Here is a 67,537-nt window from a genome sequence, read left to right as displayed (position 1 = left end):
GGAGCGTGGGCCCAAGCGTTTTGGTGCGGGGGCCTTTGAAGGTCACCAGGGGCTCGGAGCACCCTGCCCGTTCTCCCGCCCTGGATGACCGGCGGTGCCCCTAGAGGCCCGGGTGGCAGCGGGGCGGGAAGGTGAGTCTGGCGCTGGGGCTTGTGGGTCCCGAATCCCTGGCGTTGCGGCACCAGGCCCCTTGGGAGGGGCCCCTCGAGGGATGGAGCTAGGGTTAGATTTAGCCCCCAGGAGGCCGGAAGCCCGATCCGCCAGCTCTGCGGCAAGCGGAGAGGCGGGCGGAGGTGAGGCCGCTGGCGAGCGGGAGCGTGGGCTCAGGCGTTTTGGCGCGGGGGTCCTTCGAAAGTCGCTGGGGGCTTGGAGGGCCCTGTACGTTCTTCTGCCCTGAATGACCGGCGGCTCCCCTAGCGGCCCGGGTGGAGGAGGGGTGTTAGGGTGACTTGGGCGCTGGGGCTTGGGGGTCCCCAATCCTCGGCGTTGGGGCGCCAGACCCCTTTGGAAGGGCTCTAGGGGGCCGACCAAGGGTTATTGTTAGCCCCCAGGGGGCCAGCAGGCCCGATCCGCCGGCTGTGAGGCGAGCGGAGGGGTGGACCCAGGTGAGGGCGCTTGAGAGCAAGAATGTGGACCCAAGCGTTTTGGCACGGGGGGCCTTCGAAGGTCATCGGGGGTTCAGAGGGCCCAACCCGGTCTCCTGCCCTGAATGACCAGCGGCGCTACTAGCGGCCCGGAGGGGCGGGGCGGCAGGGTGAGCCCGGCACTGGGGCTTGGGGGTCCCCAATCCCCGGCGTTGCGGGGGCAGACCCTTGGTAGTGGCCCCTCGGGGGCCGACCTAAGGTTACAGTTAGCCCCCAGGAGGCCGGCAGGCCCGACGTGCTAGCTGTGCGGCGAGTGAGGGGAGGGCCGAGGGGAGGGCGCGGGCGAGCGGGAGCTAGGCCGAAGCGTTTTGGCGCGGGAAGCCTTCGAAGGTCGCCGGGGGATCGGAGGACCCTGCCCGTTTTCCCGCCCTGAATGACCTGCAGCGCCCCTGGGGCCCGGGTGGCGGCAGGGTGACAGGGTGAGTCCGTCGCTGGGGTTGGGGAGTTCCCAATTCCCGGTGTTGCGGCACCAGGCCCCTTCGCAGGGGCCCCTCGGAGGCTGACCTAGGGTTATGGTTAGCCCCCAGGAGGCCGCAGGCCCAATCCACCGGCTGTGCGGTGAGCAGAGGGGAGGGCCGAGGTGAGGGCGCTGGCGAGCGGTAGCGTAGGCCCATGAGTTTTGGCGCGGGGGGCCTTCGAAGGTCGCCGGGGCTCAAGAAGCCCTGCCCGTTCTCCCGCACTGAATGTCCGGCGGTGCCCCTAGTGGGTCAGTTGCCGGCGGGGGAGCATGGTGAGTCGGATGCTGGGGCTAGCGGTCCCCAAGCCCGGTGTTGCGGTGCCAGGCCCGTTGGGAGGGGCCTCTCGGGGGCCGACGTAGGGATAGGGTTAGCCCCCAGGAGGCTGGCGGGCCCTATCCGCCGGCTGTGCGGCGAGCGGAGGGGCGGGCCGAGGTGAGGGCACTGGCTACCGGGAGAGTAGGCGCAAGCTTTCTGGCGCGGGGGGCCTTCGAAAGAGGCCGGGGGCTCCAAGGGCCCTTCCCGTTCTCCCGCCCTGAATGACCGGTGGTGCCACTAGCGGCCTGTGTGGCGGCGGGGCAGCACGGTGAGTCCAGCACTGTGGCTCGTGGGTCTCCAATGCCCGGCATTGCCGCTCCAGGCACCTTGGGATGAGCCCCTCCGAGGGTGAGCTAGGGTTAGGGTTAGCCCCCAGGAGGCCGGCAGGCCCGATCTGCCAGCTGTGTGGCGAGCGGAGGGGCAGGCCGAGGTGAGGGCGCTGAAGAGCAGGAGCGTGGGCCCAAGCGTTTTGGTGCGGGGGCCTTTGAAGGTCACCAGGGGCTCGGAGCACCCTGCCCGTTCTCCCGCCCTGGATGACCGGCGGTGCCCCTAGAGGCCCGGGTGGCAGCGGGGCGGGAAGGTGAGTCTGGCGCTGGGGCTTGTGGGTCCCGAATCCCTGGCGTTGCGGCACCAGGCCCCTTGGGAGGGGCCCCTCGAGGGATGGAGCTAGGGTTAGATTTAGCCCCCAGGAGGCCGGAAGCCCGATCCGCCAGCTCTGCGGCAAGCGGAGAGGCGGGCGGAGGTGAGGCCGCTGGCGAGCGGGAGCGTGGGCTCAGGCGTTTTGGCGCGGGGGTCCTTCGAAAGTCGCTGGGGGCTTGGAGGGCCCTGTACGTTCTTCTGCCCTGAATGACCGGCGGCTCCCCTAGCGGCCCGGGTGGAGGAGGGGTGTTAGGGTGACTTGGGCGCTGGGGCTTGGGGGTCCCCAATCCTCGGCGTTGGGGCGCCAGACCCCTTTGGAAGGGCTCTAGGGGGCCGACCAAGGGTTATTGTTAGCCCCCAGGGGGCCAGCAGGCCCGATCCGCCGGCTGTGAGGCGAGCGGAGGGGTGGACCCAGGTGAGGGCGCTTGAGAGCAAGAATGTGGACCCAAGCGTTTTGGCACGGGGGGCCTTCGAAGGTCATCGGGGGTTCAGAGGGCCCAACCCGGTCTCCTGCCCTGAATGACCAGCGGCGCTACTAGCGGCCCGGAGGGGCGGGGCGGCAGGGTGAGCCCGGCACTGGGGCTTGGGGGTCCCCAATCCCCGGCGTTGCGGGGGCAGACCCTTGGTAGTGGCCCCTCGGGGGCCGACCTAAGGTTACAGTTAGCCCCCAGGAGGCCGGCAGGCCCGATGTGCCAGCTGTGCGGCGAGTGAGGGGAGGGCCGAGGGGAGGGCGCGGGCGAGCGGGAGCTTGGCCGAAGCGTTTTGGCGCGGGAAGCCTTCGAAGGTCGCCGGGGGATCGGAGGACCCTGCCCGTTTTCCCGCCCTGAATGACCTGCAGCGCCCCTGGGGCCCGGGTGGCGGCAGGGTGACAGGGTGAGTCCGTCGCTGGGGTTGGGGAGTTCCCAATTCCCGGTGTTGCGGCACCAGGCCCCTTCGCAGGGGCCCCTCGGAGGCTGACCTAGGGTTATGGTTAGCCCCCAGGAGGCCGCAGGCCCAATCCACCGGCTGTGCGGTGAGCAGAGGGGAGGGCCGAGGTGAGGGCGCTGGCGAGCGGTAGCGTAGGCCCATGAGTTTTGGCGCGGGGGGCCTTCGAAGGTCGCCGGGGCTCAAGAAGCCCTGCCCGTTCTCCCGCACTGAATGTCCGGCGGTGCCCCTAGTGGGTCAGTTGCCGGCGGGGGAGCATGGTGAGTCGGATGCTGGGGCTAGCGGTCCCCAAGCCCGGTGTTGCGGTGCCAGGCCCGTTGGGAGGGGCCTCTCGGGGGCCGACGTAGGGATAGGGTTAGCCCCCAGGAGGCTGGCGGGCCCTATCCGCCGGCTGTGCGGCGAGCGGAGGGGCGGGCCGAGGTGAGGGCACTGGCTACCGGGAGAGTGGGCGCAAGCTTTCTGGCGCGGGGGGCCTTCGAAAGAGGCCGGGGGCTCCAAGGGCCCTTCCCGTTCTCCCGCCCTGAATGACCGGTGGTGCCACTAGCGGCCTGTGTGGCGGCGGGGCAGCACGGTGAGTCCAGCACTGTGGCTCGTGGGTCTCCAATGCCCGGCATTGCCGCTCCAGGCACCTTGGGATGAGCCCCTCCGAGGGTGAGCTAGGGTTAGGGTTAGCCCCCAGGAGGCCGGCAGGCCCGATCTGCCAGCTGTGTGGCGAGCGGAGGGGCAGGCCGAGGTGAGGGCGCTGAAGAGCAGGAGCGTGGGCCCAAGCGTTTTGGTGCGGGGGCCTTTGAAGGTCACCAGGGGCTCGGAGCACCCTGCCCGTTCTCCCGCCCTGGATGACCGGCGGTGCCCCTAGAGGCCCGGGTGGCAGCGGGGCGGGAAGGTGAGTCTGGCGCTGGGGCTTGTGGGTCCCGAATCCCTGGCGTTGCGGCACCAGGCCCCTTGGGAGGGGCCCCTCGAGGGATGGAGCTAGGGTTAGATTTAGCCCCCAGGAGGCCGGAAGCCCGATCCGCCAGCTCTGCGGCAAGCGGAGAGGCGGGCGGAGGTGAGGCCGCTGGCGAGCGGGAGCGTGGGCTCAGGCGTTTTGGCGCGGGGGTCCTTCGAAAGTCGCTGGGGGCTTGGAGGGCCCTGTACGTTCTTCTGCCCTGAATGACCGGCGGCTCCCCTAGCGGCCCGGGTGGAGGAGGGGTGTTAGGGTGACTTGGGCGCTGGGGCTTGGGGGTCCCCAATCCTCGGCGTTGGGGCGCCAGACCCCTTTGGAAGGGCTCTAGGGGGCCGACCAAGGGTTATTGTTAGCCCCCAGGGGGCCAGCAGGCCCGATCCGCCGGCTGTGAGGCGAGCGGAGGGGTGGACCCAGGTGAGGGCGCTTGAGAGCAAGAATGTGGACCCAAGCGTTTTGGCACGGGGGGCCTTCGAAGGTCATCGGGGGTTCAGAGGGCCCAACCCGGTCTCCTGCCCTGAATGACCAGCGGCGCTACTAGCGGCCCGGAGGGGCGGGGCGGCAGGGTGAGCCCGGCACTGGGGCTTGGGGGTCCCCAATCCCCGGCGTTGCGGGGGCAGACCCTTGGTAGTGGCCCCTCGGGGGCCGACCTAAGGTTACAGTTAGCCCCCAGGAGGCCGGCAGGCCCGACGTGCTAGCTGTGCGGCGAGTGAGGGGAGGGCCGAGGGGAGGGCGCGGGCGAGCGGGAGCTAGGCCGAAGCGTTTTGGCGCGGGAAGCCTTCGAAGGTCGCCGGGGGATCGGAGGACCCTGCCCGTTTTCCCGCCCTGAATGACCTGCAGCGCCCCTGGGGCCCGGGTGGCGGCAGGGTGACAGGGTGAGTCCGTCGCTGGGGTTGGGGAGTTCCCAATTCCCGGTGTTGCGGCACCAGGCCCCTTCGCAGGGGCCCCTCGGAGGCTGACCTAGGGTTATGGTTAGCCCCCAGGAGGCCGCAGGCCCAATCCACCGGCTGTGCGGTGAGCAGAGGGGAGGGCCGAGGTGAGGGCGCTGGCGAGCGGTAGCGTAGGCCCATGAGTTTTGGCGCGGGGGGCCTTCGAAGGTCGCCGGGGCTCAAGAAGCCCTGCCCGTTCTCCCGCACTGAATGTCCGGCGGTGCCCCTAGTGGGTCAGTTGCCGGCGGGGGAGCATGGTGAGTCGGATGCTGGGGCTAGCGGTCCCCAAGCCCGGTGTTGCGGTGCCAGGCCCGTTGGGAGGGGCCTCTCGGGGGCCGACGTAGGGATAGGGTTAGCCCCCAGGAGGCTGGCGGGCCCTATCCGCCGGCTGTGCGGCGAGCGGAGGGGCGGGCCGAGGTGAGGGCACTGGCTACCGGGAGAGTAGGCGCAAGCTTTCTGGCGCGGGGGGCCTTCGAAAGAGGCCGGGGGCTCCAAGGGCCCTTCCCGTTCTCCCGCCCTGAATGACCGGTGGTGCCACTAGCGGCCTGTGTGGCGGCGGGGCAGCACGGTGAGTCCAGCACTGTGGCTCGTGGGTCTCCAATGCCCGGCATTGCCGCTCCAGGCACCTTGGGATGAGCCCCTCCGAGGGTGAGCTAGGGTTAGGGTTAGCCCCCAGGAGGCCGGCAGGCCCGATCTGCCAGCTGTGTGGCGAGCGGAGGGGCAGGCCGAGGTGAGGGCGCTGAAGAGCAGGAGCGTGGGCCCAAGCGTTTTGGTGCGGGGGCCTTTGAAGGTCACCAGGGGCTCGGAGCACCCTGCCCGTTCTCCCGCCCTGGATGACCGGCGGTGCCCCTAGAGGCCCGGGTGGCAGCGGGGCGGGAAGGTGAGTCTGGCGCTGGGGCTTGTGGGTCCCGAATCCCTGGCGTTGCGGCACCAGGCCCCTTGGGAGGGGCCCCTCGAGGGATGGAGCTAGGGTTAGATTTAGCCCCCAGGAGGCCGGAAGCCCGATCCGCCAGCTCTGCGGCAAGCGGAGAGGCGGGCGGAGGTGAGGCCGCTGGCGAGCGGGAGCGTGGGCTCAGGCGTTTTGGCGCGGGGGTCCTTCGAAAGTCGCTGGGGGCTTGGAGGGCCCTGTACGTTCTTCTGCCCTGAATGACCGGCGGCTCCCCTAGCGGCCCGGGTGGAGGAGGGGTGTTAGGGTGACTTGGGCGCTGGGGCTTGGGGGTCCCCAATCCTCGGCGTTGGGGCGCCAGACCCCTTTGGAAGGGCTCTAGGGGGCCGACCAAGGGTTATTGTTAGCCCCCAGGGGGCCAGCAGGCCCGATCCGCCGGCTGTGAGGCGAGCGGAGGGGTGGACCCAGGTGAGGGCGCTTGAGAGCAAGAATGTGGACCCAAGCGTTTTGGCACGGGGGGCCTTCGAAGGTCATCGGGGGTTCAGAGGGCCCAACCCGGTCTCCTGCCCTGAATGACCAGCGGCGCTACTAGCGGCCCGGAGGGGCGGGGCGGCAGGGTGAGCCCGGCACTGGGGCTTGGGGGTCCCCAATCCCCGGCGTTGCGGGGGCAGACCCTTGGTAGTGGCCCCTCGGGGGCCGACCTAAGGTTACAGTTAGCCCCCAGGAGGCCGGCAGGCCCGACGTGCTAGCTGTGCGGCGAGTGAGGGGAGGGCCGAGGGGAGGGCGCGGGCGAGCGGGAGCTTGGCCGAAGCGTTTTGGCGCGGGAAGCCTTCGAAGGTCGCCGGGGGATCGGAGGACCCTGCCCGTTTTCCCGCCCTGAATGACCTGCAGCGCCCCTGGGGCCCGGGTGGCGGCAGGGTGACAGGGTGAGTCCGTCGCTGGGGTTGGGGAGTTCCCAATTCCCGGTGTTGCGGCACCAGGCCCCTTCGCAGGGGCCCCTCGGAGGCTGACCTAGGGTTATGGTTAGCCCCCAGGAGGCCGCAGGCCCAATCCACCGGCTGTGCGGTGAGCAGAGGGGAGGGCCGAGGTGAGGGCGCTGGCGAGCGGTAGCGTAGGCCCATGAGTTTTGGCGCGGGGGGCCTTCGAAGGTCGCCGGGGCTCAAGAAGCCCTGCCCGTTCTCCCGCACTGAATGTCCGGCGGTGCCCCTAGTGGGTCAGTTGCCGGCGGGGGAGCATGGTGAGTCGGATGCTGGGGCTAGCGGTCCCCAAGCCCGGTGTTGCGGTGCCAGGCCCGTTGGGAGGGGCCTCTCGGGGGCCGACGTAGGGATAGGGTTAGCCCCCAGGAGGCTGGCGGGCCCTATCCGCCGGCTGTGCGGCGAGCGGAGGGGCGGGCCGAGGTGAGGGCACTGGCTACCGGGAGAGTAGGCGCAAGCTTTCTGGCGCGGGGGGCCTTCGAAAGAGGCCGGGGGCTCCAAGGGCCCTTCCCGTTCTCCCGCCCTGAATGACCGGTGGTGCCACTAGCGGCCTGTGTGGCGGCGGGGCAGCACGGTGAGTCCAGCACTGTGGCTCGTGGGTCTCCAATGCCCGGCATTGCCGCTCCAGGCACCTTGGGATGAGCCCCTCCGAGGGTGAGCTAGGGTTAGGGTTAGCCCCCAGGAGGCCGGCAGGCCCGATCTGCCAGCTGTGTGGCGAGCGGAGGGGCAGGCCGAGGTGAGGGCGCTGAAGAGCAGGAGCGTGGGCCCAAGCGTTTTGGTGCGGGGGCCTTTGAAGGTCACCAGGGGCTCGGAGCACCCTGCCCGTTCTCCCGCCCTGGATGACCGGCGGTGCCCCTAGAGGCCCGGGTGGCAGCGGGGCGGGAAGGTGAGTCTGGCGCTGGGGCTTGTGGGTCCCGAATCCCTGGCGTTGCGGCACCAGGCCCCTTGGGAGGGGCCCCTCGAGGGATGGAGCTAGGGTTAGATTTAGCCCCCAGGAGGCCGGAAGCCCGATCCGCCAGCTCTGCGGCAAGCGGAGAGGCGGGCGGAGGTGAGGCCGCTGGCGAGCGGGAGCGTGGGCTCAGGCGTTTTGGCGCGGGGGTCCTTCGAAAGTCGCTGGGGGCTTGGAGGGCCCTGTACGTTCTTCTGCCCTGAATGACCGGCGGCTCCCCTAGCGGCCCGGGTGGAGGAGGGGTGTTAGGGTGACTTGGGCGCTGGGGCTTGGGGGTCCCCAGTCCTCGGCGTTGGGGCGCCAGACCCCTTTGGAAGGGCTCTAGGGGGCCGACCAAGGGTTATTGTTAGCCCCCAGGGGGCCAGCAGGCCCGATCCGCCGGCTGTGAGGCGAGCGGAGGGGTGGACCCAGGTGAGGGCGCTTGAGAGCAAGAATGTGGACCCAAGCGTTTTGGCACGGGGGGCCTTCGAAGGTCATCGGGGGTTCAGAGGGCCCAACCCGGTCTCCTGCCCTGAATGACCAGCGGCGCTACTAGCGGCCCGGAGGGGCGGGGCGGCAGGGTGAGCCCGGCACTGGGGCTTGGGGGTCCCCAATCCCCGGCGTTGCGGGGGCAGACCCTTGGTAGTGGCCCCTCGGGGGCCGACCTAAGGTTACAGTTAGCCCCCAGGAGGCCGGCAGGCCCGACGTGCTAGCTGTGCGGCGAGTGAGGGGAGGGCCGAGGGGAGGGCGCGGGCGAGCGGGAGCTTGGCCGAAGCGTTTTGGCGCGGGAAGCCTTCGAAGGTCGCCGGGGGATCGGAGGACCCTGCCCGTTTTCCCGCCCTGAATGACCTGCAGCGCCCCTGGGGCCCGGGTGGCGGCAGGGTGACAGGGTGAGTCCGTCGCTGGGGTTGGGGAGTTCCCAATTCCCGGTGTTGCGGCACCAGGCCCCTTCGCAGGGGCCCCTCGGAGGCTGACCTAGGGTTATGGTTAGCCCCCAGGAGGCCGCAGGCCCAATCCACCGGCTGTGCGGTGAGCAGAGGGGAGGGCCGAGGTGAGGGCGCTGGCGAGCGGTAGCGTAGGCCCATGAGTTTTGGCGCGGGGGCCTTCGAAGGTCGCCGGGGCTCAAGAAGCCCTGCCCGTTCTCCCGCCCTGGATGACCGGCGGTGCCCCTAGAGGCCCGGGTGGCAGCGGGGCGGGAGGGTGAGTCTGGCGCTGGGGCTTGTGGGTCCCGAATCCCTGGCGTTGCGGCACCAGGCCCCTTGGGATGGGCCCCTCGAGGGATCGAGCTTGGGTTAGGGTTAGCCCCCAGGAGGCCGTCAGGCCCAATCCGCCGGCTGTGCAGGGAGCGGAGGGTGGGCTGAAGTGATGGTGCTGGCGAGCGGGAGCGTGGGCCCAAGGGTTTTGGCGCGGAGGACCTTCAAACGGCGCTGGGGGCTCCGAGGGCCCTGTCCGTTGTTCTGCCCTGAATGACCGACAGCTCTCCTACCGGCCCGGGTGGCGGCGGGGCGGCACGGTGAGTCCAGCGCTTGGACTCGGGGGTCACCAATCCCAGGCATTGTAGCGATAGGCCCCTTGGGAGGGGCCCCTTGGGGGCCGACCTAGGGTTCGGGTTAGCCCCCAGGAGGCTGGCAGGCCCGATCCGCCGGCTCTGCCACATGCGGAGGGGCTAGCCGAGGTGAGGGCGCTGGCGAGCGGGAGCATGGCCCCAAGCGTTTTGTCGCGGGGGACCTTCGAAGGTCGCCGGGGGCTCGGGGGGCCCTGCCCGTTCTAACGCCCTGAATGAGGACGGCGCCCCTAGCGGGCCGGGTGGTGAGGAGCGGCAGAGTGCGTCCGGCGGTGGGGTTCGGGTGTCCCCAATCCCCAGCGTGGCGGCGCCAGGCCCCTTGGGAGGGGCTCCTCTGGGGCCGACCTAGGTTTAGGGTTAGCCCAAAGGAGGCCGGCAGGCCCGAACCGCCGGCTGTGCGGCGAGCAGAGGGGCGGCCGAGGTGAGGGCGCTGGCGAGGGGGAGCGTGGGCCCAGGCGTTTTGGCACGGGGGGCCTTGGATTGTCGCTGGGGGCTTGGAGGGCCCTGCCCATTCTCACACCCTAAATGACCGGTGGCGCCCCTAGCGGCCAGGGTGGCGGCGTGTCGGCAGGATGAGTCTGGAGCTGGGGCTCAGTGGTCCCCGATCCCCGGCGCGGTGGCTCCAGGCACTTGGGAGGGGTCCCTCGGGGGCCGACATATGGTGAGTGTTAGCCCAAAGGAGGCCGGCGGGCCCAATCCGCCGGCTGTGCAGCGAGCGGAGGGGTGGGCCGACGTGAATGCGCTGGCAAGCGGGAGCGTGGGCCCAAGCGTTTTGGCATGGGGGGCCTTCGAAGCTCACCGGGGGCTCAGAGGGCCCAGCAAGTTCTCCCGCCCTGAATGCCCGGCGGCTCCCTAGCGGCCAGGGTGGCGGCGGGGAGGCAGGGTGAGTCCGGAGCTCGGGCTCGGGGGTCCCCAATACCCGGCGTGGCATTGCCAGGCCCCTTGGGAGGGGTCCCTCGGGGGCCGAGCTAGGGTTATCGTTAGCCCAAAGGAGGCCGGCAGGCCCGATTGGCCGGCTGTGCGGCGAGGGGAGGGGTGAGCCGAGGTGAGGGCGCTGGCGAGCGGGAGCTTAGGCCCAAGCGTTTTGGTGCGGGGGGCCTTCGAAGGTCATCGGGGGCTCGGAGGGCCCTGCCCGTACTCCCTCCCTGAATGACCGGTGGCGCCCCTAGCGTCCCGGGTGGCGGCGGGGCGGCAGGGTGAGTCTGGAGTAGGGCTCAGGGGTCCAAATGCCCCAGCGTGGCGGCGCCTGGCCCCTTGGGAGGGGTCCCTCGGGGGCCGACCTAGGGTTGAGGTTAGCCCAAAGGAGGCCGGGGCCCGATCCGCCGGCTGTGCAGAGAACGGAGGGGCGGGGCGAGGTGAGGGCGCTGGCGAGCGGGAGCGGGAGCCCAAGCGTTTTGGCGTGTCGGGCCTTCGAAGGTCACCGGGGGCTCAGAGGGCCCTGCCCGTTCCCCAGCCCCGAATGAGGACGGTGCCCCTAGCGATCCGGGTCGCAGCGGGGCGGCAGGGTGAGTTCAGCCCTGGTGCTCGGGGGTCCCCAATCACCCGCGTGGCGGCGCCAGGCCCCTTGGGATGGGCCCCTCGGGAGCCGACCTAGGGTTAGGGTTAGCCCCAGGAGGCCGGCAGTCCCGATCTGCCGGCTGTGCGGCGAGCGGAGGGGCGGGCTGAGGAGAGGGTGCTGGCGAGCAGGAGCCTAGGCCCAAGCGTTTTGTCACGGGGGGCCTTCAAAGGTCACTGGGGGCTCGGAGGGCCCTGCCCGTTCTCCCGCCCTAAATAACCGGTGGCGCCCCTAGCAGCCCGGGTGGCGGCAGGGCGGCAGGGTAAGTAATGCGCTGGGGCTTGAGGGTCCCCAATCCCCGGCGTGGCATCGCCAGGCCCCTTGGGAGGGGCCCCTCGTGAGCAGACCTAGAGTTAGGGTTAGTTCCCAGGAGGCTGGCAGGCCCAATCCGCTGTCTGTGCGGCGAGAGGGGGGGCGGACCGAGGTGAGGGCGCTTGCTAGCGGGAGCGTGGGCCCAAGCGTTTTGGCGTGGGGGGCCTCAAAGGTCGCCAGGGGCTCGGAGGGCCCTGCCCATTCTCCCGCTCTGAATGACTGGTGGCGTCCCTACTGGCCCGGTAGCTGTGGGGCGGAAGGGTGACTCCGGCGCTGAGGCTTGGGGGTCACCAATCCCCGGCGTTGTGGCACCAGGCCTTTGGAAGTGGCCCCTTGGGGTCTGACCTAGGGATAGTGTTAGCCCCCAGGAAACAGGCAGGCCTGATCCGCTAGCTGTTCATCGAGTGGAGGGGCGGGCCGAGTAGAGGGCGCTGGCGAGTGGGAGCGTGGGCCCAAGCATTTTGGCGCGAGGGGCCTACGAAGGTCGCGGGGGCTCAGAGGGCCCTGCCTGTTCTCCAGCACTGAATGACCGGCGGCGCCCCTAGCGGACTGGGTGGTGGTGGGGTGGCAGGGAGAGTCCAGCACTGGTGCTCGGGGGTCCCCAATCCCCGGCATTGCGATGCCAGGCCCCTTGGGAGGGGCCCCGTGGGGGCAGACCTAGGGTTAGGGTTACACCCAGGGGGCTGACAGGCCCGATCCTACGGCTGTGCGGCGAGCGGAGGGGCGGGCCGAGGTGAGGGCGCTGGCTAGCGGGAGCGTGGGTCAAGTGTTTTGGTGCGGGGGGCCCTTCGAAGGTCGTGGGGGGATCGGAGGACCCTGCCCGTTCTCCCGCACTGAATGACCGGTGGCGCTCCTAGTGGTGCAGGTGGCAGCGGGGCGGCCGGGTGAGTCCGGCACTGGGGTTCAGGGGTCCCCAATCCCCGGCGTTACGACTCCAGGCCCCTTGCTAGGGGCCCCTCGGGGGCCGACATATGGTTAGGCTTAGCCCCCAGGAGGCCCGCAGGCCCGATCCGCCAGCTCTGCGGTGAGTGGAGGGGTGGTCGGAGGTGAGGCCGCTGGCAGTCTGGAGAGTGGGCCCAGTCATTTTGGCGCGGGGGTCCTTCGAATGTCGCCAGGGGTTCGGACGGCCCTGCCCGTTCTCCCGCCCTGAATGACGGGCGGCTCCCCTAAAAGCCCTGGTGGAGGAGGGGCGGTAGGGTGAGTCGGGCGCTGGGACTCAGGGGTTCCCAATCCCCGGCGTTTTGGCGCCATGCCCCTTGGGAGGGGCCCCTCGGGGACTCACCTAGGGTTAGGGTTAGCTCCGAGGAGGCCGGCAGGCCCGATCCGCCGGCTGTGTGGTGAGCAGAGGGGCAGGCCGAGGTGAGGGCGCTTGTGAGCAGGAGCGTGGGCCCAAGCGTTTTGGCGCGGGGGGCCTTCGAATGTCGCCAGAGGCTCTGAGGGCCCTGCCCGTTGTCCCGCCCTGAATGACCGGCAGCGCCCCTAGTGGCCCATGTGGCAGCGGGGCAGCCGGTTGTGTCCAGCGCTGGAGCTCGGGGTTCTCCAATCCCCGGTGTTGCGGCTCTAGGCCCCTTGCTGGGGCCCCTAGGGGGCCGACCTATGGTTAGATTTAGCCCCCAGGAGGCCGGAAGCCCGATCCGCCAGCTCTGCGGCAAGCGGAGAGGCGGGCGGAGGTGAGGCCGCTGGCGAGCGGGAGCGTGGGCTCAGGCGTTTTGGCGCGGGGGTCCTTCGAAAGTCGCTGGGGGCTTGGAGGGCCCTGTACGTTCTTCTGCCCTGAATGACCGGCGGCTCCCCTAGCGGCCCGGGTGGAGGAGGGGTGTTAGGGTGACTTGGGCGCTGGGGCTTGGGGGTCCCCAATCCTCGGCGTTGGGGCGCCAGACCCCTTTGGAAGGGCTCTAGGGGGCCGACCAAGGGTTATTGTTAGCCCCCAGGGGGCCAGCAGGCCCGATCCGCCGGCTGTGAGGCGAGCGGAGGGGTGGACCCAGGTGAGGGCGCTTGAGAGCAAGAATGTGGACCCAAGCGTTTTGGCACGGGGGGCCTTCGAAGGTCATCGGGGGTTCAGAGGGCCCAACCCGGTCTCCTGCCCTGAATGACCAGCGGCGCTACTAGCGGCCCGGAGGGGCGGGGCGGCAGGGTGAGCCCGGCACTGGGGCTTGGGGGTCCCCAATCCCCGGCGTTGCGGGGGCAGACCCTTGGTAGTGGCCCCTCGGGGGCCGACCTAAGGTTACAGTTAGCCCCCAGGAGGCCGGCAGGCCCGACGTGCTAGCTGTGCGGCGAGTGAGGGGAGGGCCGAGGGGAGGGCGCGGGCGAGCGGGAGCTAGGCCGAAGCGTTTTGGCGCGGGAAGCCTTCGAAGGTCGCCGGGGGATCGGAGGACCCTGCCCGTTTTCCCGCCCTGAATGACCTGCAGCGCCCCTGGGGCCCGGGTGGCGGCAGGGTGACAGGGTGAGTCCGTCGCTGGGGTTGGGGAGTTCCCAATTCCCGGTGTTGCGGCACCAGGCCCCTTCGCAGGGGCCCCTCGGAGGCTGACCTAGGGTTATGGTTAGCCCCCAGGAGGCCGCAGGCCCAATCCACCGGCTGTGCGGTGAGCAGAGGGGAGGGCCGAGGTGAGGGCGCTGGCGAGCGGTAGCGTAGGCCCATGAGTTTTGGCGCGGGGGGCCTTCGAAGGTCGCCGGGGCTCAAGAAGCCCTGCCCGTTCTCCCGCACTGAATGTCCGGCGGTTGCCCCTAGTGGGTCAGTTGCCGGCGGGGGAGCATGGTGAGTCGGATGCTGGGGCTAGCGGTCCCCAAGCCCGGTGTTGCGGTGCCAGGCCCGTTGGGAGGGGCCTCTCGGGGGCCGACGTAGGGATAGGGTTAGCCCCCAGGAGGCTGGCGGGCCCTATCCGCCGGCTGTGCGGCGAGCGGAGGGGCGGGCCGAGGTGAGGGCACTGGCTACCGGGAGAGTAGGCGCAAGCTTTCTGGCGCGGGGGGCCTTCGAAAGAGGCCGGGGGCTCCAAGGGCCCTTCCCGTTCTCCCGCCCTGAATGACCGGTGGTGCCACTAGCGGCCTGTGTGGCGGCGGGGCAGCACGGTGAGTCCAGCACTGTGGCTCGTGGGTCTCCAATGCCCGGCATTGCCGCTCCAGGCACCTTGGGATGAGCCCCTCCGAGGGTGAGCTAGGGTTAGGGTTAGCCCCCAGGAGGCCGGCAGGCCCGATCTGCCAGCTGTGTGGCGAGCGGAGGGGCAGGCCGAGGTGAGGGCGCTGAAGAGCAGGAGCGTGGGCCCAAGCGTTTTGGTGCGGGGGCCTTTGAAGGTCACCAGGGGCTCGGAGCACCCTGCCCGTTCTCCCGCCCTGGATGACCGGCGGTGCCCCTAGAGGCCCGGGTGGCAGCGGGGCGGGAAGGTGAGTCTGGCGCTGGGGCTTGTGGGTCCCGAATCCCTGGCGTTGCGGCACCAGGCCCCTTGGGAGGGGCCCCTCGAGGGATGGAGCTAGGGTTAGATTTAGCCCCCAGGAGGCCGGAAGCCCGATCCGCCAGCTCTGCGGCAAGCGGAGAGGCGGGCGGAGGTGAGGCCGCTGGCGAGCGGGAGCGTGGGCTCAGGCGTTTTGGCGCGGGGGTCCTTCGAAAGTCGCTGGGGGCTTGGAGGGCCCTGTACGTTCTTCTGCCCTGAATGACCGGCGGCTCCCCTAGCGGCCCGGGTGGAGGAGGGGTGTTAGGGTGACTTGGGCGCTGGGGCTTGGGGGTCCCCAATCCTCGGCGTTGGGGCGCCAGACCCCTTTGGAAGGGCTCTAGGGGGCCGACCAAGGGTTATTGTTAGCCCCCAGGGGGCCAGCAGGCCCGATCCGCCGGCTGTGAGGCGAGCGGAGGGGTGGACCCAGGTGAGGGCGCTTGAGAGCAAGAATGTGGACCCAAGCGTTTTGGCACGGGGGGCCTTCGAAGGTCATCGGGGGTTCAGAGGGCCCAACCCGGTCTCCTGCCCTGAATGACCAGCGGCGCTACTAGCGGCCCGGAGGGGCGGGGCGGCAGGGTGAGCCCGGCACTGGGGCTTGGGGGTCCCCAATCCCCGGCGTTGCGGGGGCAGACCCTTGGTAGTGGCCCCTCGGGGGCCGACCTAAGGTTACAGTTAGCCCCCAGGAGGCCGGCAGGCCCGATGTGCCAGCTGTGCGGCGAGTGAGGGGAGGGCCGAGGGGAGGGCGCGGGCGAGCGGGAGCTTGGCCGAAGCGTTTTGGCGCGGGAAGCCTTCGAAGGTCGCCGGGGGATCGGAGGACCCTGCCCGTTTTCCCGCCCTGAATGACCTGCAGCGCCCCTGGGGCCCGGGTGGCGGCAGGGTGACAGGGTGAGTCCGTCGCTGGGGTTGGGGAGTTCCCAATTCCCGGTGTTGCGGCACCAGGCCCCTTCGCAGGGGCCCCTCGGAGGCTGACCTAGGGTTATGGTTAGCCCCCAGGAGGCCGCAGGCCCAATCCACCGGCTGTGCGGTGAGCAGAGGGGAGGGCCGAGGTGAGGGCGCTGGCGAGCGGTAGCGTAGGCCCATGAGTTTTGGCGCGGGGGGCCTTCGAAGGTCGCCGGGGCTCAAGAAGCCCTGCCCGTTCTCCCGCACTGAATGTCCGGCGGTGCCCCTAGTGGGTCAGTTGCCGGCGGGGGAGCATGGTGAGTCGGATGCTGGGGCTAGCGGTCCCCAAGCCCGGTGTTGCGGTGCCAGGCCCGTTGGGAGGGGCCTCTCGGGGGCCGACGTAGGGATAGGGTTAGCCCCCAGGAGGCTGGCGGGCCCTATCCGCCGGCTGTGCGGCGAGCGGAGGGGCGGGCCGAGGTGAGGGCACTGGCTACCGGGAGAGTAGGCGCAAGCTTTCTGGCGCGGGGGGCCTTCGAAAGAGGCCGGGGGCTCCAAGGGCCCTTCCCGTTCTCCCGCCCTGAATGACCGGTGGTGCCACTAGCGGCCTGTGTGGCGGCGGGGCAGCACGGTGAGTCCAGCACTGTGGCTCGTGGGTCTCCAATGCCCGGCATTGCCGCTCCAGGCACCTTGGGATGAGCCCCTCCGAGGGTGAGCTAGGGTTAGGGTTAGCCCCCAGGAGGCCGGCAGGCCCGATCTGCCAGCTGTGTGGCGAGCGGAGGGGCAGGCCGAGGTGAGGGCGCTGAAGAGCAGGAGCGTGGGCCCAAGCGTTTTGGTGCGGGGGCCTTTGAAGGTCACCAGGGGCTCGGAGCACCCTGCCCGTTCTCCCGCCCTGGATGACCGGCGGTGCCCCTAGAGGCCCGGGTGGCAGCGGGGCGGGAAGGTGAGTCTGGCGCTGGGGCTTGTGGGTCCCGAATCCCTGGCGTTGCGGCACCAGGCCCCTTGGGAGGGGCCCCTCGAGGGATGGAGCTAGGGTTAGATTTAGCCCCCAGGAGGCCGGAAGCCCGATCCGCCAGCTCTGCGGCAAGCGGAGAGGCGGGCGGAGGTGAGGCCGCTGGCGAGCGGGAGCGTGGGCTCAGGCGTTTTGGCGCGGGGGTCCTTCGAAAGTCGCTGGGGGCTTGGAGGGCCCTGTACGTTCTTCTGCCCTGAATGACCGGCGGCTCCCCTAGCGGCCCGGGTGGAGGAGGGGTGTTAGGGTGACTTGGGCGCTGGGGCTTGGGGGTCCCCAGTCCTCGGCGTTGGGGCGCCAGACCCCTTTGGAAGGGCTCTAGGGGGCCGACCAAGGGTTATTGTTAGCCCCCAGGGGGCCAGCAGGCCCGATCCGCCGGCTGTGAGGCGAGCGGAGGGGTGGACCCAGGTGAGGGCGCTTGAGAGCAAGAATGTGGACCCAAGCGTTTTGGCACGGGGGGCCTTCGAAGGTCATCGGGGGTTCAGAGGGCCCAACCCGGTCTCCTGCCCTGAATGACCAGCGGCGCTACTAGCGGCCCGGAGGGGCGGGGCGGCAGGGTGAGCCCGGCACTGGGGCTTGGGGGTCCCCAATCCCCGGCGTTGCGGGGGCAGACCCTTGGTAGTGGCCCCTCGGGGGCCGACCTAAGGTTACAGTTAGCCCCCAGGAGGCCGGCAGGCCCGACGTGCTAGCTGTGCGGCGAGTGAGGGGAGGGCCGAGGGGAGGGCGCGGGCGAGCGGGAGCTAGGCCGAAGCGTTTTGGCGCGGGAAGCCTTTGAAGGTCGCCGGGGGATCGGAGGACCCTGCCCGTTTTCCCGCCCTGAATGACCTGCAGCGCCCCTGGGGCCCGGGTGGCGGCAGGGTGACAGGGTGAGTCCGTCGCTGGGGTTGGGGAGTTCCCAATTCCCGGTGTTGCGGCACCAGGCCCCTTCGCAGGGGCCCCTCGGAGGCTGACCTAGGGTTATGGTTAGCCCCCAGGAGGCCGCAGGCCCAATCCACCGGCTGTGCGGTGAGCAGAGGGGAGGGCCGAGGTGAGGGCGCTGGCGAGCGGTAGCGTAGGCCCATGAGTTTTGGCGCGGGGGCCTTCGAAGGTCGCCGGGGCTCAAGAAGCCCTGCCCGTTCTCCCGCCCTGGATGACCGGCGGTGCCCCTAGAGGCCCGGGTGGCAGCGGGGCGGGAGGGTGAGTCTGGCGCTGGGGCTTGTGGGTCCCGAATCCCTGGCGTTGCGGCACCAGGCCCCTTGGGATGGGCCCCTCGAGGGATCGAGCTTGGGTTAGGGTTAGCCCCCAGGAGGCCGTCAGGCCCAATCCGCCGGCTGTGCAGGGAGCGGAGGGTGGGCTGAAGTGATGGTGCTGGCGAGCGGGAGCGTGGGCCCAAGGGTTTTGGCGCGGAGGACCTTCAAACGGCGCTGGGGGCTCCGAGGGCCCTGTCCGTTGTTCTGCCCTGAATGACCGACAGCTCTCCTACCGGCCCGGGTGGCGGCGGGGCGGCACGGTGAGTCCAGCGCTTGGACTCGGGGGTCACCAATCCCAGGCATTGTAGCGATAGGCCCCTTGGGAGGGGCCCCTTGGGGGCCGACCTAGGGTTCGGGTTAGCCCCCAGGAGGCTGGCAGGCCCGATCCGCCGGCTCTGCCACATGCGGAGGGGCTAGCCGAGGTGAGGGCGCTGGCGAGCGGGAGCATGGCCCCAAGCGTTTTGTCGCGGGGGACCTTCGAAGGTCGCCGGGGGCTCGGGGGGCCCTGCCCGTTCTAACGCCCTGAATGAGGACGGCGCCCCTAGCGGGCCGGGTGGTGAGGAGCGGCAGAGTGCGTCCGGCGGTGGGGTTCGGGTGTCCCCAATCCCCAGCGTGGCGGCGCCAGGCCCCTTGGGAGGGGCTCCTCTGGGGCCGACCTAGGTTTAGGGTTAGCCCAAAGGAGGCCGGCAGGCCCGAACCGCCGGCTGTGCGGCGAGCAGAGGGGCGGCCGAGGTGAGGGCGCTGGCGAGGGGGAGCGTGGGCCCAGGCGTTTTGGCACGGGGGGCCTTGGATTGTCGCTGGGGGCTTGGAGGGCCCTGCCCATTCTCACACCCTAAATGACCGGTGGCGCCCCTAGCGGCCAGGGTGGCGGCGTGTCGGCAGGATGAGTCTGGAGCTGGGGCTCAGTGGTCCCCGATCCCCGGCGCGGTGGCTCCAGGCACTTGGGAGGGGTCCCTCGGGGGCCGACATATGGTGAGTGTTAGCCCAAAGGAGGCCGGCGGGCCCAATCCGCCGGCTGTGCAGCGAGCGGAGGGGTGGGCCGACGTGAATGCGCTGGCAAGCGGGAGCGTGGGCCCAAGCGTTTTGGCATGGGGGGCCTTCGAAGCTCACCGGGGGCTCAGAGGGCCCAGCAAGTTCTCCCGCCCTGAATGCCCGGCGGCTCCCTAGCGGCCAGGGGTGGCGGCGGGGAGGCAGGGTGAGTCCGGAGCTCGGGCTCGGGGGTCCCCAATACCCGGCGTGGCATTGCCAGGCCCCTTGGGAGGGGTCCCTCGGGGGCCGAGCTAGGGTTATCGTTAGCCCAAAGGAGGCCGGCAGGCCCGATTGGCCGGCTGTGCGGCGAGGGGAGGGGTGAGCCGAGGTGAGGGCGCTGGCGAGCGGGAGCTTAGGCCCAAGCGTTTTGGTGCGGGGGGCCTTCGAAGGTCATCGGGGGGCTCGGAGGGCCCTGCCCGTACTCCCTCCCTGAATGACCGGTGGCGCCCCTAGCGTCCCGGGTGGCGGCGGGGCGGCAGGGTGAGTCTGGAGTAGGGCTCAGGGGTCCAAATGCCCCGGCGTGGCGGCGCCTGGCCCCTTGGGAGGGGTCCCTCGGGGGCCGACCTAGGGTTGAGGTTAGCCCAAAGGAGGCCGGGGCCCGATCCGCCGGCTGTGCAGAGAACGGAGGGGCGGGGGCGAGGTGAGGGCGCTGGCGAGCGGGAGCGGGAGCCCAAGCGTTTTGGCGTGTCGGGCCTTCGAAGGTCACCGGGGGCTCAGAGGGCCCTGCCCGTTCCCCAGCCCCGAATGAGGACGGTGCCCCTAGCGATCCGGGTCGCAGCGGGGCGGCAGGGTGAGTTCAGCCCTGGTGCTCGGGGGTCCCCAATCACCCGCGTGGCGGCGCCAGGCCCCTTGGGATGGGCCCCTCGGGAGCCGACCTAGGGTTAGGGTTAGCCCCAGGAGGCCGGCAGTCCCGATCTGCCGGCTGTGCGGCGAGCGGAGGGGCGGGCTGAGGAGAGGGTGCTGGCGAGCAGGAGCCTAGGCCCAAGCGTTTTGTCACGGGGGGCCTTCAAAGGTCACTGGGGGCTCGGAGGGCCCTGCCCGTTCTCCCGCCCTAAATAACCGGTGGCGCCCCTAGCAGCCCGGGTGGCGGCAGGGCGGCAGGGTAAGTAATGCGCTGGGGCTTGAGGGTCCCCAATCCCCGGCGTGGCATCGCCAGGCCCCTTGGGAGGGGCCCCTCGTGAGCAGACCTAGAGTTAGGGTTAGTTCCCAGGAGGCTGGCAGGCCCAATCCGCTGTCTGTGCGGCGAGAGGGGGGGCGGACCGAGGTGAGGGCGCTTGCTAGCGGGAGCGTGGGCCCAAGCGTTTTGGCGTGGGGGGCCTCAAAGGTCGCCAGGGCCTCGGAGGGCCCTGCCCATTCTCCCGCTCTGAATGACTGGTGGCGTCCCTACTGGCCCGGTAGCTGTGGGGCGGAAGGGTGACTCCGGCGCTGAGGCTTGGGGGTCACCAATCCCCGGCGTTGTGGCACCAGGCCTTTGGAAGTGGCCCCTTGGGGTCTGACCTAGGGATAGTGTTAGCCCCCAGGAAACAGGCAGGCCTGATCCGCTAGCTGTTCATCGAGTGGAGGGGCGGGCCGAGTAGAGGGCGCTGGCGAGTGGGAGCGTGGGCCCAAGCATTTTGGCGCGAGGGGCCTACGAAGGTCGCGGGGGCTCAGAGGGCCCTGCCTGTTCTCCAGCACTGAATGACCGGCGGCGCCCCTAGCGGACTGGGTGGTGGTGGGGTGGCAGGGAGAGTCCAGCACTGGTGCTCGGGGGTCCCCAATCCCCGGCATTGCGATGCCAGGCCCCTTGGGAGGGGCCCCGTGGGGGCAGACCTAGGGTTAGGGTTACACCCAGGGGGCTGACAGGCCCGATCCTACGGCTGTGCGGCGAGCGGAGGGGCGGGCCGAGGTGAGGGCGCTGGCTAGCGGGAGCGTGGGTCAAGTGTTTTGGTGCGGGGGGCCCTTCGAAGGTCGTGGGGGGATCGGAGGACCCTGCCCGTTCTCCCGCACTGAATGACCGGTGGCGCTCCTAGTGGTGCAGGTGGCAGCGGGGCGGCCGGGTGAGTCCGGCACTGGGGTTCAGGGGTCCCCAATCCCCGGCGTTACGACTCCAGGCCCCTTGCTAGGGGCCCCTCGGGGGCCGACATATGGTTAGGCTTAGCCCCCAGGAGGCCCGCAGGCCCGATCCGCCAGCTCTGCGGTGAGTGGAGGGGTGGTCGGAGGTGAGGCCGCTGGCAGTCTGGAGAGTGGGCCCAGTCATTTTGGCGCGGGGGTCCTTCGAATGTCGCCAGGGGTTCGGACGGCCCTGCCCGTTCTCCCGCCCTGAATGACGGGCGGCTCCCCTAAAAGCCCTGGTGGAGGAGGGGCGGTAGGGTGAGTCGGGCGCTGGGACTCAGGGGTTCCCAATCCCCGGCGTTTTGGCGCCATGCCCCTTGGGAGGGGCCCCTCGGGGACTCACCTAGGGTTAGGGTTAGCTCCGAGGAGGCCGGCAGGCCCGATCCGCCGGCTGTGTGGTGAGCAGAGGGGCAGGCCGAGGTGAGGGCGCTTGTGAGCAGGAGCGTGGGCCCAAGCGTTTTGGCGCGGGGGGCCTTCGAATGTCGCCAGAGGCTCTGAGGGCCCTGCCCGTTGTCCCGCCCTGAATGACCGGCAGCGCCCCTAGTGGCCCATGTGGCAGCGGGGCAGCCGGTTGTGTCCAGCGCTGGAGCTCGGGGTTCTCCAATCCCCGGTGTTGCGGCTCTAGGCCCCTTGCTGGGGCCCCTAGGGGGCCGACCTATGGTTAGATTTAGCCCCCAGGAGGCCGGAAGCCCGATCCGCCAGCTCTGCGGCAAGCGGAGAGGCGGGCGGAGGTGAGGCCGCTGGCGAGCGGGAGCGTGGGCTCAGGCGTTGCGCGGGGGTCCTTCGAAAGTCGCTGGGGGCTTGGAGGGCCCTGTACGTTCTTCTGCCCTGAATGACCGGCGGCTCCCCTAGCGGCCCGGGTGGAGGAGGGGTGTTAGGGTGACTTGGGCGCTGGGGCTTGGGGGTCCCCAATCCTCGGCGTTGGGGCGCCAGACCCCTTTGGAAGGGCTCTAGGGGGCCGACCAAGGGTTATTGTTAGCCCCCAGGGGGCCAGCAGGCCCGATCCGCCGGCTTGTGAGGCGAGCGGAGGGGTGGACCCAGGTGAGGGCGCTTGAGAGCAAGAATGTGGACCCAAGCGTTTTGGCACGGGGGGCCTTCGAAGGTCATCGGGGGTTCAGAGGGCCCAACCCGGTCTCCTGCCCTGAATGACCAGCGGCGCTACTAGCGGCCCGGAGGGGCGGGGCGGCAGGGTGAGCCCGGCACTGGGGCTTGGGGGTCCCCAATCCCCGGCGTTGCGGGGGCAGACCCTTGGTAGTGGCCCCTCGGGGGCCGACCTAAGGTTACAGTTAGCCCCCAGGAGGCCGGCAGGCCCGACGTGCTAGCTGTGCGGCGAGTGAGGGGGAGGGCCGAGGGGAGGGCGCGGGCGAGCGGGAGCTAGGCCGAAGCGTTTTGGCGCGGGAAGCCTTCGAAGGTCGCCGGGGGATCGGAGGACCCTGCCCGTTTTCCCGCCCTGAATGACCTGCAGCGCCCCTGGGGCCCGGGTGGCGGCAGGGTGACAGGGTGAGTCCGTCGCTGGGGTTGGGGAGTTCCCAATTCCCGGTGTTGCGGCACCAGGCCCCTTCGCAGGGGCCCCTCGGAGGCTGACCTAGGGTTATGGTTAGCCCCCAGGAGGCCGCAGGCCCAATCCACCGGCTGTGCGGTGAGCAGAGGGGAGGGCCGAGGTGAGGGCGCTGGCGAGCGGTAGCGTAGGCCCATGAGTTTTGGCGCGGGGGGCCTTCGAAGGTCGCCGGGGCTCAAGAAGCCCTGCCCGTTCTCCCGCACTGAATGTCCGGCGGTGCCCCTAGTGGGTCAGTTGCCGGCGGGGGAGCATGGTGAGTCGGATGCTGGGGCTAGCGGTCCCCAAGCCCGGTGTTGCGGTGCCAGGCCCGTTGGGAGGGGCCTCTCGGGGGCCGACGTAGGGATAGGGTTAGCCCCCAGGAGGCTGGCGGGCCCTATCCGCCGGCTGTGCGGCGAGCGGAGGGGCGGGCCGAGGTGAGGGCACTGGCTACCGGGAGAGTAGGCGCAAGCTTTCTGGCGCGGGGGGCCTTCGAAAGAGGCCGGGGGCTCCAAGGGCCCTTCCCGTTCTCCCGCCCTGAATGACCGGTGGTGCCACTAGCGGCCTGTGTGGCGGCGGGGCAGCACGGTGAGTCCAGCACTGTGGCTCGTGGGTCTCCAATGCCCGGCATTGCCGCTCCAGGCACCTTGGGATGAGCCCCTCCGAGGGTGAGCTAGGGTTAGGGTTAGCCCCCAGGAGGCCGGCAGGCCCGATCTGCCAGCTGTGTGGCGAGCGGAGGGGCAGGCCGAGGTGAGGGCGCTGAAGAGCAGGAGCGTGGGCCCAAGCGTTTTGGTGCGGGGGCCTTTGAAGGTCACCAGGGGCTCGGAGCACCCTGCCCGTTCTCCCGCCCTGGATGACCGGCGGTGCCCCTAGAGGCCCGGGTGGCAGCGGGGCGGGAAGGTGAGTCTGGCGCTGGGGCTTGTGGGTCCCGAATCCCTGGCGTTGCGGCACCAGGCCCCTTGGGAGGGGCCCCTCGAGGGATGGAGCTAGGGTTAGATTTAGCCCCCAGGAGGCCGGAAGCCCGATCCGCCAGCTCTGCGGCAAGCGGAGAGGCGGGCGGAGGTGAGGCCGCTGGCGAGCGGGAGCGTGGGCTCAGGCGTTTTGGCGCGGGGGTCCTTCGAAAGTCGCTGGGGGCTTGGAGGGCCCTGTACGTTCTTCTGCCCTGAATGACCGGCGGCTCCCCTAGCGGCCCGGGTGGAGGAGGGGTGTTAGGGTGACTTGGGCGCTGGGGCTTGGGGGTCCCCAATCCTCGGCGTTGGGGCGCCAGACCCCTTTGGAAGGGCTCTAGGGGGCCGACCAAGGGTTATTGTTAGCCCCCAGGGGGCCAGCAGGCCCGATCCGCCGGCTGTGAGGCGAGCGGAGGGGTGGACCCAGGTGAGGGCGCTTGAGAGCAAGAATGTGGACCCAAGCGTTTTGGCACGGGGGGCCTTCGAAGGTCATCGGGGGTTCAGAGGGCCCAACCCGGTCTCCTGCCCTGAATGACCAGCGGCGCTACTAGCGGCCCGGAGGGGCGGGGCGGCAGGGTGAGCCCGGCACTGGGGCTTGGGGGTCCCCAATCCCCGGCGTTGCGGGGGCAGACCCTTGGTAGTGGCCCCTCGGGGGCCGACCTAAGGTTACAGTTAGCCCCCAGGAGGCCGGCAGGCCCGACGTGCTAGCTGTGCGGCGAGTGAGGGGAGGGCCGAGGGGAGGGCGCGGGCGAGCGGGAGCTAGGCCGAAGCGTTTTGGCGCGGGAAGCCTTCGAAGGTCGCCGGGGGATCGGAGGACCCTGCCCGTTTTCCCGCCCTGAATGACCTGCAGCGCCCCTGGGGCCCGGGTGGCGGCAGGGTGACAGGGTGAGTCCGTCGCTGGGGTTGGGGAGTTCCCAATTCCCGGTGTTGCGGCACCAGGCCCCTTCGCAGGGGCCCCTCGGAGGCTGACCTAGGGTTATGGTTAGCCCCCAGGAGGCCGCAGGCCCAATCCACCGGCTGTGCGGTGAGCAGAGGGGAGGGCCGAGGTGAGGGCGCTGGCGAGCGGTAGCGTAGGCCCATGAGTTTTGGCGCGGGGGGGCCTTCGAAGGTCGCCGGGGCTCAAGAAGCCCTGCCCGTTCTCCCGCACTGAATGTCCGGCGGTGCCCCTAGTGGGTCAGTTGCCGGCGGGGGAGCATGGTGAGTCGGATGCTGGGGCTAGCGGTCCCCAAGCCCGGTGTTGCGGTGCCAGGCCCGTTGGGAGGGGCCTCTCGGGGGCCGACGTAGGGATAGGGTTAGCCCCCAGGAGGCTGGCGGGCCCTATCCGCCGGCTGTGCGGCGAGCGGAGGGGCGGGCCGAGGTGAGGGCACTGGCTACCGGGAGAGTAGGCGCAAGCTTTCTGGCGCGGGGGGCCTTCGAAAGAGGCCGGGGGCTCCAAGGGCCCTTCCCGTTCTCCCGCCCTGAATGACCGGTGGTGCCACTAGCGGCCTGTGTGGCGGCGGGGCAGCACGGTGAGTCCAGCACTGTGGCTCGTGGGTCTCCAATGCCCGGCATTGCCGCTCCAGGCACCTTGGGATGAGCCCCTCCGAGGGTGAGCTAGGGTTAGGGTTAGCCCCCAGGAGGCCGGCAGGCCCGATCTGCCAGCTGTGTGGCGAGCGGAGGGGCAGGCCGAGGTGAGGGCGCTGAAGAGCAGGAGCGTGGGCCCAAGCGTTTTGGTGCGGGGGCCTTTGAAGGTCACCAGGGGCTCGGAGCACCCTGCCCGTTCTCCCGCCCTGGATGACCGGCGGTGCCCCTAGAGGCCCGGGTGGCAGCGGGGCGGGAAGGTGAGTCTGGCGCTGGGGCTTGTGGGTCCCGAATCCCTGGCGTTGCGGCACCAGGCCCCTTGGGAGGGGCCCCTCGAGGGATGGAGCTAGGGTTAGATTTAGCCCCCAGGAGGCCGGAAGCCCGATCCGCCAGCTCTGCGGCAAGCGGAGAGGCGGGCGGAGGTGAGGCCGCTGGCGAGCGGGAGCGTGGGCTCAGGCGTTTTGGCGTGGGGGTCCTTCGAAAGTCGCTGGGGGCTTGGAGGGCCCTGTACGTTCTTCTGCCCTGAATGACCGGCGGCTCCCCTAGCGGCCCGGGTGGAGGAGGGGTGTTAGGGTGACTTGGGCGCTGGGGCTTGGGGGTCCCCAGTCCTCGGCGTTGGGGCGCCAGACCCCTTTGGAAGGGCTCTAGGGGGCCGACCAAGGGTTATTGTTAGCCCCCAGGGGGCCAGCAGGCCCGATCCGCCGGCTGTGAGGCGAGCGGAGGGGTGGACCCAGGTGAGGGCGCTTGAGAGCAAGAATGTGGACCCAAGCGTTTTGGCACGGGGGGCCTTCGAAGGTCATCGGGGGTTCAGAGGGCCCAACCCGGTCTCCTGCCCTGAATGACCAGCGGCGCTACTAGCGGCCCGGAGGGGCGGGGCGGCAGGGTGAGCCCGGCACTGGGGCTTGGGGGTCCCCAATCCCCGGCGTTGCGGGGGCAGACCCTTGGTAGTGGCCCCTCGGGGGCCGACCTAAGGTTACAGTTAGCCCCCAGGAGGCCGGCAGGCCCGACGTGCTAGCTGTGCGGCGAGTGAGGGGAGGGCCGAGGGGAGGGCGCGGGCGAGCGGGAGCTAGGCCGAAGCGTTTTGGCGCGGGAAGCCTTTGAAGGTCGCCGGGGGATCGGAGGACCCTGCCCGTTTTCCCGCCCTGAATGACCTGCAGCGCCCCTGGGGCCCGGGTGGCGGCAGGGTGACAGGGTGAGTCCGTCGCTGGGGTTGGGGAGTTCCCAATTCCCGGTGTTGCGGCACCAGGCCCCTTCGCAGGGGCCCCTCGGAGGCTGACCTAGGGTTATGGTTAGCCCCCAGGAGGCCGCAGGCCCAATCCACCGGCTGTGCGGTGAGCAGAGGGGAGGGCCGAGGTGAGGGCGCTGGCGAGCGGTAGCGTAGGCCCATGAGTTTTGGCGCGGGGGCCTTCGAAGGTCGCCGGGGCTCAAGAAGCCCTGCCCGTTCTCCCGCCCTGGATGACCGGCGGTGCCCCTAGAGGCCCGGGTGGCAGCGGGGCGGGAGGGTGAGTCTGGCGCTGGGGCTTGTGGGTCCCGAATCCCTGGCGTTGCGGCACCAGGCCCCTTGGGATGGGCCCCTCGAGGGATCGAGCTTGGGTTAGGGTTAGCCCCCAGGAGGCCGTCAGGCCCAATCCGCCGGCTGTGCAGGGAGCGGAGGGTGGGCTGAAGTGATGGTGCTGGCGAGCGGGAGCGTGGGCCCAAGGGTTTTGGCGCGGAGGGCCTTCAAACGGCGCTGGGGGCTCCGAGGGCCCTGTCCGTTGTTCTGCCCTGAATGACCGACAGCTCTCCTACCGGCCCGGGTGGCGGCGGGGCGGCACGGTGAGTCCAGCGCTTGGACTCGGGGGTCACCAATCCCAGGCATTGTAGCGATAGGCCCCTTGGGAGGGGCCCCTTGGGGGCCGACCTAGGGTTCGGGTTAGCCCCCAGGAGGCTGGCAGGCCCGATCCGCCGGCTCTGCCACATGCGGAGGGGCTAGCCGAGGTGAGGGCGCTGGCGAGCGGGAGCATGGCCCCAAGCGTTTTGTCGCGGGGGACCTTCGAAGGTCGCCGGGGGCTCGGGGGGCCCTGCCCGTTCTAACGCCCTGAATGAGGACGGCGCCCCTAGCGGGCCGGGTGGTGAGGAGCGGCAGAGTGCGTCCGGCGGTGGGGTTCGGGTGTCCCCAATCCCCAGCGTGGCGGCGCCAGGCCCCTTGGGAGGGGCTCCTCTGGGGCCGACCTAGGTTTAGGGTTAGCCCAAAGGAGGCCGGCAGGCCCGAACCGCCGGCTGTGCGGCGAGCAGAGGGGCGGCCGAGGTGAGGGCGCTGGCGAGGGGGAGCGTGGGCCCAGGCGTTTTGGCACGGGGGGCCTTGGATTGTCGCTGGGGGCTTGGAGGGCCCTGCCCATTCTCACACCCTAAATGACCGGTGGCGCCCCTAGCGGCCAGGGTGGCGGCGTGTCGGCAGGATGAGTCTGGAGCTGGGGCTCAGTGGTCCCCGATCCCCGGCGCGGTGGCTCCAGGCACTTGGGAGGGGTCCCTCGGGGGCCGACATATGGTGAGTGTTAGCCCAAAGGAGGCCGGCGGGCCCAATCCGCCGGCTGTGCAGCGAGCGGAGGGGTGGGCCGACGTGAATGCGCTGGCAAGCGGGAGCGTGGGCCCAAGCGTTTTGGCATGGGGGGCCTTCGAAGCTCACCGGGGGCTCAGAGGGCCCAGCAAGTTCTCCCGCCCTGAATGCCCGGCGGCTCCCTAGCGGCCAGGGTGGCGGCGGGGAGGCAGGGTGAGTCCGGAGCTCGGGCTCGGGGGTCCCCAATACCCGGCGTGGCATTGCCAGGCCCCTTGGGAGGGGTCCCTCGGGGGCCGAGCTAGGGTTATCGTTAGCCCAAAGGAGGCCGGCAGGCCCGATTGGCCGGCTGTGCGGCGAGGGGAGGGGTGAGCCGAGGTGAGGGCGCTGGCGAGCGGGAGCTTAGGCCCAAGCGTTTTGGTGCGGGGGGCCTTCGAAGGTCATCGGGGGCTCGGAGGGCCCTGCCCGTACTCCCTCCCTGAATGACCGGTGGCGCCCCTAGCGTCCCGGGTGGCGGCGGGGCGGCAGGGTGAGTCTGGAGTAGGGCTCAGGGGTCCAAATGCCCCGGCGTGGCGGCGCCTGGCCCCTTGGGAGGGGTCCCTCGGGGGCCGACCTAGGGTTGAGGTTAGCCCAAAGGAGGCCGGGGCCCGATCCGCCGGCTGTGCAGAGAACGGAGGGGCGGGGCGAGGTGAGGGCGCTGGCGAGCAGGAGCGGGAGCCCAAGCGTTTTGGCGTGTCGGGCCTTCGAAGGTCACCGGGGGCTCAGAGGGCCCTGCCCGTTCCCCAGCCCCGAATGAGGACGGTGCCCCTAGCGATCCGGGTCGCAGCGGGGCGGCAGGGTGAGTTCAGCCCTGGTGCTCGGGGGTCCCCAATCACCCGCGTGGCGGCGCCAGGCCCCTTGGGATGGGCCCCTCGGGAGCCGACCTAGGGTTAGGGTTAGCCCCAGGAGGCCGGCAGTCCCGATCTGCCGGCTGTGCGGCGAGCGGAGGGGCGGGCTGAGGAGAGGGTGCTGGCGAGCAGGAGCCTAGGCCCAAGCGTTTTGTCACGGGGGGCCTTCAAAGGTCACTGGGGGCTCGGAGGGCCCTGCCCGTTCTCCCGCCCTAAATAACCGGTGGCGCCCCTAGCAGCCCGGGTGGCGGCAGGGCGGCAGGGTAAGTAATGCGCTGGGGCTTGAGGGTCCCCAATCCCCGGCGTGGCATCGCCAGGCCCCTTGGGAGGGGCCCCTCGTGAGCAGACCTAGAGTTAGGGTTAGTTCCCAGGAGGCTGGCAGGCCCAATCCGCTGTCTGTGCGGCGAGAGGGGGGGCGGACCGAGGTGAGGGCGCTTGCTAGCGGGAGCGTGGGCCCAAGCGTTTTGGCGTGGGGGGCCTCAAAGGTCGCCAGGGGCTCGGAGGGCCCTGCCCATTCTCCCGCTCTGAATGACTGGTGGCGTCCCTACTGGCCCGGTAGCTGTGGGGCGGAAGGGTGACTCCGGCGCTGAGGCTTGGGGGTCACCAATCCCCGGCGTTGTGGCACCAGGCCTTTGGAAGTGGCCCCTTGGGGTCTGACCTAGGGATAGTGTTAGCCCCCAGGAAACAGGCAGGCCTGATCCGCTAGCTGTTCATCGAGTGGAGGGGCGGGCCGAGTAGAGGGCGCTGGCGAGTGGGAGCGTGGGCCCAAGCATTTTGGCGCGAGGGGCCTACGAAGGTCGCGGGGGCTCAGAGGGCCCTGCCTGTTCTCCAGCACTGAATGACCGGCGGCGCCCCTAGCGGACTGGGTGGTGGTGGGGTGGCAGGGAGAGTCCAGCACTGGTGCTCGGGGGTCCCCAATCCCCGGCATTGCGATGCCAGGCCCCTTGGGAGGGGCCCCGTGGGGGCAGACCTAGGGTTAGGGTTACACCCAGGGGGCTGACAGGCCCGATCCTACGGCTGTGCGGCGAGCGGAGGGGCGGGCCGAGGTGAGGGCGCTGGCTAGCGGGAGCGTGGGTCAAGTGTTTTGGTGCGGGGGGCCCTTCGAAGGTCGTGGGGGGATCGGAGGACCCTGCCCGTTCTCCCGCACTGAATGACCGGTGGCGCTCCTAGTGGTGCAGGTGGCAGCGGGGCGGCCGGGTGAGTCCGGCACTGGGGTTCAGGGGTCCCCAATCCCCGGCGTTACGACTCCAGGCCCCTTGCTAGGGGCCCCTCGGGGGCCGACATATGGTTAGGCTTAGCCCCCAGGAGGCCCGCAGGCCCGATCCGCCAGCTCTGCGGTGAGTGGAGGGGTGGTCGGAGGTGAGGCCGCTGGCAGTCTGGAGAGTGGGCCCAGTCATTTTGGCGCGGGGGTCCTTCGAATGTCGCCAGGGGTTCGGACGGCCCTGCCCGTTCTCCCGCCCTGAATGACGGGCGGCTCCCCTAAAAGCCCTGGTGGAGGAGGGGCGGTAGGGTGAGTCGGGCGCTGGGACTCAGGGGTTCCCAATCCCCGGCGTTTTGGCGCCATGCCCCTTGGGAGGGGCCCCTCGGGGACTCACCTAGGGTTAGGGTTAGCTCCGAGGAGGCCGGCAGGCCCGATCCGCCGGCTGTGTGGTGAGCAGAGGGGCAGGCCGAGGTGAGGGCGCTTGTGAGCAGGAGCGTGGGCCCAAGCGTTTTGGCGCGGGGGGCCTTCGAATGTCGCCAGAGGCTCTGAGGGCCCTGCCCGTTGTCCCGCCCTGAATGACCGGCAGCGCCCCTAGTGGCCCATGTGGCAGCGGGGCAGCCGGTTGTGTCCAGCGCTGGAGCTCGGGGTTCTCCAATCCCCGGTGTTGCGGCTCTAGGCCCCTTGCTGGGGCCCCTAGGGGGCCGACCTATGGTTAGATTTAGCCCCCAGGAGGCCGGAAGCCCGATCCGCCAGCTCTGCGGCAAGCGGAGAGGCGGGCGGAGGTGAGGCCGCTGGCGAGCGGGAGCGTGGGCTCAGGCGTTTTGGCGCGGGGGTCCTTCGAAAGTCGCTGGGGGCTTGGAGGGCCCTGTACGTTCTTCTGCCCTGAATGACCGGCGGCTCCCCTAGCGGCCCGGGTGGAGGAGGGGTGTTAGGGTGACTTGGGCGCTGGGGCTTGGGGGTCCCCAATCCTCGGCGTTGGGGCGCCAGACCCCTTTGGAAGGGCTCTAGGGGGCCGACCAAGGGTTATTGTTAGCCCCCAGGGGGCCAGCAGGCCCGATCCGCCGGCTGTGAGGCGAGCGGAGGGGTGGACCCAGGTGAGGGCGCTTGAGAGCAAGAATGTGGACCCAAGCGTTTTGGCACGGGGGGCCTTCGAAGGTCATCGGGGGTTCAGAGGGCCCAACCCGGTCTCCTGCCCTGAATGACCAGCGGCGCTACTAGCGGCCCGGAGGGGCGGGGCGGCAGGGTGAGCCCGGCACTGGGGCTTGGGGGTCCCCAATCCCCGGCGTTGCGGGGGCAGACCCTTGGTAGTGGCCCCTCGGGGGCCGACCTAAGGTTACAGTTAGCCCCCAGGAGGCCGGCAGGCCCGACGTGCTAGCTGTGCGGCGAGTGAGGGGAGGGCCGAGGGGAGGGCGCGGGCGAGCGGGAGCTAGGCCGAAGCGTTTTGGCGCGGGAAGCCTTCGAAGGTCGCCGGGGGATCGGAGGACCCTGCCCGTTTTCCCGCCCTGAATGACCTGCAGCGCCCCTGGGGCCCGGGTGGCGGCAGGGTGACAGGGTGAGTCCGTCGCTGGGGTTGGGGAGTTCCCAATTCCCGGTGTTGCGGCACCAGGCCCCTTCGCAGGGGCCCCTCGGAGGCTGACCTAGGGTTATGGTTAGCCCCCAGGAGGCCGCAGGCCCAATCCACCGGCTGTGCGGTGAGCAGAGGGGAGGGCCGAGGTGAGGGCGCTGGCGAGCGGTAGCGTAGGCCCATGAGTTTTGGCGCGGGGGGCCTTCGAAGGTCGCCGGGGCTCAAGAAGCCCTGCCCGTTCTCCCGCACTGAATGTCCGGCGGTGCCCCTAGTGGGTCAGTTGCCGGCGGGGGAGCATGGTGAGTCGGATGCTGGGGCTAGCGGTCCCCAAGCCCGGTGTTGCGGTGCCAGGCCCGTTGGGAGGGGCCTCTCGGGGGCCGACGTAGGGATAGGGTTAGCCCCCAGGAGGCTGGCGGGCCCTATCCGCCGGCTGTGCGGCGAGCGGAGGGGCGGGCCGAGGTGAGGGCACTGGCTACCGGGAGAGTAGGCGCAAGCTTTCTGGCGCGGGGGGCCTTCGAAAGAGGCCGGGGGCTCCAAGGGCCCTTCCCGTTCTCCCGCCCTGAATGACCGGTGGTGCCACTAGCGGCCTGTGTGGCGGCGGGGCAGCACGGTGAGTCCAGCACTGTGGCTCGTGGGTCTCCAATGCCCGGCATTGCCGCTCCAGGCACCTTGGGATGAGCCCCTCCGAGGGTGAGCTAGGGTTAGGGTTAGCCCCCAGGAGGCCGGCAGGCCCGATCTGCCAGCTGTGTGGCGAGCGGAGGGGCAGGCCGAGGTGAGGGCGCTGAAGAGCAGGAGCGTGGGCCCAAGCGTTTTGGTGCGGGGGCCTTTGAAGGTCACCAGGGGCTCGGAGCACCCTGCCCGTTCTCCCGCCCTGGATGACCGGCGGTGCCCCTAGAGGCCCGGGTGGCAGCGGGGCGGGAAGGTGAGTCTGGCGCTGGGGCTTGTGGGTCCCGAATCCCTGGCGTTGCGGCACCAGGCCCCTTGGGAGGGGCCCCTCGAGGGATGGAGCTAGGGTTAGATTTAGCCCCCAGGAGGCCGGAAGCCCGATCCGCCAGCTCTGCGGCAAGCGGAGAGGCGGGCGGAGGTGAGGCCGCTGGCGAGCGGGAGCGTGGGCTCAGGCGTTTTGGCGCGGGGGTCCTTCGAAAGTCGCTGGGGGCTTGGAGGGCCCTGTACGTTCTTCTGCCCTGAATGACCGGCGGCTCCCCTAGCGGCCCGGGTGGAGGAGGGGTGTTAGGGTGACTTGGGCGCTGGGGCTTGGGGGTCCCCAATCCTCGGCGTTGGGGCGCCAGACCCCTTTGGAAGGGCTCTAGGGGGCCGACCAAGGGTTATTGTTAGCCCCCAGGGGGCCAGCAGGCCCGATCCGCCGGCTGTGAGGCGAGCGGAGGGGTGGACCCAGGTGAGGGCGCTTGAGAGCAAGAATGTGGACCCAAGCGTTTTGGCACGGGGGGCCTTCGAAGGTCATCGGGGGTTCAGAGGGCCCAACCCGGTCTCCTGCCCTGAATGACCAGCGGCGCTACTAGCGGCCCGGAGGGGCGGGGCGGCAGGGTGAGCCCGGCACTGGGGCTTGGGGGTCCCCAATCCCCGGCGTTGCGGGGGCAGACCCTTGGTAGTGGCCCCTCGGGGGCCGACCTAAGGTTACAGTTAGCCCCCAGGAGGCCGGCAGGCCCGACGTGCTAGCTGTGCGGCGAGTGAGGGGAGGGCCGAGGGGAGGGCGCGGGCGAGCGGGAGCTAGGCCGAAGCGTTTTGGCGCGGGAAGCCTTCGAAGGTCGCCGGGGGATCGGAGGACCCTGCCCGTTTTCCCGCCCTGAATGACCTGCAGCGCCCCTGGGGCCCGGGTGGCGGCAGGGTGACAGGGTGAGTCCGTCGCTGGGGTTGGGGAGTTCCCAATTCCCGGTGTTGCGGCACCAGGCCCCTTCGCAGGGGCCCCTCGGAGGCTGACCTAGGGTTATGGTTAGCCCCCAGGAGGCCGCAGGCCCAATCCACCGGCTGTGCGGTGAGCAGAGGGGAGGGCCGAGGTGAGGGCGCTGGCGAGCGGTAGCGTAGGCCCATGAGTTTTGGCGCGGGGGGCCTTCGAAGGTCGCCGGGGCTCAAGAAGCCCTGCCCGTTCTCCCGCACTGAATGTCCGGCGGTGCCCCTAGTGGGTCAGTTGCCGGCGGGGGAGCATGGTGAGTCGGATGCTGGGGCTAGCGGTCCCCAAGCCCGGTGTTGCGGTGCCAGGCCCGTTGGGAGGGGCCTCTCGGGGGCCGACGTAGGGATAGGGTTAGCCCCCAGGAGGCTGGCGGGCCCTATCCGCCGGCTGTGCGGCGAGCGGAGGGGCGGGCCGAGGTGAGGGCACTGGCTACCGGGAGAGTAGGCGCAAGCTTTCTGGCGCGGGGGGCCTTCGAAAGAGGCCGGGGGCTCCAAGGGCCCTTCCCGTTCTCCCGCCCTGAATGACCGGTGGTGCCACTAGCGGCCTGTGTGGCGGCGGGGCAGCACGGTGAGTCCAGCACTGTGGCTCGTGGGTCTCCAATGCCCGGCATTGCCGCTCCAGGCACCTTGGGATGAGCCCCTCCGAGGGTGAGCTAGGGTTAGGGTTAGCCCCCAGGAGGCCGGCAGGCCCGATCTGCCAGCTGTGTGGCGAGCGGAGGGGCAGGCCGAGGTGAGGGCGCTGAAGAGCAGGAGCGTGGGCCCAAGCGTTTTGGTGCGGGGGCCTTTGAAGGTCACCAGGGGCTCGGAGCACCCTGCCCGTTCTCCCGCCCTGGATGACCGGCGGTGCCCCTAGAGGCCCGGGTGGCAGCGGGGCGGGAAGGTGAGTCTGGCGCTGGGGCTTGTGGGTCCCGAATCCCTGGCGTTGCGGCACCAGGCCCCTTGGGAGGGGCCCCTCGAGGGATGGAGCTAGGGTTAGATTTAGCCCCCAGGAGGCCGGAAGCCCGATCCGCCAGCTCTGCGGCAAGCGGAGAGGCGGGCGGAGGTGAGGCCGCTGGCGAGCGGGAGCGTGGGCTCAGGCGTTTTGGCGTGGGGGTCCTTCGAAAGTCGCTGGGGGCTTGGAGGGCCCTGTACGTTCTTCTGCCCTGAATGACCGGCGGCTCCCCTAGCGGCCCGGGTGGAGGAGGGGTGTTAGGGTGACTTGGGCGCTGGGGCTTGGGGGTCCCCAGTCCTCGGCGTTGGGGCGCCAGACCCCTTTGGAAGGGCTCTAGGGGGCCGACCAAGGGTTATTGTTAGCCCCCAGGGGGCCAGCAGGCCCGATCCGCCGGCTGTGAGGCGAGCGGAGGGGTGGACCCAGGTGAGGGCGCTTGAGAGCAAGAATGTGGACCCAAGCGTTTTGGCACGGGGGGCCTTCGAAGGTCATCGGGGGTTCAGAGGGCCCAACCCGGTCTCCTGCCCTGAATGACCAGCGGCGCTACTAGCGGCCCGGAGGGGCGGGGCGGCAGGGTGAGCCCGGCACTGGGGCTTGGGGGTCCCCAATCCCCGGCGTTGCGGGGGCAGACCCTTGGTAGTGGCCCCTCGGGGGCCGACCTAAGGTTACAGTTAGCCCCCAGGAGGCCGGCAGGCCCGACGTGCTAGCTGTGCGGCGAGTGAGGGGAGGGCCGAGGGGAGGGCGCGGGCGAGCGGGAGCTAGGCCGAAGCGTTTTGGCGCGGGAAGCCTTTGAAGGTCGCCGGGGGATCGGAGGACCCTGCCCGTTTTCCCGCCCTGAATGACCTGCAGCGCCCCTGGGGCCCGGGTGGCGGCAGGGTGACAGGGTGAGTCCGTCGCTGGGGTTGGGGAGTTCCCAATTCCCGGTGTTGCGGCACCAGGCCCCTTCGCAGGGGCCCCTCGGAGGCTGACCTAGGGTTATGGTTAGCCCCCAGGAGGCCGCAGGCCCAATCCACCGGCTGTGCGGTGAGCAGAGGGGAGGGCCGAGGTGAGGGCGCTGGCGAGCGGTAGCGTAGGCCCATGAGTTTTGGCGCGGGGGCCTTCGAAGGTCGCCGGGGCTCAAGAAGCCCTGCCCGTTCTCCCGCCCTGGATGACCGGCGGTGCCCCTAGAGGCCCGGGTGGCAGCGGGGCGGGAGGGTGAGTCTGGCGCTGGGGCTTGTGGGTCCCGAATCCCTGGCGTTGCGGCACCAGGCCCCTTGGGATGGGCCCCTCGAGGGATCGAGCTTGGGTTAGGGTTAGCCCCCAGGAGGCCGTCAGGCCCAATCCGCCGGCTGTGCAGGGAGCGGAGGGTGGGCTGAAGTGATGGTGCTGGCGAGCGGGAGCGTGGGCCCAAGGGTTTTGGCGCGGAGGGCCTTCAAACGGCGCTGGGGGCTCCGAGGGCCCTGTCCGTTGTTCTGCCCTGAATGACCGACAGCTCTCCTACCGGCCCGGGTGGCGGCGGGGCGGCACGGTGAGTCCAGCGCTTGGACTCGGGGGTCACCAATCCCAGGCATTGTAGCGATAGGCCCCTTGGGAGGGGCCCCTTGGGGGCCGACCTAGGGTTCGGGTTAGCCCCCAGGAGGCTGGCAGGCCCGATCCGCCGGCTCTGCCACATGCGGAGGGGCTAGCCGAGGTGAGGGCGCTGGCGAGCGGGAGCATGGCCCCAAGCGTTTTGTCGCGGGGGACCTTCGAAGGTCGCCGGGGGCTCGGGGGGCCCTGCCCGTTCTAACGCCCTGAATGAGGACGGCGCCCCTAGCGGGCCGGGTGGTGAGGAGCGGCAGAGTGCGTCCGGCGGTGGGGTTCGGGTGTCCCCAATCCCCAGCGTGGCGGCGCCAGGCCCCTTGGGAGGGGCTCCTCTGGGGCCGACCTAGGTTTAGGGTTAGCCCAAAGGAGGCCGGCAGGCCCGAACCGCCGGCTGTGCGGCGAGCAGAGGGGCGGCCGAGGTGAGGGCGCTGGCGAGGGGGAGCGTGGGCCCAGGCGTTTTGGCACGGGGGGCCTTGGATTGTCGCTGGGGGCTTGGAGGGCCCTGCCCATTCTCACACCCTAAATGACCGGTGGCGCCCCTAGCGGCCAGGGTGGCGGCGTGTCGGCAGGATGAGTCTGGAGCTGGGGCTCAGTGGTCCCCGATCCCCGGCGCGGTGGCTCCAGGCACTTGGGAGGGGTCCCTCGGGGGCCGACATATGGTGAGTGTTAGCCCAAAGGAGGCCGGCGGGCCCAATCCGCCGGCTGTGCAGCGAGCGGAGGGGTGGGCCGACGTGAATGCGCTGGCAAGCGGGAGCGTGGGCCCAAGCGTTTTGGCATGGGGGGCCTTCGAAGCTCACCGGGGGCTCAGAGGGCCCAGCAAGTTCTCCCGCCCTGAATGCCCGGCGGCTCCCTAGCGGCCAGGGTGGCGGCGGGGAGGCAGGGTGAGTCCGGAGCTCGGGCTCGGGGGTCCCCAATACCCGGCGTGGCATTGCCAGGCCCCTTGGGAGGGGTCCCTCGGGGGCCGAGCTAGGGTTATCGTTAGCCCAAAGGAGGCCGGCAGGCCCGATTGGCCGGCTGTGCGGCGAGGGGAGGGGTGAGCCGAGGTGAGGGCGCTGGCGAGCGGGAGCTTAGGCCCAAGCGTTTTGGTGCGGGGGGCCTTCGAAGGTCATCGGGGGCTCGGAGGGCCCTGCCCGTACTCCCTCCCTGAATGACCGGTGGCGCCCCTAGCGTCCCGGGTGGCGGCGGGGCGGCAGGGTGAGTCTGGAGTAGGGCTCAGGGGTCCAAATGCCCCGGCGTGGCGGCGCCTGGCCCCTTGGGAGGGGTCCCTCGGGGGCCGACCTAGGGTTGAGGTTAGCCCAAAGGAGGCCGGGGCCCGATCCGCCGGCTGTGCAGAGAACGGAGGGGCGGGGCGAGGTGAGGGCGCTGGCGAGCGGGAGCGGGAGCCCAAGCGTTTTGGCGTGTCGGGCCTTCGAAGGTCACCGGGGGCTCAGAGGGCCCTGCCCGTTCCCCAGCCCCGAATGAGGACGGTGCCCCTAGCGATCCGGGTCGCAGCGGGGCGGCAGGGTGAGTTCAGCCCTGGTGCTCGGGGGTCCCCAATCACCCGCGTGGCGGCGCCAGGCCCCTTGGGATGGGCCCCTCGGGAGCCGACCTAGGGTTAGGGTTAGCCCCAGGAGGCCGGCAGTCCCGATCTGCCGGCTGTGCGGCGAGCGGAGGGGCGGGCTGAGGAGAGGGTGCTGGCGAGCAGGAGCCTAGGCCCAAGCGTTTTGTCACGGGGGGCCTTCAAAGGTCACTGGGGGCTCGGAGGGCCCTGCCCGTTCTCCCGCCCTAAATAACCGGTGGCGCCCCTAGCAGCCCGGGTGGCGGCAGGGCGGCAGGGTAAGTAATGCGCTGGGGCTTGAGGGTCCCCAATCCCCGGCGTGGCATCGCCAGGCCCCTTGGGAGGGGCCCCTCGTGAGCAGACCTAGAGTTAGGGTTAGTTCCCAGGAGGCTGGCAGGCCCAATCCGCTGTCTGTGCGGCGAGAGGGGGGGCGGACCGAGGTGAGGGCGCTTGCTAGCGGGAGCGTGGGCCCAAGCGTTTTGGCGTGGGGGGCCTCAAAGGTCGCCAGGGGCTCGGAGGGCCCTGCCCATTCTCCCGCTCTGAATGACTGGTGGCGTCCCTACTGGCCCGGTAGCTGTGGGGCGGAAGGGTGACTCCGGCGCTGAGGCTTGGGGGTCACCAATCCCCGGCGTTGTGGCACCAGGCCTTTGGAAGTGGCCCCTTGGGGTCTGACCTAGGGATAGTGTTAGCCCCCAGGAAACAGGCAGGCCTGATCCGCTAGCTGTTCATCGAGTGGAGGGGCGGGCCGAGTAGAGGGCGCTGGCGAGTGGGAGCGTGGGCCCAAGCATTTTGGCGCGAGGGGCCTACGAAGGTCGCGGGGGCTCAGAGGGCCCTGCCTGTTCTCCAGCACTGAATGACCGGCGGCGCCCCTAGCGGACTGGGTGGTGGTGGGGTGGCAGGGAGAGTCCAGCACTGGTGCTCGGGGGTCCCCAATCCCCGGCATTGCGATGCCAGGCCCCTTGGGAGGGGCCCCGTGGGGGCAGACCTAGGGTTAGGGTTACACCCAGGGGGCTGACAGGCCCGATCCTACGGCTGTGCGGCGAGCGGAGGGGCGGGCCGAGGTGAGGGCGCTGGCTAGCGGGAGCGTGGGTCAAGTGTTTTGGTGCGGGGGGCCCTTCGAAGGTCGTGGGGGGATCGGAGGACCCTGCCCGTTCTCCCGCACTGAATGACCGGTGGCGCTCCTAGTGGTGCAGGTGGCAGCGGGGCGGCCGGGTGAGTCCGGCACTGGGGTTCAGGGGTCCCCAATCCCCGGCGTTACGACTCCAGGCCCCTTGCTAGGGGCCCCTCGGGGGCCGACATATGGTTAGGCTTAGCCCCCAGGAGGCCCGCAGGCCCGATCCGCCAGCTCTGCGGTGAGTGGAGGGGTGGTCGGAGGTGAGGCCGCTGGCAGTCTGGAGAGTGGGCCCAGTCATTTTGGCGCGGGGGTCCTTCGAATGTCGCCAGGGGTTCGGACGGCCCTGCCCGTTCTCCCGCCCTGAATGACGGGCGGCTCCCCTAAAAGCCCTGGTGGAGGAGGGGCGGTAGGGTGAGTCGGGCGCTGGGACTCAGGGGTTCCCAATCCCCGGCGTTTTGGCGCCATGCCCCTTGGGAGGGGCCCCTCGGGGACTCACCTAGGGTTAGGGTTAGCTCCGAGGAGGCCGGCAGGCCCGATCCGCCGGCTGTGTGGTGAGCAGAGGGGCAGGCCGAGGTGAGGGCGCTTGTGAGCAGGAGCGTGGGCCCAAGCGTTTTGGCGCGGGGGGCCTTCGAATGTCGCCAGAGGCTCTGAGGGCCCTGCCCGTTGTCCCGCCCTGAATGACCGGCAGCGCCCCTAGTGGCCCATGTGGCAGCGGGGCAGCCGGTTGTGTCCAGCGCTGGAGCTCGGGGTTCTCCAATCCCCGGTGTTGCGGCTCTAGGCCCCTTGCTGGGGCCCCTAGGGGGCCGACCTATGGTTAGATTTAGCCCCCAGGAGGCCGGAAGCCCGATCCGCCAGCTCTGCGGCAAGCGGAGAGGCGGGCGGAGGTGAGGCCGCTGGCGAGCGGGAGCGTGGGCTCAGGCGTTTTGGCGCGGGGGTCCTTCGAAAGTCGCTGGGGGCTTGGAGGGCCCTGTACGTTCTTCTGCCCTGAATGACCGGCGGCTCCCCTAGCGGCCCGGGTGGAGGAGGGGTGTTAGGGTGACTTGGGCGCTGGGGCTTGGGGGTCCCCAATCCTCGGCGTTGGGGCGCCAGACCCCTTTGGAAGGGCTCTAGGGGGCCGACCAAGGGTTATTGTTAGCCCCCAGGGGGCCAGCAGGCCCGATCCGCCGGCTGTGAGGCGAGCGGAGGGGTGGACCCAGGTGAGGGCGCTTGAGAGCAAGAATGTGGACCCAAGCGTTTTGGCACGGGGGGCCTTCGAAGGTCATCGGGGGTTCAGAGGGCCCAACCCGGTCTCCTGCCCTGAATGACCAGCGGCGCTACTAGCGGCCCGGAGGGGCGGGGCGGCAGGGTGAGCCCGGCACTGGGGCTTGGGGGTCCCCAATCCCCGGCGTTGCGGGGGCAGACCCTTGGTAGTGGCCCCTCGGGGGCCGACCTAAGGTTACAGTTAGCCCCCAGGAGGCCGGCAGGCCCGACGTGCTAGCTGTGCGGCGAGTGAGGGGAGGGCCGAGGGGAGGGCGCGGGCGAGTGGGAGCTAGGCCGAAGCGTTTTGGCGCGGGAAGCCTTCGAAGGTCGCCGGGGGATCGGAGGACCCTGCCCGTTTTCCCGCCCTGAATGACCTGCAGCGCCCCTGGGGCCCGGGTGGCGGCAGGGTGACAGGGTGAGTCCGTCGCTGGGGTTGGGGAGTTCCCAATTCCCGGTGTTGCGGCACCAGGCCCCTTCGCAGGGGCCCCTCGGAGGCTGACCTAGGGTTATGGTTAGCCCCCAGGAGGCCGCAGGCCCAATCCACCGGCTGTGCGGTGAGCAGAGGGGAGGGCCGAGGTGAGGGCGCTGGCGAGCGGTAGCGTAGGCCCATGAGTTTTGGCGCGGGGGGCCTTCGAAGGTCGCCGGGGCTCAAGAAGCCCTGCCCGTTCTCCCGCACTGAATGTCCGGCGGTGCCCCTAGTGGGTCAGTTGCCGGCGGGGGAGCATGGTGAGTCGGATGCTGGGGCTAGCGGTCCCCAAGCCCGGTGTTGCGGTGCCAGGCCCGTTGGGAGGGGCCTCTCGGGGGCCGACGTAGGGATAGGGTTAGCCCCCAGGAGGCTGGCGGGCCCTATCCGCCGGCTGTGCGGCGAGCGGAGGGGCGGGCCGAGGTGAGGGCACTGGCTACCGGGAGAGTAGGCGCAAGCTTTCTGGCGCGGGGGGCCTTCGAAAGAGGCCGGGGGCTCCAAGGGCCCTTCCCGTTCTCCCGCCCTGAATGACCGGTGGTGCCACTAGCGGCCTGTGTGGCGGCGGGGCAGCACGGTGAGTCCAGCACTGTGGCTCGTGGGTCTCCAATGCCCGGCATTGCCGCTCCAGGCACCTTGGGATGAGCCCCTCCGAGGGTGAGCTAGGGTTAGGGTTAGCCCCCAGGAGGCCGGCAGGCCCGATCTGCCAGCTGTGTGGCGAGCGGAGGGGCAGGCCGAGGTGAGGGCGCTGAAGAGCAGGAGCGTGGGCCCAAGCGTTTTGGTGCGGGGGCCTTTGAAGGTCACCAGGGGCTCGGAGCACCCTGCCCGTTCTCCCGCCCTGGATGACCGGCGGTGCCCCTAGAGGCCCGGGTGGCAGCGGGGCGGGAAGGTGAGTCTGGCGCTGGGGCTTGTGGGTCCCGAATCCCTGGCGTTGCGGCACCAGGCCCCTTGGGAGGGGCCCCTCGAGGGATGGAGCTAGGGTTAGATTTAGCCCCCAGGAGGCCGGAAGCCCGATCCGCCAGCTCTGCGGCAAGCGGAGAGGCGGGCGGAGGTGAGGCCGCTGGCGAGCGGGAGCGTGGGCTCAGGCGTTTTGGCGCGGGGGTCCTTCGAAAGTCGCTGGGGGCTTGGAGGGCCCTGTACGTTCTTCTGCCCTGAATGACCGGCGGCTCCCCTAGCGGCCCGGGTGGAGGAGGGGTGTTAGGGTGACTTGGGCGCTGGGGCTTGGGGGTCCCCAATCCTCGGCGTTGGGGCGCCAGACCCCTTTGGAAGGGCTCTAGGGGGCCGACCAAGGGTTATTGTTAGCCCCCAGGGGGCCAGCAGGCCCGATCCGCCGGCTGTGAGGCGAGCGGAGGGGTGGACCCAGGTGAGGGCGCTTGAGAGCAAGAATGTGGACCCAAGCGTTTTGGCACGGGGGGCCTTCGAAGGTCATCGGGGGTTCAGAGGGCCCAACCCGGTCTCCTGCCCTGAATGACCAGCGGCGCTACTAGCGGCCCGGAGGGGCGGGGCGGCAGGGTGAGCCCGGCACTGGGGCTTGGGGGTCCCCAATCCCCGGCGTTGCGGGGGCAGACCCTTGGTAGTGGCCCCTCGGGGGCCGACCTAAGGTTACAGTTAGCCCCCAGGAGGCCGGCAGGCCCGACGTGCTAGCTGTGCGGCGAGTGAGGGGAGGGCCGAGGGGAGGGCGCGGGCGAGCGGGAGCTAGGCCGAAGCGTTTTGGCGCGGGAAGCCTTCGAAGGTCGCCGGGGGATCGGAGGACCCTGCCCGTTTTCCCGCCCTGAATGACCTGCAGCGCCCCTGGGGCCCGGGTGGCGGCAGGGTGACAGGGTGAGTCCGTCGCTGGGGTTGGGGAGTTCCCAATTCCCGGTGTTGCGGCACCAGGCCCCTTCGCAGGGGCCCCTCGGAGGCTGACCTAGGGTTATGGTTAGCCCCCAGGAGGCCGCAGGCCCAATCCACTGGCTGTGCGGTGAGCAGAGGGGAGGGCCGAGGTGAGGGCGCTGGCGAGCGGTAGCGTAGGCCCATGAGTTTTGGCGCGGGGGGCCTTCGAAGGTCGCCGGGGCTCAAGAAGCCCTGCCCGTTCTCCCGCCCTGGATGACCGGCGGTGCCCCTAGAGGCCCGGGTGGCAGCGGGGCGGGAGGGTGAGTCTGGCGCTGGGGCTTGTGGGTCCCGAATCCCTGGCGTTGCGGCACCAGGCCCCTTGGGATGGGCCCCTCGAGGGATCGAGCTTGGGTTAGGGTTAGCCCCCAGGAGGCCGTCAGGCCCAATCCGCCGGCTGTGCAGGGAGCGGAGGGTGGGCTGAAGTGATGGTGCTGGCGAGCGGGAGCGTGGGCCCAAGGGTTTTGGCGCGGAGGGCCTTCAAACGGCGCTGGGGGCTCCGAGGGCCCTGTCCGTTGTTCTGCCCTGAATGACCGACAGCTCTCCTACCGGCCCGGGTGGCGGCGGGGCGGCACGGTGAGTCCCGCGCTGGGACTCCGGCGTCACCAATCCCAGGCATTGTAGCGATAGGCCCCTTGGGAGGGGCCCCTTGGGGCCGACCTAGGGTTCGGGTTAGCCCCCAGGAGGCTGGCAGGCCCTATCCGCCGGCTCTGCCACATGCGGAGGGGCTAGCCGAGGTGAGGGCGCTGGCGAGCGGGAGCATGGCCCCAAGCGTTTTGTCGCGGGGGACCTTCGAAGGTCGCCGGGGGCTCGGGGGGCCCTGCCCGTTCTAACGCCCTGAATGAGGACGGCGCCCTTAGCGGGCCGGGTGGTGAGGAGCGGCAGAGTGCGTCCGGCGGTGGGGTTCGGGTGTCCCCAATCCCCAGCGTGGCGGCGCCAGGCCCCTTGGGAGGGGCTCCTCTGGGGCCGACCTAGGTTTAGGGTTAGCCCAAAGGAGGCCGGCAGGCCCGAACCGCCGGCTGTGCGGCGAGCAGAGGGGCGGCCGAGGTGAGGGCGCTGGCGAGGGGGAGCGTGGGCCCAGGCGTTTTGGCACGGGGGGCCTTGGATTGTCGCTGGGGGCTTGGAGGGCCCTGCCCATTCTCACACCCTAAATGACCGGTGGCGCCCCTAGCGGCCAGGGTGGCGGCGTGTCGGCCGGATGAGTCTGGAGCTGGGGCTCAGTGGTCCCCGATCCCCGGCGCGGTGGCTCCAGGCACTTGGGAGGGGTCCCTCGGGGGCCGACATATGGTGAGTGTTAGCCCAAAGGAGGCCGGCAGGCCCAATCCGCCGGCTGTGCAGCGAGCGGAGGGGTGGGCCGACGTGAATGCGCTGGCAAGCGGGAGCGTGGGCCCAAGCGTTTTGGCATGGGGGGCCTTCGAAGCTCACCGGGGGCTCAGAGGGCCCAGCAAGTTCTCCCGCCCTGAATGCCCGGCGGCTCCCTAGCGGCCAGGGTGGCGGCGGGGAGGCAGGGTGAGTCCGGAGCTCGGGCTCGGGGGTCCCCAATACCCGGCGTGGCGTTGCCAGGCCCCTTGGGAGGGGTCCCTCGGGGGCCGAGCTAGGGTTATCGTTAGCCCAAAGGAGGCCGGCAGGCCCGATTGGCCGGCTGTGCGGCGAGGGGAGGGGTGAGCCGAGGTGAGGGCGCTGGCGAGCGGGAGCTTAGGCCCAAGCGTTTTGGTGCGGGGGGCCTTCGAAGGTCATCGGGGGCTCGGAGGGCCCTGCCCGTACTCCCTCCCTGAATGACCGGTGGCGCCCCTAGCGTCCCGGGTGGCGGCGGGGCGGCAGGGTGAGTCTGGAGTAGGGCTCAGGGGTCCAAATGCCCCGACATGGTGGCGCCTGGCCCCTTGGGAGGGGTCCCTCGGGGGCCGACCTAGGGTTGAGGTTAGCCCAAAGGAGGCCGGGGCCCGATCCGCCGGCTGTGCAGAGAACGGAGGGGCGGGGCGAGGTGAGGGCGCTGGCGAGCGGGAGCGGGGGCCCAAGCGTTTTGGCGTGTCGGGCCTTCGAAGGTCACCGGGGGCTCAGAGGGCCCTGCCCGTTCCCCAGCCCATAATGAGGACGGTGCCCCTAGCGATCCGGGTCACAGCGGGGCGGCAGGGTGAGTTCAGCCCTGGTGCTCGGGGGTCCCCAATCACCCGCGTGGCGGCGCCAGGCCCCTTGGGATGGGCCCCTCGGGAGCCGACCTAGGGTTGAGGTTAGCCCAAAGGAGGCTGGGGCCCGATCCACCGGCTGTGCAGAGAACGGAGGGGCGGGGCGAGGTGAGGGCGCTGGTGAGCGGGAGCGTGGGCCCAAGCGTTTTGGCGCGGGGGCCTTAGGAAGGTTGCAGGGGCCTCGGAGGACCCTGCCCATTTCCCGCCCTGAATGACGGGCGGCGCCCCTAGTAGCCCTGGTGGCTGCGGTGCAGCAGGGTGAGTCCCGTTCTGGGGCTCGGGGTTCCCCAATCCCCGGTGTTGCGGCGCCAGGCCCCTTGGGAGGCGCCACTAGCGGACCGACCTAGGGTTATGGTTAGCCCCCAGGAGACCAGCAGTCCCGATCCGCCGGCTGTGCGGAGATCGGAGGGGCTGGCTAGGGTGAGGGCCCTGGCAGAGGGGAGCGTGGGCTCAAGCGTTTTTGTGCTGGGGCCTTCGAAATCCGCCGGGGCTCGGAGACCCTGACCCTTCTCCCACCCTGAATGGCCGGCGGCGCCCGTACCAGCCCGCGTGGCGGTGGGGCGGCAGGGTGAGTCCGGCGCTGGGGCTCGGGGGTCCCCAATCCCCGGCGTTGCGGCGCCAGGCACCTTGGGAAGGAGGGGCCTTTCGGGGGCCGACCGATGGATAGGGTTAACCCCCAGGAGGCCGGCAGGCCCGATCCGCCACCTGTGCAGCGAGCGGAGCGGCGGAACTAGGTGAGGGCATTGGCCAGCAGGCGCGTGGGCCCATGAGTTTTGGTGCGGGGGCCCTTCGAATGTGGCCGGGGCTCAGGAAGCCCTGCCCAGTCTCCCGCCCTGAATGACCGGCGGCGCCCCTAACGGCCCAGTTGCCGGCGGGGGAGCATGGTGAGTCGGCAGCTGGGGCTCGGGGGTTCCCAATCCCCGGCGTTGCGGCGCCAGGTCCCTTGGGAGGGGCCCCTCGGGGGCCGACCTTGGGTGAGGTTTATCCCCAAGGAGGCCGGGAGGCCCAATCCACTGGCTCTGCGGCGAGCAGAGGGGCGGGCTGAGGTGAGGGCGCTGGCGAGCGGGAGCGTGGGCTGAGGCTTTTTCGTGCGAAGGCCTCAAAGGTCGCCGTGGACTCGGAGGGCCCTGCCCTTTCTCCCGCCCTGAATGACCGGCGGAGTCCTTAGCAGCCCCGGGTGATGGCAGGGCGGCAGGGTAAGTCCGGCGCTGGGGCTTGGGGGACCCCAATCCCCAGCATTGCGGCGCCAAGCGCCTTGGGTGGGGCCCCTCGTGGGCGGACCTAGGGTAGGGTTAGCCCCTAGGAGCCCCACAGGCTCTATCCGCCGGCTGTGCGGTGAGTGGCAGGGCGGGCCGAGGTCAGGGCGATGGCGAGCGGTAGCGTGGACCCCAGCGTTTTGGCGCGGGTGGCCTTAGAAGGTCAATGGGGGCTCGGAGGGCTCTGTTCCTCCTCCCACCTGAATGAACGGCGGCACCCCTAGCGGCCCAGGTGGCGGTGGGAGGGCAGGGTGAGTCCGGCGCTTGGGCTCAGGGGTCCCCAATCCCCGGCGTTGCGGTGCCAGGCCCCTTGGGAGAGGCTCTTCGGGGGCCGACCTAGCGTTAGGGTTACCTCCTGGAGGCCTGCAGGACCTTTCCGCTGGATGTGCGGCAAGCGGAGGGGCCAGCCGAGGTGAGGGCGCTGGCGAGTGGAAGCGTGGGCCCAAGCGTTTTGGCGCGGGGGTCCTTCGAATGTCTCCAGGGGTTCGGAGCCCCCTGCCGGTTCTCCCGCCCTGAATGACCGGAGGCGCCGCCAACGGCCCGGGTGACGGCGGGGCGGCAGGGTGAGTCTGGCTTTGGGGCTCGGGGGTCCTGAATTCCCAGCATTGCGGCGCCTTGCCCCTTGGGAGGGGCCCCTAGGGGGCCGACCTAGGGTTAGGGTTAGCCCACAGGAGGACAGCAGGCCCGATCTGCCGCCTGTGCAGCGAGGGGAGGGGCGGGCCGAGGTGAGGGAACTGGTGAGTGGGACCGTGTGCCCAGGCCTTTTACTGCGGGGGGCCTTCGAAGGTCGCCGGGGGCTCGTAGGGTCCTGTCCGTTCTCCCGCCTTGAATGACCGGCGGCGCCCTTAGCGGCCGGGATGGAGGCGGGGCGGCATGGTGAGTCCGGCGCTGGGGCTCGGGGGTCCCCAATCCCCGTGGTTGTGGCGCCAGGCCCCTTGGGATAGGCCCCTCCAGGAAGGACGTAGGGGTAGGTTTCGCCCCAAGGAGGTCAGGAGGCCCCATCCACTGGGTATGTGGCGAGCGGAGGGGCGGGCCAAGGTGAGGGCGCTGGGAAGCGTTAGCATGGTCCCAAGCGTTTTGGCGGGGGGGCCTTCGAAGTTCTCTGGGGGCTCGGAGGGCCCGGCACGTTCTCCTGCCCTGAAAGACCGGGGGAGCACCTAGAGGCCTGGGTGGAGGCGGGGTAGCAGGGTGAGTCCGGTGCTGGGGCATGGGGGACCCCAATCCCCGGCGTGGCGGCGCCAGGCGCCTTGGGATGGGCCCCTCGGGGGCCGACCTAGGGTTAGTGTTAGCCGCCAGGAAGCCGGCTAGCTCGATCCGCTGGGTGTGGGGTGAGCAGAGGAACGGCCCGAGTTGAGGGCGCTGGCGAGCGGGAGCGAGGGCCCAAGTGTTTTGGCGCGGGGGGACCTCGAAGGTCTCCGGGGACTTGGAGGTCCCTGCACGTTATCCGGTACTGAAATACCGGCGGCGCCCCTAGCGACCTGGGTGGAGGCCTGGCGGCAGGGTGAGTCTGGAACTAGGGCTTGGGGGACCCCAACCCCGGCGTTACAGCACCAGGCGCCTTGGGAGGGGCCCCTCGGGGGCCGACCTAGGGTTAGGGTGAGCCCCCAGGAGGCCGGTTAGCCCGATCCGCTGGGTGTGCAGTGAGCGGAGGGACGGCCAGAATTGAGGGGGCTGGCGTGCGGGAGCGTGGAACCCAGCATTTTGCCCCGGTTTGCCTTCGAATGTTGCTGGGGTTTCGGAGGGCCCTGATCATTCTCCCGCCTGAATGAACGGCGGTGACTTAGCAGCCCGGGTGACGGGGGGTGGCAGGGTGAGTCCAGCCCTGGGGCTCGGGGTCCCCAGTCCCCGGTGTTGCGGCACCAGGCCCCTTGGGAGGGCCCCCTCGGGGGCAGACCTAGGGTTAGGTTTAGCCCCAAGGAGGCCGGGAGGCCAAACCCACCAGCTGTGCGGTGAGCGGAGGGGCGGGCCGAGGTGAGGGCCCTGGGGAGCGGGAGCGTGGGCCCAAGCGTTTTGGCGCGGGGGCCTTCGAAGGTCGCTGGGGGCTCGGAGGGCCCTGCACGTTCTCCCATACTGAAATACCGGCGGTGCCCCTCGCGGCCTGGGTGGAGGCCTGGCGGCAGGGTGAGTCTGGAGCTAGGGCTTGGGGGACCCCAACCCAGGCGTTGCGGCGCCAGGCGCCTTCGGAGGGGCCCCTCCGGGCCCATCCTAGCGTTAGGGTTAGTACCCAGGAGGCCGGCTAGCCCGATCCGCTGGGTGTGCGGTGAGCGGAGGAACAGCCGGAGTTGAGCGCACTGGCGAGCGAGAGCATGGAACCCAGTGTTTTGTCCCGGGTGGCCTTCGAAGGTCAACAGGGTCGGAGGACCCTGCTCCTTCTCTCATCCTGAATGAGTGGCGGCACCCCTAGAGGGGCAGGTGGCGACAGAGGTGCAGGGTGAGTCCAGCTCTGGGGCTCGGGGGTCCCCAGTTCCTGGCGCTGCGGCGGCAGGTCCCTTGGGAGGCGCCCCTCTGGGGCCGACCTCGGGTTACAGTTAGGCCCTAGGAGTCTGGCAGGCCCAATCCGCTGGCTGTGCCTTGAGTGGAGGGGCGCGCAGAGGTGAGAGCGCTGTTGAGTAGGAGCGTGGGTCCAAGCTCTTTGGAGCTGGTGGCCTTCGAAGGTCGCCGGGGGCTCGGAGGGCCCTGCCCTTCTCCCTCCCTGGATGACCGGCGGCGCCCCTTGAGGCCCGGTTGGCAGTGTGGCGGCAGGGTGAATCCAGCGCTGGGGCTTGGGGGTCCCCCATCCCCGGCGTTGCGGCAGCAGGCCCCTTGGGAGGGGCCCCTAGGGGGCCGACCTAGGGTTAGGGTTAGCCCCCTGGAGACCTTCAGGCCCGATCCGCCGGCTGTGCGGAGAGCGTAGGGGCTGGCTAGGGTGAGGGCCCTGGCAGAGGGGAGCTTGGGTTCAAGCGTTTTTGTGCTGGGGCCTTCCAAATCCGCCGGGGCTCGAGACCCTGACCCTTCTCCCACCCTGAATGACCGGCGGCGCCCGTACCAGCCCGCGTCGCGGTTGGGCGGCAGGGTGAGTCCGGCGCTGGGACTCAGGGGTTCCCAATCGCCGGTGTTGGGGCGCCAAGCCCCTTGAGATGGGCCCTTCGGGGACCCACCTAGGGTTTGGGTTAGCCCCCAGGAGGCCTTCACACCCTATCCACTGGCTGTGTGGCTCGCGGTGGGGCGGGTCGAGGGGAGGGAGCTGGAGAGCGGGACCGTGGGCCCACAGGTTTTGGTGCGGGGGCCTTCGAAGGAGGTTGGGGATAGGAGGGCCCTGCCCCTTCTCCCGCCTGAATGACCGGCGGTGCCCCTAGCAGCCCGGGTGCCAGGGGGCTGCAGGGTGAGTACGGCCCTGGGGCTAAGACGTCCAGGATCCCCGGCGTGGCTGCGCAAGGCCCCTTGGGAGGGGCCCCTCGGGGACCGCCCTAGGGTTAAGGTTACCCCCAGGTGGCCCGTAGGTCCAATCCGCCTGCTGGCTTTCGAGCGGAGGGTCCGCTTGAGGTGAGGGCGCTGACTGGTGGGAACGTGGGCCCAAGCGCTTTGGGGCTGGTGGCCATCAAATGTGGGCGGGGGCTCAGAGGGCCTTGCCCCTTCTCCAGCCCTGAATGAGCGGCAGCTCCCCTAGTGCCCAGGGGGTGGAGGGGCAGCAGTGTTAGTCTTGCCCTGGGGCCAGGGGTCCCCAATGCCTGGAGTTGCGGTGCCAGGCCCCTTGGGAGGGGCTCCTCGGGGGCCCACCTAGGTTTAGGATTAGCCCTCAGGACGCCGGCAGGCAGGTCCACCGGTGGTGTGGCGAGCGGGGGTGGGGCGGAGGGGAGGGCGCTGGAGAGACGGAGCGAGGGCCCAAGTGTTTTGGCGCACGGGGCCTTCGAAGCTCGCCGGGGACTCGGAGGGCCCTACCCGTTCTCCCGCCCTGAATGACCGGTGGCGCCCCTACGGCCCAGGTGACGGTGGGCTGCAGGGTGAGTCCAGTGCTGGGGTTTGGAGCTTCCCAATCCCCGGTGTTAGGGCGCCAGGCCCCTTGGATGGGGCCCCTCAGGATGCCACCTAGAGTTCGGGTTAGCCCGCAGGAGTCCGGCAAGCCCGATCTGCTGGATGTGCAGAGAGCGGAGGGGCAGGCCGACCCGAGGGCACTGAGGAGTTGGAACGTGGGCCCAAGCGCTTTGGGGTGGGGGGCCATCGAAGGTCCGCGGGAGCTCGGAGGGCCCTGCCCCTTCTCCAGCCCTCAATGAGAGACAGCGCCCCTAGTGGCCCAGGTGGTGGACGGCAGCAGTGTTAGTCTGGCCCTGGGGCTCGGGGGTCCCCAATCCCCAGCGTTGCAGCCCCAGGCCCCTTGTCAGGGGCCTCTCGGGGACTGACCTAGGGTTAGGGTTAGCAAGAAGGATGCCGGCAGGCCCGAAATGCCCGCTGTGCAGCGAGTGGAGGGGCGGGCGGAGTGAGGGCACTGGCGAGCTGGAGCCTGGGTCCAAACATTTTGGACCGGGGAGGGGGGGCCTTCGAAGGTTGTCTGGGGCACAGAGGGCCCTGCCCGTTCTCACGCCCGGAATGATCGGCGGGCGCCCTAGCGGCCCAGGTGGCGGTGGGCTGCAGACTGAGTCCGGCGCTACGTCTTGGGTTCCCAATCTCCGGCCTTGAGGCGCCAGGCCCCTTGGGTGGGGCCCCTCAGGAGCCCACCTAGAGTTAGTGTTAGCCCCCGGGAGGCCGGCAAGCCCGACCTGCTGGATGTGCGGTGAGCAGAGGGGTAGGCCGAGCTGAGGGTGCTGAGGAGTGGGAGCGTGGGCCCAACCGTTTTGGCGCGGGGGCCTTCGAAGGTCATCAGGGGCTAGGAGGGCCCTGCTCCTTCTCCCGCCTGAATGACTGGCGGCGCCCCTAGCGGCCGGAGTGGTGGGGGGCTGCAGAGCGATTCCACCGCTGGGGATCGGTGGTTCCCAACCCAGGCGTTGGGTCGCCAAGCCCCTTGGGAGGGACCCCTCGGGGACCCACCTAGGGTTTGGGTTAGCCCCCAGGAGGCCTTCAGGACCAATCCCCTGGCTGTGTGACTCGCTGTGGGGCGGGCCGAGGGGAGGGAGCTGGCAAGCGGGACCCCTCCCCACAGGTTTTGGCGCGGGGGCCTTCGAAGCTAGCCAGGGACTCGGAGGGCCCTACCCGTCCTCCAGGCCTGAATGACCGGTGGCGCCCCTACGGCCCAGGTGCCGGTGGGCTGCAGGGTGAGTCCAGTGCTGGGGTTCGGAGGTTCCCAATCCCCGGCGTTAGGGCGCCAGGCCCCATGGATGGGGCCCCTCAGGAGCCCACCTAGAGCTCGGGTTAGCCCCCAGGAGTCCGGCAAGCCCGATCTGCTGGATGTGCAGCGAGCGGAGGGGCAGGCCGAGCTGAGGGCGCTGAGGAGTGGGAACGTGGGCCCAAGCGCTTTGGGGCGGGGGGCCATCGAAGGTCCGCGGGGGCTCGGAGGGCCCTGCCCCTTCTCCAGCCCTGAATGAGAGACAGCGCCCCTAGTGGCCCAGGTGGTGGACGGCAGCAGTGTTAGTCTGGCCCTGGGGCTCGGGGGTCCCCAATCCCCAGCGTTACAGCCCCAGGCCCCTTGTCAGGGGCCTCTCGGGAACTGACCTAGGGTTAGGGTTAGCAAGAAGGATGCCGGCAGGCCCGAAATGCCCGCTGTGCAGCGAGTGGAGGGGCGGGCGGAGTGAGGGCACCGGCGAGCTGGAGCCTGGGCCCAAACATTTTGGAGGGGGGGGGTCTTCGAAGGTTGCCTGGGGCACAGAGGGCCCTGCCCGTTCTCACGCCCTGAATGATCGGCGGGCGCCCTAGCGGCCCAGGTGGCGGGGGGCTGCAGGGTGAGTCCGGCGCTGCGTCTCGGGTACCCAATCTCCAGCGTTGAGGCGCCAGGCCCCTTGGGTGGTTCCCCTCAGGAGCCCACCTAGTGTTAGTGTTAGCCCCCGGGAGGCCGGCAAGCCCGACCTGCTGGATGTGCGGCGAGCAGAGGGGTAGGCCGAGCTGAGGGTGCTGAGGAGTGGGAGCGTGGGCCCAACCGTTTTGGCGCGGGGGCCTTCGAAGGTCATCAGGGGCTAGGAGGGCCCTGCTCCTTCTCCCGCCTGAATGACCGGCGGCGCCCCTAGCGGCCGGAGTGGTGGGGGGCTGCAGGGCGATTCCACCGCTGGGGTTCCGTGGTTCCCAATCCACGGCGTTGGGTCGCCAAGTCCCTTGGGATGGGCCCCTCGGGGACCCACCTAGGGTTCAGATTAGCCCCCAGGAGTCCGGCAGGTCCAATCCGCCTGCTGTGTTTCGAGCGGAGGGGCGGGTTGAGGTGAGGGCGCTGACGAGTGGGAACGTGGGCCCAAGCCCTTTGGGGAGGGGGGGCCATCGAAGGTCGGCGGGGGCTCGGAGGGCCCTGCCCCTTCTCCGGCCAGAATGACTGGGGGCGCCCCTAGCGGCCCGGGTGGCGGGGGGCTGCAGGGTGAGTCCAGCGCTGGGGTTTGGAGGTTCCCAAAAGCCGGCGTTGGGGCGCCAAGCCCCTTGGGATGGGCCCCTCGGGGACCCATCTAGGGATTGCGTTAGCCCCCACGAGGCCTTCAGGCCCAATCCCCTGGCTGTGTGGCTCGCGGTGGGGCGGGCCGAGGGGAGGGAGCTGGAGAGCGGGACCGTGGGCCCACAGGTTTTGGCGCGGGGGCCTTCGAAGGAGGTCGGGGATAGGAGGGCCCTGCCCCTTCTCCCGCCTGAATGACCGGCGGTGCCCCTAGCAGCCCGGGTGCCAGGGGGCTGCAGGGTGAGTACGGCCCTGGGGCTAAGACGTCCAGGATCCCCGGCGTGGCTGCGCAAGGCCCCTTGGGAGGGGCCCCTCGGGGACCGCTTTAGGGTTAAGGTTACCCCCAGGTGGCCGGCAGGTCCGATCCGCCTGCTGTCTTTCGAGCGGAGGGTCCGCTTGAGGTGAGGGCGCTGACTGGTGGGAACGTGGGCCCAAGCGCTTTGGGGCGGGGGGCCATCAAAGGTAGGCGGGGGCTCAGAGGGCCCTGCCCCTTCTCCAGCCCTGAATGAGCGGCAGCGCCCCTAGTGCCCAGGTGGTGGAAGGGCAGCAGTGTTAGTCTTGCCCTGGGGCTGGGGGTCCCCAATGCCTGGAGTTGCGGTGCCAGGCCCCTTGGGAGGGGCTCTTCAGGGGCCCACCTAGGATTAGGATTAGCCCTCAGGACACCGGCAGGCAGGATCCACCGGCGGTGTGGCGAGCGGGGGGTGGGGCGGAAGGGAGGGCGCTGGAGAGACGGAGCGAGGGCCCAAGTGTTTTGGCGCACGGGGCCTTCGAAGCTCGCCGGGGACTCGGAGGGCCCTACCCGTTCTCCCGCCCTGAATGACCGGTGGCGCCCCTACGGCCCAGGTGGCGGTGGGCTGCAGGGTGAGTCCAGTGCTGGGGTTTGGAGCTTCCCAATCCCCGGCGTTAGGGCGCCAGGCCCCATGGATGGGGCCCCTCAGGAGCCCACCTAGAGCTCGGGTTAGCCCCCAGGAGTCCGGCAAGCCCGATCTGCTGGATGTGCAGCGAGCGGAGGGGCAGGCCGAGCTGAGGGCGCTGAGGAGTGGGAAGGTGGGCCCAAGCGCTTTGGGGCGGGGGGCCATCGAAGGTCCGCGGGGGCTCGGAGGGCCCTGCCCCTTCTCCAGCCCTCAATGAGAGACAGCGCCCCTAGTGGCCCAGGTGGTGGACGGCAGCAGTGTTAGTCTGGCCCTGGGGCTCGGGGGTCCCCAATCCCCAGCGTTGCAGCCCCAGGCCCCTTGTCAGGGGCCTCTCGGGGACTGACCTAGGGTTAGGGTTAGCAAGAAGGATGCCGGCAGGCCCGAAATGCCCACTGTGCAGCGAGTGGAGGGGCGGGCGGAGTGAGGGCACTGGCGAGCTGGAGCCTGGGCCCAAACATTTTGGACGGGGGGGGGGGCCTTCGAAGGTTGTCTGGGGCACAGAGGGCCCTGCCCGTTCTCACGCCCGGAATGACCCGCGGGCCCCCTAGCGGCCCAGGTGGCGGGGGGCTGCAGGATGAGTCCGGCGCTGGGTCTCGGGTCCCCAATCTCCGGCGTTGAGGCGCCAGGTCCCTTGGGTGGGGCCCCTCAAGAGCCCACCTAGAGTTAGTGTTAGCCCCCGGGAGGCCGGCAAGCCCGACCTGCTGGATGTGTGGCGAGGAGAGGGGTAGGCCGAGCTGAGGGTGCTGAGGAGTGGGAGCGTGGGCCCAACCGTTTTGGCGCGGGGGCCTTCGAAGGTCATCAGGGGCTAGGAAGGGCCTGCTCCTTCTCCCGCCTGAATTACCAGCGGCGCCCCTAGCGGCCGGAGTGGCGGGGGGCTGCAGGGTGATTCCACCGCTGGGGTTCGGTGGTTCCCAACCCAGGCGTTGGGTCGCCAAGCCCCTTGGGAGGGGCCCATCAGGGACCGACCTAGGGTTTGGGTTAGCCCCCAGGAGGCCTTCAGGACCAATCCCCTGGCTGTGTGGCTCGCGGTTGGGCAGGCCGAGGAGAGGTAGCTGGCAAGCGGGACCCCTCCCCACAGGTTTTGTCGCGCGGGCCTTCGAAGCTAGCCGGGGACTCGGAGGGCCCTACCCGTTCTCCAGGCCTGAATGACCAGTGGCGCCCCTACGGCCCAGGTGGCGGTGGGCTGCAGGGTGAGTCCAGTGCTGGGGTTCGGAGGTTCCTAATCCCCGGCGTTAGGGCGCCAGGCCCCATGGATGGGGCCCCTCAGGAGCCCACCTAGAGCTCGGGTTAGCCCCCAGGAGGTCGGCAAGCCCGATCTGCTGGATGTGCAGCAAGCGGAGGGGCAGGCCGAGCTGAGGGCGCTGAGGAGTGGGAACGTGGGCCCAAGCGCTTTGGGGCGGGGGGCCATCGAAGGTCCGCGGGGGCTTGGAGGTCCCTGCCCCTTCTCCAGCCCTGAATGAGAGACAGCGCCCCTAGTGGCCCAGGTGGTGGACGGCAGCAGTGTTAGTCTGGCCCTGGGGCTTGGGGGTCCCCAATCCCCAGCGTTACAGCCCCAGGCCCCTTGTCAGGGGCCTCTCGGGGACTGACCTAGGGTTAGGGTTAGCAAGAAGGGTGCCGGCAGGCCCGAAATGCCCGCTGTGCAGCGAGTGGAGGGGCGGGCAGAGTGAGGGCGCTGGTGAGTTGGAGCCTGGGCTCAAACATTTTGGAGCGGGGGGGGGGGGGGGGGGGTTTCGAATGTTGCCTGCGGCTCAGAGGGCCCTGCCCTTTCTCACGCCCTGAATGACTGGCGCGCCCCCTAGCGGCCCAGGTGGCGGGGGGCTGCAGGGTGAGTCCGGCGCTGGGTCTCGGGTCCCCAATCTCTGGCGTTGAGGCGCCAGGCCCCTTGGGTGGGGCTCCTCAGCAGCCCACCTAGAGTTAGTGTTAGCCCCCGGGAGGCCGGCAAGCCCGACCTGCTGGATGTGCGGCGAGCAGAGGGGTAGGCCGAGCTGAGGGTGCTGAGGAGTGGGAGCGTGGACCCAACCGTTTTGGCGCGGGGGCCTTCGAAGGTCATCAGGGTCTCGGAGGGCCCTGCCCCTTCTCTCGCCTGAGTGACCGGCGGGGCCCCTAGCAGCCCAGGTGCCAGCGGGTTGCAGCGTGAGTCCGGCCCTGGGGCTAGGACGTCCAGGATCCCAGGCAGGGCAGCGCAAGACCCTTTGGGAGGGGCCCTTCGGGGACCGCCCTAGGGTTAAGGTTACCCCCAGGTGGCCGGCAGGTCCGATCAGCCTGCTGTCTTTCGCGCGGAGGGGCCGGTTGTGGTGAGGGCACTGACTAGTGGGAACGTGGGCCCAAGAGCTTTTGAATGGGGGGCCATCCAAGGTGGGCGGGGGCTCAGAGGGCCCTGCCCTTTCTCCAGCCCTGAATGAGCGGCAGCGCCCCTAGTGGCCAGGTGGTGGAGGGGCAGCAGTGTTAGTCTTGCCCTGGGGATCGGGGGTCCCCAATGCCCGGAGTTGCGGTGCCAGGACCCTTGGGAGGGGCCCCTCGGGGGCCCACCTAGGATTAGGATTAGCCCCCAGGACGCGGGCAGGCAGCATCCACCGGCCGTGTGGCGGGCGGGGGGGTGGGGCCGAGGGGAACGCGCTGGAGAGAGGGAGCATGAGCCCAAGCGTTTTGGCCCAGGGGGCCTTCGAAGGTAATCGGGGGCTCGGAGGACCCTGCCCGTTCTCCTGCCCTGAATGACTGGCCGCACCCTTAGTGGCCCAAGTGGCGGTGGGGCAGCAGGGTGAGTCCGGCGCTGCGACTCGGGGGTCCCCAATCCCCGGCGTTGCGGCGCCAGGCCCCTTGAATAGGCCCCTCGAGGGCCTACCTAGGGTTAGGGTTTGCCCCCAGGAGGCCATCATGCCTGCTCCTCCAGCAGCGCGGCGAGCGGAGGAGCGGGCCGAGGTGAGGGCGCTGGCGAGCGGGAGCGTGGGCCCAAGCGTTTTGGGGCGAGGGGCCTTCGAAGGTCGAATGGGGCTCGGAGGGCCCTGCCCGTTCTCCCTCCCTGAATGACCCGTGGCGCCTCTAGCAGCCCGGGTGGTGGCGGGGCGGCAGTGTGAGTGCGGCACTGGGGCTCGGGGGTCCCCAATCCCTGGCGTTGCAGCGCCAGACCCCTTGGGAAGGGACCCTTGGTGGCCGATCTAGGGTTACGGTTAGCGCTCCATTCTAGTCAGCATTCAGACAGTGACCCTAGGTATGATGAGAGCGGGGGGGGGGGGGTAACAGGGCATTTCATCTGATCGCCCCCCCACCCCTCTGGCCTCCTCTAGCTAAGGATGCGTCCTCTCTTCCTGGGACGAGATCGGCGGAGCCCGCGAGCAGCGGGGCATGTGAGTGAGCTTTGGCTAATGCAGAGGCCCCTTCCTTCTTCGAGAGGGCAGTAAGGGGACTGTGTTCTGGGGGCTGCTGGACCCTCATCCCACACATCTGCAATTCCTGTGAGAGGGTCCAGGTCTGAGGGCTGCTTCTGCAGAAGAGGAAAGGGGTCCTGAGGAGCCCTGGGTGGGGTGTGGGCACTGTGGGAGAGCAGAGGGGGCTGGAGGGCAGCCTCAGCCCCTAACAGAGTCATTTCCCATCCCCGCCGCCTCCCAGCCCTGTCTCTACCCCAATCCTGGGACCCACAACAAAGGGCATGGCTTCCACACATCTGGTGGAACGTCGACACTGGGTGCTCAGCAGGTACTCAGGAGACCCAGGGAGAGCTCAGGGACTGGACGTCCCCCACCCAGTGGGAGATTAGCGTCCACGGAAGGACACCCTCTCCTGGCACCTACTGAACGAGGCAGCACGTAGGCACGGGAGGGGAAGTGGGAGGTTTCGGGAGGGTCCTGGGAAGGCCAGGGATGGGACAGAGTCCCTTTGTTCCCTCCTTGGTTGGACAGTCACAGAGCACTAGTGTGCCCTGAGGGCAAAGACCACGGCAGACACGCCACCCCTCCCTGCCCACATGCAGTGGAAGTCACGTGGCAAGTGGGCAGGGAGACTGAGCAGGGTGTCCAGCTTCCGCTTGGAGGACAGAAATGGTCACACCAGGGGTCAAGGGCTCCCACTCACAGAGGCTTTGGGTCAGCCCAAATGTGGACATGGAGTAGGAATGGGCTCTGAGAGCCGGGAGCCGGGGACCCAGGGGCCCAGGTTCCCACAGGGGTTCCCTGGGGCATCCGTGTGGGAGGTGCCCTGTCCTCTGACTCCTCTGCCCACCTGTCTGTCCCCAGGGCCATCTCCTCCATCCTGGGCACTTGGCTGGGCCACTACCCTGAAGATTTCTTCCTGCCCCCAGAATTTCCCTGCCTAAAGACACTACTGGCATACGTAGGGCTCAACGTGCCAGGCTCAGACCTGGAGCAACGTGCCTGGCTCCTCCTCTCTCGGCTCCGACACCTCGAGCCCGCTGAGCCGGAGGCTGGGGGTGAGGAGGACTGGGGGTGACTGATGGAGGGCTGTGGAGGGGAGAGAGTGGGCCACACAGAGCAAGCCTCCACAGACTGCAGTGTGGCTGGGAGCAAGGAGTGGTCTCAGATCACTGTCCCCATGGGCTACAGTTTGGGGAGACCACCCAGGGACGGGTTCTTAGACTCAAACAATATTGAGTGGTGGGCAAAGTTGCCTTCATTTGGAAGGGACATGGAAAGACAATCATGATGACCATACTTTCTCTTCTTGGAGCGACAGCAGCAGCCCCAGAGCGAGATCCAGAACCGCGCCGAAAGCTAGTCCCAGCTCCCACTGTGGTGCCTGCTGCAGCTTCAGAGCCTGAGCTGGAAAATCCCAACACTGTTGCTGGAGCTCAGCAACTCAAAAGAGCAGGGACGTCACCTGCCATGTCGGGCCCAGTGCAGCTGGTGGTCAGAGCTCTGATCCACCGTGAGGACGTGCAAGAGTCACCTGCGCCTTTGGAAAGCCAGGAGCCTCAGCAGGCCCCAGCACCAGCCATGGAGGTCCCTGAAGAACCCGTGATGACACCTCCCATTTCAGAGCCACGGCAGGATATACTCACAGCTCTGACTCCCTGTCGGGAGCTTGAAGACCCCCCTGCACCTTGTGCAGCCCCAGCGCCCGCGCACGCTGCAGCACTAGCTATGGAGGTCCCTGAAGGGCCCCTGATGCCACCTGCCCTGTCAGAGCCAACGGAGGTTACACTCACAGCTCTGACGAACGGTCATGAGCTTCGAGAGCCACTGGCATCTATGGCAGCCTAGGCGCCCGCGCACGCTGCAGCACTAGCTATGGAGGTCCCTGAAGGGCCCCTGATGCCCCTTGCCCTGTCAGAGCCAGCGGAGGATATACACAGAGCTCTCACTCCCTGTCAGCAGCTTCAAGAGCCACGTGCACCTTTGGCAGCCCCGGAGTCCAAGCAGGCTACAGCACCAATTATCGGGGTTGCCGGGGGGTGCTGGCAACCATTTCTCTCAGTGGAGCAACTGGCCTCGGCCCCGGAGCAGCAGTTCCTGCTCGCTGAATCCCCAAAGGATGGCTTCCCCTCCCCTGTCATTCCAGTGTTTCTAATTTTTGCGTTGTTCATGCACCTATTTCATAGCTTAATATATTCTGGTCTATAAATAAAGATAAATTGAGTTTTCATGGAATTTTACTCTGATCCTTTTAAATTGTACATCCAGGTGTCATTAGATACAGAGTGTTTCACAACCTTGTCCTTCTACAATATTTCCCTCCCTCCCGTGCCACTCGTCAGATACTGCTCATTCTCTCAGCACAGTCCCTGCAGCCACAGCTCCCCTCTCTGCCTCTGTGAGTTACTTCTTCTGGGTTTTCTTGTGTGTGGGATCAGACAGTGTGGCCTTTTTCTATCTAGCTACGTAACCTATGAATGATTCATTTATTTTTTTCAGGTTTCTTTCTCTTAACAAACAAGCAAACACACAAAAACAAAAACAGAAACAAAAAAAAAAAACCACCATTTTACTACAAAGGAATATTCCTCATACAATACTGCGCAGGTGAAGCCCCAAAATGAAATGTTTTCATGATCTGGGATAGGCTTCCCTTTTGTAAGTGTGACCCAAGAGCCAGAAATATCTGGGTCCATGAGACACCTGCAAAATCTTTCATTTTCCTGGATAGGCCAGGTTTCAATGATTCTAATGTGCATATTATAAAAATATTGAGACTGCATATTAAATCTTCCTCTTTATTACAAACATATCAGGTAATTAAAAGGTTCTCTAAGGTTTTAGCCAGATTACGTTTTGTTAGTAAAATAGTGATGTAAATATGAAGAAAGGAAGACACATTCTTTCTACCTTCTACCATGATCGCCCATAACACATGGCGTCCCTCTTCCAGTCCTTTCCCTCGGAGTGTATGGGTGAGTGTGTGCGGGGGAGGGGGTTTGCCTGTGTGTGGGACAGGGTGGGGCAGGGAGGGTTTCACAGCTGGGCTCTTGTTCGGCCTGAGGTCCCCACAGTGGACAGGCACTGCTACTCCTCTCCTGTCCCCTTCTGCATTTTCAGGGGCTACACATCATTTACTCAGCAGCACCACCTGCCGAACAATTGAGACCTCTCCAATTCTTTGAGTCTCATCCTTAAAGTGAAGGGTACAATGTGTCGTAAATCTCTTTGGCTTTAGGACTGTTTCCTAAAAGCACAATTTCTGGAACACACTTTAGTCCCATTGTTGCAGTATTGGCTGCAGGGTCCTCTATCTATACTCTCTTTCTTTCCGTGGAGCCTTGCTCGGGAAAAGAGGGTCCCCAGAGACTAGAGAGGAACCCTGAAATCATGAGGAAGACAAGCCAGCAGTGAGGCCATCAGGCTACCTGGGCGGGACCCGTGAAGCAGGGAAGAGCCTGTCCATACCGCCCTCATGGATCCTCCCTCCACAAGCATCCCTGCCCCACCACACACACACACACACACACACACACACACACACACACACACATCCCGCCCTGGAACACCCCTCATCCAGACCCCATCCCAGGTCACACCCCAGCCACTCCAGCCCCTCCTGCTCTAGAACTCAGCTTCTAAGTAGAGCAACCAGGTCCTGCTTCCAGGCCAGCAGAGGGGTGTCGGCCGGGCCACACTTGTCTGATTGCTCCGGGTCCATCCTTTTTGGGCCCTCTCCTCCCAGGAAGGAACCAACCTCTCATGGCAGCTCAGGTCAGTGAGTCACAGACATGACCTGAATGTGTTCATCCATATGTCCACTAGGTGGCAACAGCAAGAACTGCTTGAACCTCTGTGAACAGGAGGGACCTTTACTGAGGAGGGAAGAGAAGGCTAGCTGAGGACAAAGCCGGAACTGACACCCCCCACCTACCCCCCACCATGGGGTGTATGTGACATTCCTCAGGCACTCCTGGCTGCCCTAAAGGACAAAGAAAGAGTTAACCTATAGACACCACAATCCTGCAAGACTTAAGTCTCCCTCAGTTTCCCAATGTCTTAGCAGTTTACAAGAACCAAGCATTTCTATCAATAACTTAGCTTCCTGAAGGGAAAACAGATACAACGAAATGTCCTTATAATCTGCAGCCTCCAGGAAGTTCCCAACCGTCTTAATGTTCATGCCTTGCTAGAGGGCAAAACCACCTTCCCTAGACAATGGCAAGGCCTCTGTACCTTGTGAGTCTTCTTTAACATATGCAAGTATTATCTCAACCTCCCTTTTTCCTTACCTTCCCCCAACCCCATAGTCTATCATCAGCCACCCCTCACAAGCCAGGGCAGCAGCTCTTTCTGCCACCCATCCTGTCATAAACCACCAATTTTGCACCAAAGACGTCTCAAGAATTCCTTCCTGGTCGTCGGCTGCGGATTCCACCTCACTGAACCTCACCTATATTCCACAACCTCCTCATTTCCAAAGCACACTGGGTGCTCATGGAAGCTGCAGGATGGACAGAGCCTCAACCAGCAGCTTTGGCACTGGGCATAGCCCCTCCACACCACTCAGGATCCTCCAGCAGTGACCCCCCTGCCCCTGCCAGCCCCAATTCTTAATAACCCTCCAGTTCAGTTGTTGTGACAGCAGTGCCTACGCTTCCTGCTGCAGACACAAGTGAGGAGAAGGGAGAGATCCCTCTCCTCGCTTGAAGTCACTTGACGGGGAGTCCACTTGATCAGAAGCTCTCCATCTGGGAGCCCTGCAAAGGACAGCAATGCTGTGACCCTCCGCCTTCCCCAAAGAGCTTTGGTGTGGGGAGCACCACAGAAGTCTACAGAACTTGGCGCACAACAGCATCACACCTCCATGCCTACAGATGCGGGCGGCCGTTTTTATTCTCACCCTCTCAAGAGGCGGGGAAAGGCCTCTGGGAACGCAAGGCACACAGAGCAACCAGCTGACCCTGAGCCCCACCAGGCCCCCTGGCAAGGGGCAGTGCATCCCTGTCCAGGCAAAAACACCTGAGAATCAGCGCACTGGGCCCCTGCCCCCCGAAAACGAGGTGAAAGAACAAGTGAACAGCAAGTTTACAGACCAAAGAGGACGGCCAAACTCCAGCGTTAGGGGAAAATAGCACCTAGAGCTCGAGGCTTTTTCTCATGATTCATTTCTCTCTCCATTCAAAATTTTCCATTTCGTTTTTTTTTTTCCCTTTCCAACTACATTTTTTTTTAATTTTAGCAACTCTTCATTTTTCAATCTTTTCTTAACTTTCATTTTTTACATTGACATTTTATACATGTATTCTTCATTTTTGGATTGCTTTCGCTATATTCAATTTGATTTCTGTGTATATATGAGTTTGGCTTTCTTTACAATTTTGGGATTTAGTGACTTCCAACACACAGACCAAAAGACACTCGGGACCATGTGGCTCACCCTGTTTTGTCCACCCTGTGAGATCCTAATCTCTCTCTCCCCCATCCATTCTTCTCTGGGAAAAGTGACTAGAGGGAGGGATTCACAGCAAAAAAAAAAAAAAAAAAAAAAAAAAAAAAAAAAAAAGAGCCAGAGGTAACACTCTCTGCCACTGATCTAATGCATAGGGTTTTAAGTAAGAAGTCACAGCTGGAACTCAGGATGACAATTACAAAGTTGCTAGCTGGGCTTGAAAAAAGTATAAATGACACGAGAGACTCTCATAGTGCAGAAATAAAATCGAATCAGGCCCAAATTCCAAAGGCTCTAACTGAGATGCAGTCTACATTGGATGTGCATGCTCTAACGGCTAGGGTCAATGAGGAGAAGACAGAGTCAGTGACACCAAAGACAAGCTGATGGAAAGGAAGGAAGCTGAGGAAAAGAGAGAAAGCCAACGAATGGACCATGGGTGGAGGAGTCGAAAAATCAGTGATGCTACAAAAGGAAACAATATTGGAATTACTTCTGGCCCCGAGGGAGAAGACACAGAGGGACAGAAGATCTATCTGTGTAGATCGTAGCTGAGAACTTCCCTAATCTGGGAGGGAAACAGGAATTCAAGTCCAAGAGGTAGAGAGGACTCTTCCCCAAATCCATAAGAATAGAGGAACACCCTAACATATACTAGTGACGTTTGCAATTTCAGACAGAAAGAGAAAATCCTGAAAGCAGCTTGAGACAACAGGGTCTTCACCGACAGGGGTAAGCATGTTAGACTAGCCACATACCTATCCACAGAGACCTGACACACTAGAAAGGGCTGGCGTGATCGAGTCAGGGTATAAGTGAGAAAAACATGGAGCCAAGAACGCTTTACCCAGCAAGGAGTCATTCCGAATAGGAGCAGAGATAAAGAGCTTCCAGGACAGAAAGAAACTCAAAGGATTTGGCCGCTAAACCACCCTGCAAGAATAGGAAGAGGGATCCTGTAAGTGAAGACAGACTCCAAGAGGAACACAGACCAGAAAGAAACAGAGACCATCTACAGAATTAGGGACGTGACAGGTAATGCAATGGACTCATCTCCATCTGCTTTTTAGGTTTTTTCTTTATCATTGGTCTTAAGCAATTTTATTGGGATGCAGGTTGATAAGGAGGTTTTTTTTCCATGATCCTTCTGTTTGGGGCATTTGTTGGCTGGATTCCTGAATTCTTGAATCTATGGGTGTAGAGGGTGCATACAATTCAGATAACAATCAGACATTACTTCAAACAGTTTTTTTTTTCTGTACCTCAGCCAATTTCTTATCTACCAGGCCACTTGAAATTGCTACAAAGCTCACACATACTTTAGTGTTTGTGTGCAGAGCGTGGTTTGCACCCTTCCTTTTCTCTGCTGTATTCTGGACAACTGCTATGATCATACATTCAAGTTCTCTCTCTCTCTGTCTCTCTCTCTCTCTCTTTTTGCTATTTAGTGTCTAACGGTAAAGAAAGCCCATCTACTACATTTTTCATCTTAGACGTGCCACTGTTCAGCTCCAGAAGTTGGGTTTTCCTTGTTTTCATATTTCCTATATCTCTGTTTCACTTCATCCTTTGTGTACATTCTTACGTATATAAAACGTCTTTCTAACAGTTGTTTGTCCATGTGCAATACTTCCATCGTCTTTTTCATTTCTGGGTAGGTTTCTATTGTTTAATCTTTCTCCTCAGTACGAGGTGAACTCTTCTCCTTCTTTGCATCCTGGTAATCTTTTGTTGGAAGACAGGTATTGTGAATTTTAATTGTTAGATATTAACTATGGCTTATATTTCTACACATACTCTTGAGGATTGTTCTGATGGTGAGGTAGGTTCCTGGAAGACGATTTTATCCTTCCAGACTAGCTTTCCAAAGGTTTGTTAGGTGGTATCACAGTAGTCTTCAATGTATTTTGCTATTGTTCTGTTGGTATTCTGAGCTCTCTTTGCAATGTCCCACGAATTACGAGGTTTTCCACTCTGCCTGCTGCTGGTAGCACAGACTTTTCCTGATTGTGTGTGAAGGCTAGTGACATTTTCCTCTCTGCTTCCCCTGGGCTATGATTTTCCCCACACCACATAGGTTCCTCACACACGTGCCCTACTGAGGAATTCCATGAAAACTCAAAAGTGATCCTAGATGGCTTTCTGAGGTCCTCTTTCTCTGTGCAGCTCTCCTCAGTATTCTGTACTGTAAACCACAGCTATATTGACTTCTCCAAACTTCCATCTTTCTGTCTCCAACTCATGGAAATGGCTGAGCTTCACCTGTATTCTTCATCCCTGACCCGTAGACTAGAAATGAAATCTCTTTAGGCAGTAAGTTAGGGAAATACAGAGTCCCCCATGTTTGTCTTCCCTCTTGCACTAGTCACTTCCCTGCATTGCCTGGAAATATATCGACAGTGTTCTTTTGCCAGGGTGCCTGGGTGGCTCAGTTGCTTAAGCCTCCTACTCGTGATCTGGACTCAGGTCACGAACTCAGGGTCTTGGGATCAAGACCAGCATTGGGCATCACACTCAGCACAGAGTCGGCTTGAGATTCTGTCTCCCCTCTCCCTCTATCCTCCCCACCCCCCACATTCTGTCTCTCAAACCAACATAGAAAATCTTTCAAATGAAATAAAATCAGTTACATAACAGGCAGCCTCTGCAATGAGGGGAAGACCCCAGCAGGGTCCGTGCCTTGCCCAGAATCACAGACTGGTAAGAAGGCAGAACCAGGCCTGAACCCAGCTCTCCGAGTGTCCTCAACGTTGGGGCGCTGGCTGAACCTAGCTACTCACTGGGAGCTTGGGAAGAGGTTGTGTTTTGGAACTGGCTGTAGACCTGGAGGTGGTATGGGGGTGAGAAGAAACATCGACATCCCAGGCAGGAGGCTTCCCAGCACGTACCTGTCTGAGGAGGAGCCCAGGTCAGGGCAACCCACTGACGGCACCCCTGCCCGCATGACACCCAGAGGAAAGGAGGGATGGCTCGTGACACACAACTGGCAGCGTCTAGGGGTAAGGGTGGGCTCAGCCCCTCTAAGCCAAGGTTCCAATGCCTTCTGCAGGATTGGCCTTGGAAATCAGAAAGCCTAAGACCTGGGAAAGCTATTTCCCATAAACCCTAGGTGGGACTGTCATCTTCTGGGCCTGCACAATAGGAGTATTGGGGCACACACATGTGCACAGTTACACACACAACACAATAGGGACTGTGGGTGGGATCGGAAGAGCTACAGACTCAGAGAAGGTGAGAAAGGAAGAAAATGTGGTGGCAGTTATTCCCTACGTACGACACCACTCCCCCAATTTCTTAGATGGTATCCCACCTATGCCTGTGGACTTCTGCAAGAAGTACATGCTGGAATAATCCCTATCGCACAGGCAAGACACAGACCATCCCTGACAGGCACAACGGCTTCTCTGGGATCCAAAACAGGGAAGATGGAGACTTGCGTCAGAGCCCGGGGTGTTTCTAAGCTGGGGCCCTGGCTGCACCCAGACCTTCCGTGGGGCTTGTGGAGAGGGGTGTGTTGGTGTCACTGGGTACGCATGTGGCATGGCATGCAGAAAGGGGATGAGCAGTTGGCAGCCCAGAGCACTGTTTGTGTAGGTGCTAGTCCAGGTGTGGACTCAGGGAGGGGATCCCAGGAAGTGAAGTCACTTCCCTGATAACTGACCCCAACAGAACTTGGAACCCCAGTCACCAGGCAACCACATCATAGTGCAGTCCTGTATCAGGCTCACTTGGCTGGAGACAGTCGATAGTGAAAGATGTTCTCTTGCTGCGTGCCCATTGTCCGGGGCTCTGGCTTCCAGAAACCCCAGGGTGAGGGACTTTTCACATGCTGCAGACACTGGCTCAACCCGCGCCCCCGACGCCGCAGGGCCTTTGCCAGGAGGGGCCGGAAGGTAATACCGAGTGACCTAGGCCAGGCCAGGCCACCTCTCCGAGCCATCCCTGGGCAGCCCCATTCCCCCAGTTTCAGGGAAAGAGGGGTATGTGGGGGAGGTCCCGCCCTGGGCTGGAGGAGGTTGCAGGGCAGTGGATACCCTGGGGATGCCTTCATGTTCACACCGATGCCACGGTGGGCAGGGTGGAAAGAGGATTCCTGAGGTGCCTCTCACCAGGGCCAGAGTGAATCCAAGGCCCTCGAGCTGGGTCACTTTTCTCTCCATGGTGGAGCTGCGTGCATCCTGGCCTGGGGTGTGTCTGCAAGGGTGTCCCCTGGGTCTGAGGATCAGCAAAGGCAGCCAGACAGACCTCTGAGGCCTCCCGCCTGGCTGCCAGGCACTGTCTTTACAGAGCTCCACATGGGAGACAGGGCAGGAGCTGAACGATGGGATCCCCTGCCCCACCTCCTTGAAGGACAGGAAGGAGTTCCCTACTGCCAACAAAGTCCAGCGCTGTCTCAGGGTGAGTGCAGGTGCCACAGGGACCCAGCACCCAGGGCACCGATGTGGCACAAAGGGACCCAGATCCCAGAAACCAGCCTCTGGGCTCCTCGGGGCTCCCTCCTAGACTCCTGCTCCCATGTGAACCTGGATCCCCATCTCCTCCCCAAAACTGCCCTCAGGGCCCTGCCAATGGCCTTGGCCCGATGCACAGTCCCTATCCACATATCTGTATGAATATCAGAAAAGCGACCTTAAACCACCTCTCATCCATTGCTCGAAATCCTGGTGAGCTGGGAGACTTTTCCCCAAAGGGGCATGGGGCTTATGGTACTATGCCTATTGCTCTGCCCTTTGGTTGTGAAGGAACACATCCCTGGGGCCCCTCCAGGGTCTGGAGCAGGCGCCTCCTTGTGCTGCACAACATTCCAGAAGGCCCATCAGTTACCGCAGCCATTGAGCCCTTCACAGATGCAGGACGTTCATGTGATTCCCTTCTGTTGCCAACTCACAGCGCTGCACGGAACATTATTACAAAGTAATAATAGTAATATGAATAATAAAACCACATATTTTAATTTGAAACAGTACTTTTTCATGAATTAATTTCTATTGAAATTATATGATTTCATAGATACTCAACATTATTATACTAAGATTCAAATACTGGTCTAGCTCTGTATTTTTGTTTGTTTTGGGCATTTCTACCCTGGGAAAATAAGGAAACAGGTTTATAATTGGCTCCAAATTCACAGATTATAAGAAATATAAATTTATCTGTTAAGTTATTTTTTTAGTAAAATATTTCAAGTGAAAGAATGTTGTCATCTAAAAATGGTAAGATTTATCACTTTTATTACTTACATATTAACCAAATTAAGTCACATCTGCTTTTTAAATAGAAGTAAGTGATCTAAATATTAATATATCCTTGTTTAATCAACGTTTGACATCAGATTAAAAATTATGAATGTGAAAGATGACAATTTTTAATGATGCCTTCTCAAAATTTTTTAAGAACATGAAACATAAAGAGAATTGAGTGCTGGAAATATTCTTGAACAGAATAGAGAAATACTGAATGAAAAAAAAGCCCCCTTCATGATAAAAATCCTCAAACAAACTAAGTTTAGTGGAAATATATTTCAACATAATAAAGGCTATACATGAAAACCCCACTGCTAATATCATACTCAATGGTGAAAAATGGTGAGAGCTTTCCCCCTAGTTCAGGAACAAGATGAGAATGTCCACTCTCACCATTTTTATTCATTCTAGTATTGGAAGTCTTAGCCACAACAATCAGACAAGAAATAAAAAAACTTCCAGATTGGTAAGGAAGAAGTAAAACTTTCACTATTTGTAGATGGCATGATATTATGTATAGAAAACCTAAGATGCTACCAAAATACTACTAATACTGATAAACAGATTCAGAAAGGTTGCAGGATACAAAAAAAAAAAAAGTACAGAAATCTGTGGCATTTTTCTATACTGATAATGAAGTAGCAGAAAGAGAAATGAAGACAAAAATCCCATTTACACGTGCACCAAAAATAATAAAATACCTAGGAATAAATGTAAACAAAGTGAAAGACCTGGCTGAAAATCATACAATTTTGATGAAAAAAGTCACAGACAACACAAATGGAAAGATACTCCATTCTCATGGACTGGAAGAATAAATATTGTTAAAATGTCCATACTACCCAAAGCAATCTACATATTTAATGCAATCCCCATCAAAATAGCAACAGTATTTCTCACTAGAACAAATAATCCTAAAATTTGTATGGAACCACAAAAGATCCAGAATAACTAAAGAGATCTTGAAAAAGAATGACAACCTAGAGGCATCACAATCCCAGATTTCAAGATCTACTACAAA

The sequence above is a fragment of the Ursus arctos genome, unplaced genomic scaffold (genome assembly GCF_023065955.2).
Source record: "Ursus arctos isolate Adak ecotype North America unplaced genomic scaffold, UrsArc2.0 scaffold_6, whole genome shotgun sequence".
Taxonomy (NCBI): Eukaryota; Metazoa; Chordata; class Mammalia; order Carnivora; family Ursidae; genus Ursus; species Ursus arctos.
The sequence above is the reverse complement of the archived record's forward strand: the minus strand, read 5'-3'. Positions refer to the sequence as shown.